Source organism: Trachypithecus francoisi, unplaced genomic scaffold (genome assembly GCF_009764315.1).
Source record: "Trachypithecus francoisi isolate TF-2019V2 unplaced genomic scaffold, Tfra_2.0 Lachesis_group12, whole genome shotgun sequence".
In the NCBI taxonomy this organism is placed as follows: domain Eukaryota; kingdom Metazoa; phylum Chordata; class Mammalia; order Primates; family Cercopithecidae; genus Trachypithecus; species Trachypithecus francoisi.
The window spans coordinates 30,253,785-30,325,873 of NW_022681457.1; the positions used below are offsets into that span (position 1 = coordinate 30,253,785).

The window sequence follows — 72,089 nt, forward strand, 5'->3', positions numbered from 1 at the left end:
AAGCCCAGTTGGTGCAAATATTCCCAGCATGAAATCATATCTGCACCATTTCCTCATACAGTTCCTTTCTCTGAATGCATTATAAATAATCAACGTTTCTCCTAGGATGTGGTGCCTCACTGAACCTTGTATCATACAATTTCACATATTATTACTTCACTGAATATCTTTTTCCTGTATTTTCATCATCTCCTTATTCAAACTTGCTCTAAGCCATTTATTTCTACCCAATCGTCAAGCATCTATGCCCCTTGAATTATAACCCCTCTCCAGTAAAGTACCGCCACACGAGATTTCTCCATTGTCTGCCTTTGGACAGGTAATGCTTTTGTTTTGCCTTGCTTGACTTTAGAGTTGAGCCTTCCTGTTGGAACTGCTTCCTGTTTTCTACCTGTCCTTGTGCATGTGATGTTTCAAACTGTTTCTTGCTCCCAGCAGCATCATTCAAGTCTGACTTTGTGTTATATTATGCGGAGTCTACAGTCAACAGTTTATTCCATGTGCCTTTACACCTGACCTTAGTTATTGTGTGTCCATCCCTGATCCTATACTTGCACCAACCAGCATGTCACATTCATCCAGGAGAAGAGGTTAGATAGGGTTGTATGCCAGTTCCTTAAAAGCAGGAGCCATATGTCATTCTTTGTATTCCCAGGGTCTAGCACCATGCCTGACACCTATTGACAATGACATTTAGTAGGTGGATGGATGGGTGGGTTGGTGATTGTAAGAAAGTGCTCTGCTTCTGACCATTTAACATATGACATTTTATCCTTCCACATAAAGTTTTGCTTGAAAAAGAGTTCTTATGTTAAACCTATTAAAAAACTAGTGCTTTTAGAAGATGCTTTAACAGAATTAATTTTCTTTTGTAGAACTTAGGGAGGAGAGATAACTTCAGGGAATATTCAGGCATTTTCTTTTTTTATATTTATTTATTAATTTTTGGAGGACCTACTACATGTGAGCACCAGCTTTGGCACTTTGCATTTAATTTTCACATTACCTTGTGAGTTATATATTAGTCTTCTCAATATATAGATAAGAAAATTAAAGCTCAGAGAGCTTAAGTGGCCAAAGCTGATGAATGGTGAAGGTGAGATCATGTTCCAGTTCTTTTAACTCTTATTCAGTGTTTCTTCTTTACATTCTGGAGCGTGTTCTCAGTGTCTTTAATGAGTGTTATGTCACTTAGACTAATTATTTCCTTTTATTTTTATGTTTTCTTAACTTGAAAGGTTGCAAATGAGAGACTATAAAATATCTGAGAATTTGTGTTACAGGAAAATTGATTATTTCTTAGGAATTTGATGCTCTAATTACTTTCCTGAAGAAGAACTTTTAAGATAAATCATGTTATTGGTTCCACTAGTGATGTAATAAGAAGGTACAATGCTAGAGTAACTCAAAACATTATCTTTTCATTGTTGTCATTTTATAATGTAGAGAAGAGTTAATGTTGACACATACATCTATAAAAGGATACATTTTATTGAAGTATTTCAGATTGAAGATAAGGAAAGTGAAGAGTTGTTGACTGATAGAACCGAAATAAATACATTAAAGCACAACGGTGAAATATTACCATATAAAGTGAACTCTTGCCTGGTTAAACGTGATGTTTTGTTTCAGAAGTGAACTCTAAAGTGATTGATAATAGTTTAACACTTAAAATTTTTGTCAAAGTCTAGAAAAAAGGAATAGTTAACATTCCACAATTCATCAGCTATAATGAACTTAATGCATTCCTACCATTGATTATCTATTATCTATTGGCTGCTCCATCTCATATATCTACTTATTGTTCCCAACAACCTTAGGAGGGAACTGTACATTTTATTGTAAAGACAAATTGAGGCTCAGAGAGACTTTCTCAGGATTCCCCCGATTTAAACCAAGATCTGACCTAATGTACACATTTAATCTCCATTCTATACTGCTTCTTGGGCATTAATCATACTTTGAATATGGGACACTTTTTTTTCCAAATTCTCTTATTTGATAACTCTAATGTTCATAATAATGACAAAAATTAATTTTTCATCTAAGAGAATAAAATAATTATCAACTTTCTCCAGTTAGCTATTTAAACTTTCTACTTCATTACTGTAGATCTCTATGCAATACTTATTGGTATTATATGCTGGGGTTTAAATAAAATATTTATTTTGTGTAGAAAAGCAAAGGTGGCTAAGGAGGTTTTGCTCTGGATTGCTCTGCAGATTTTGCTGATAAAACGTTTGGACTAAGGGGGCTTCAAGATGGCTGACTAGAAGCATCTGGCTCTTCCGTCCTCCACAAAGAAGAATCAAAATAGTGAGTAGATAATCAAACTTCAATTACAGCATCTAAGAAAGAACAATGAAATTCAACAGAGAAGTAATAGGAAACACCTGAGGAAGAGAAGAAAGGCGAACCAGGTTGGCTGCAATTGGAGACTCCCCAGTGCAAGGAAAGGATGGGTGAGAGATTCTAGTGGTCCACATTTTCACTATGGACCCCTGCAATTCTAGCCATGAGAGAGCCCCTAGACCCTCTTGGGCCCTGAGAATATCATAGGGAACTTCATGAAGATCGCACAATGGTATTGCTCCAGAGAGGAAGCTCACACTGGATCCGGCACACTCCCTGAGACCTAAGTAGCTGTAGCATAGCACCATTTAGAGAACCCAGCCCAGTGTGCGCTAGACTGCATCCTGCCCTAGGGCCCAACAGCCCCGCTGTCTCCACATCTCTGAGGTCCCACTGACATCTCCTCACATTCACCCAGACTGTAGCAGAGGTATGACACTGCAGGGTCCCCAGCACCCTAGCTCATGCAGTGTCCTATGCCTGAGGAATGGGTGGTGCAGCACACTGGGGAGGCTGCCGCTGGGACAAAAGGAACCAAAGTGTATACCTCTGGAACCTGAGAGCAGTCTGCCTCAGAACATTCTCCAGGCTACCCCATATGGTTACATATGTATTTCAATGCATGTCCTTAACAGCGTTTTTATTGTTGAGTAGTTTAAGTTCTTTGTACTCTATAGTAGTCTATTGTCAGATGAGTAATTTGCAAATATTTTCTTCCCTTCAACCTTTTGTCTCTTCGCTTTGTTGTTTCCTTTGCTGTGCAGAACTTTTAGTTTAACATAGTCCCATTTGCCAATTTTTTGTTGCTGTTGCTTGTGCTTTTCCGGTCTTAACCATAAAGTCTTTGCCTAGACCAATGACCTGGAGTGTCTCCACTATTTCTCTCTCTTTTGGATTTTTTTTTTTTTTTGAGATGAAGCCTTGCTCTGTCAGCCAGGCAGTGGCATGATCTTGACTCACTGCAACCTCTGCCTCCAAGGTTCAAGCGATTCTCCTGCCTCAGCCTCCCGAGTAGCTAGGATTACAGGTGTGCTCCACCATACCCAGCTAATTTTTGTATTTTTAGTAGAGATGGGGTTTCATCATGTTGGCCAGGCTGGTCTCGAACTCTTGACCTCGTGATCTGCCCTCAGCCTCCCAAAGTGCTGGGATTACAGGCGTGAGCCACCGCTCCACGCCCTCTCTTTTTGATCTTAAGTTTAAGTCTTCAATCCACCTTAAACTGATTTTTGTATATGGTGAAAGATAGGCTGCTAATTTCACTCTTCTGCATATGGATATCCACTTTTCCCTTCACTGTTTATAGAGAGGGTGTCCTTTCCCCAATGTATGTTTCTGAGGCCTTTGTAAAAAGTCAGTTGGCTGTAAAAACATGAGTTTATTTCTAGGCTTTCTATTCTGTCCCTTTGGTTTATGTGTCAGTGTTTATGCCAATGCTTTGGCATAAAAATATTATTATTATTTTGATTACTATAGCTATGTAATGTAATTTGAAGTCAGGTAGTGTGATGCCTCCAGATTTATTCTTTTTGCTTGAGATTGCTTTGAATATTTGTTTTCTGGTCCTGTAAAAATTTTATGATTTCTTTTTCTTTTCTGGTTCTATAAAAATTTTATGATTGTTTTTCTTTTCTGGTTCTATAAAAATTTTATGATTGTTTTTATCTTTTCCTATACAAAATGTCATTGTTATTTTGATTTTGATAGAGATTGCATTGAATCTGTGTATTGCTTTTGGTAGTATGATTAACTTAACAATCTAAGTTTGTCCAGTCCATGAGCATGGGATATCTTTCCATGTTTGTGTCTTTTTCAATTTCTTTTGTCAGTGTTTTGTAGTTTTCCTTGTAGAGGTCTTTCACCTCATTGGCTAGATTTATTTCTAGGTGTTTTTTTTGGTAGCTATTGTAAATGAGATTGCTTTCTTGATTTCTTTCTCAGCTAGTTCATTATTGGCATATGAAAACACTACTGGTTTCTGTATGCTGATTTTGCATCCTGCAACTTTACTAAACTTGTTTACCAGATCTAAAAGTTTTTTGGTGTAATTATTAGGCTTTTCTAAGTATAAGATAATGTCATCTGTAAAGAGAGACAATTTGACTTTTGCAATTTGGAGGCGCTTTATTTTTTCTTCTTGCCCAGTTGCACTGGGTAGGACTTCTAGTCCTATGTTGAATAGGAGTGGTGAAGGTGGGCATCCTTGTTGTGGTCCAGTTCTTAGAGAAAAGACTTTCAGCTTTTCCTCATTCAGTATATTAGCCATGGGTTTGCCACATACAGCCTTTATTATATTGAGTTATGTTCTGTTAGGCCGAGTTTGTTGAGTATTTTCATCATGAAGAAATGTTGAATTTTATGCTTTTTTTGTGGTCATATAGTTTTTGTTCTTTATTTTCTTGATGTGATGTATCATGTTTATTGATTTGTATGTATTAACCATATTTGTATTCTTGGGATAAATCTCATGTGATTGTGGTGTATTATCTTTTTGATGTGCTGTTGGATTTAGTTTGCTATTGTATTTTATTGAAGATTTTTGGATCTATGTTCATCATGGATATTGGTCCATAGTGTTTTTATTTTGATAGATCGATTTTTTTTGTTGTTGTTGTTGGATCTCTGATTTTAGTATCAGAATGTTGCTGGCGTCATAGAATGAGCTGGGAAGAATTTCCTCTTCAAATTTTTGGAATAGAGAGGAGAACTGATATGCATTCTTTTTTTGTAAGTTTGTTTAGAATTTGGCAGTGAAACTATCTGGTCATGGACTTTTCTTTGTGGAGAGACTTTTTTTTGTTACTGGTTCAGTCTTGTTACTCATATTAGTCTATTCAGTTTTCCTTCTTTTTAAATTTCTTCCTGGTTCAATCTTGGTAGGTTGTATGTTTACAAGAATTTATCCGTATCATCTAGGTTTTCTAGCTTGTTAGCATATGGTTGTTCACACTAATCTCTGATGATCTTTTATAATTCTTGCTATCAGTTGTAATTTCTGCTTTTTCATTTCAGATTTTATTTCTTTGGCCCTTCTCTCTTTTTTGAGGGGTTAGTCTTGATAGTAGTTTATTAATTTTATAGTTTAAAAGAACCAACATCTTGTTTTGTTGATTCTTTATATCTATTTAAGTCTCTATTTTGTTTAGTTCTCTGATATTTATTATTTTTTCCTCCTACTAAGTTTGGGTTTGGTTTGTTCTTGCTTTTCTATTTCCTATAGGTACATCACTGGATCGTTTTATTTGAAAGCATTCTGCTTTTTTGCTGTAGACATTTATTGTTATAAACTCTCCACTTAGCACTGCTTTTGCTGTCTTCCTGGGTTTTAATGTGTTGTGTTTCCATTTTCATTTGTGTCAAGATATTTTTTGACTCTTATTAATTTCTTTATTTACCAATAGTTATTCAGTAGCATGTTGTTTATTTTTCATGCATTTGTACAGTTTCCAAAGTTCCCCTTGTTATTGATTTCTAGTTTTATTCTGTTATGTTCTGAGGAGATACTTGGTATGATTTTGAATTTTTGAAATTTCTTGATACTTGTTTTTTTGGCCTAGCATATGATCTATTCTGGAGAATATTTCATGTGCTGATGAGAAGAATGTATTCTGCAGCTGTTGGATAAAATGTTCTATAAAATGGTTCTGTTAGAATACTCCTAATGTTAGTTTTATTTTGTCTAAAGTGCAGCTTAAATCCAATGTTTCTTTGTTTACTTTTTGTCTAGATAATCTATCTAGTGCTGAGAGTGGAGTGTTGAAGTGCCTAACTATTACTGTATTAGAGTCTATCTCTCCCTTTAGATATAATGATATTTGCGTCATATAATTGGGTGCTCCAGTGCTGGGTGCCTATACATCAGAATTGTTATATTTTCTTTCTGAATTTTCCCCTTTATCATTATGTAAGAATTTTCTATGTCTCTTTTTACTGTTTCTGACTTAAAGTTTATTTTATGTGATGTAAGTATAGCTATTCTTGCTTGCTTTTGGTTTTTAGCTTACATGAAATACTTTTTTCTCTTTACTTTTAGTTTATTATGTCTTTGCAGATTAAGTGTTTCTTATAGGCAAAATGTGGTTGAGTTACTTTTTTTTTTTTTTTTTTTGCCTTTCTCCAAAGGTGATTCTCAGGGTTTCAATATTTATTTATTTATTTGTTTGTTTGTTTGTTTATTTTATTATACTTTAAGTTCTAGGGTACATTTGCACAACGTGCAGGTTTGTTACATAAGTATACATGTGCCATGTTGGTGTGCTGCACCCATTAACTGATCATTTACATTAGGTATATCTCCTAACGCTATCCCTCCCCGCATTCCCCACCCCACAACAGGCCCCAGTGTGTGATGTTCCCTACCCTGTGTCCAAGTGTTCTCATTGTTCAATTATCACTTATGAGTGAGAACATGTGGTGTTTGGTTTTCTGTCCTTGTGATAGTTTGATGAGAATGATGGTTTCCAGCTTCATCCATGTCCCTACAAAGGACATCAACTCATCCTTTTTTATGGCTACATAGTATGTCATGGTATATATGTGCTACATTTTCTTAATCCAGTCTATCATTGATGGACATTTGGGTTGGTTCCAAGTCTTTGCTATTATGAATACTGCTGCAGTGAACATACATGTCCATGTGTCTTTATAGCAGCATGATTTATAATCCTTTGGGTATATACCCAGTAATGGGATGGCTGGGTCAAATGGTATTTCTAGTTCTAGATCCTTGAGGAATCGCCACACTGTCTTCCAAATGGTTGAACTAGTTTACAGCCCCACAAACAGTGTAAAACCATTTCTATTTCTCCACATCCTCTCCAGCACCTGTTGTTTCCTGACTTTTTAATGATCGCCATTCTAACTGATGTGAGATAGTATATCATGGTGGTTTTGATTTGCATTTTTCTGATGGCCAGTGATCATGAGCATTTTTTCACGTGCCTGTTGTCTGCATAATTGTCTTCTTTTGAGAAGTATCTGTTCATATCCTTTGCCCACTTTTTGATGGGGTTGTTTGATTTTTTCTTGTAAATTTGTTTAAGTTCTTTGTACATTCTGGATATTAGCCCTTTGTCAGATGAGTAGATTGTAAAAATTTTCTCCCATTCTGTAGGTTGCCTGTTCACACTGATGGTAGTTTCTTTTGCTGTGCAGAAGCTCTTTAGTTTAATTAGATCCCATTTGTCAATTTTGGCTTTTGTTGCCATTACTTTGGTGTTTTAGTCATGAAGTCCTTGTCCATACCTGTGTCCTGAATGGTATTGCCTATGTTTTCTTCTAGGGTTTTTATGGTTTTAGGTCTAATATTTAAGTCTTTAATCCATCTTGAATTTATTTTTGTATAAGGTGTAAGGAAGGGATCCAGTTTCAGCTTTCTACATGTGGTTAGCCAGTTTTCCCAGCACCATTTATTAAATAGGGAATCCTTTCCCCATTTCCTGTTTTTATCAGGTTTGTCAAAGATCAAATGATTGTAGATGAGTGGTATTATTTCTGAGGGCTGTGTTCTGATCCATTGGCCTATATCTCTGTTTTGGTACCAGTACCATGCTATTTTGGTTACTGTAGTCTTGCAGTATAGTTTGAAGTCAGGTAGCGTGATGCCTCCAGCTTTGTTCTTGTGGCTTAGGATTCTCTTGTCAATGCAGACTCTTTTTTTAGTTCCAAATGAACTTTAAAGTAGTTTTTTTCCAATTCTGTGAAGAAAGTCATTGGTAGCTTGATGGGGATGGCATTGAATCTATAAATTACCTTGGGCAGTATGGCCATTTTCACAATATTGATTCTTTCTATCCATGAGCATGGAATATTCTTCCATTTGTTTGTGTCCTCTTTGATTTTATTGAGCAGTGGTTTGTAGTTCTCCTTGAAGTGGGCATTCACATCCCTTGTAAGTTGGATTCCTAGGTATTTTATTCTCTTTGAGCAATTGTGAATGGGAGTACACTGATGATTTGGCTCTCTGTTTGTCTGTTATTGGTGTATAAGAATGCTTGTGATTTTTGCACATTGATTTTGTATCCTGAAACTGCTGAAGTTCCTTATCAACTTAGGGAGATTTTGAACTGAAACAATGGGGTTTTCTAAGTAGATAATCATGTCATCTGCAAACAGGGACAATTTGACTTCCTCTTTTCCTAATTGAATACCCTTTATTTCTTTCTCTTGCCTGACTGCCCTGGCCAGAACTTCCAACACTATGTTGAATAGGAGTGGTGAGAAAGGGTATCCCTGCCTTGCGCCAGTTTTCAAAGGCAATGCTTCCAGTTTTTGTCCATTCAGTGTGACATTGGCTGTGGGTTTGTCATAAATAGCTCCTTTATTTTGAGATATGTCCCATCAATACCTAGTTTATTGAGAGTTTTTAGCATGAAGTGCTGTTGAATTTTGTCAAATGTGTTTTCTGCATCTATTGAGATAATCATGTGGTTTTTGTCTTTGCTTCTGTTTATATGCTCGATCGTATCTATTGATTAGCATATGTTGAACCAGCCCTGCATCCCAGGGATGAAGCCCACTTGATCATGTGGATAAGCTTTTTGATGTGCTGCTGGATTTGGTTTGCCCATATTTTACTGAGAATTTTTGCATTGATGTTCATCAGGGATATTGGTCTAAAATTCCCTTTTTTTTTGTTGTGTCTCTGCCAGGTTTTGGTATCAGGACGATGTTAGCCTCATAAAATGACTTAGGGAGGATTCTCTCTTTTTCTATTGATTGTAATAGTTTCAGAAGGAATGTTACCAGCTCCTCTTTGTACCTCTGGTAGAATTCGGCTGTGAATTCATCTGGGCCTGGATTTTTTTTGGTTGGTATGCCATTAATTATTGCCTCGATTTCAGAGTCTGTTATTGGTCTCTTCAGGGATTCTACTTCTTCCTGGTTTAGTCTTGGGAGGGTGTATGCGTCCAGGAATTTATCCATTTCTTCCAGATTTTCTAGTTTATTTGCATAGAGGTGTTTAGAGTATTCTCTGATGGTTGTTTGTATTTCTGTGGGATTGGTGGTGATATCCTCTTTATCATTTTTATTGCATCTATTTGATTCTTCTCTCTTTTCTTCTTTATTAATCTTGCTAGTGGTCTATCAATTTTGTTGATCATTTAAAAAAACCAGCTCCTGGATTCATTGATTTTTTGAAAGGTTTTTCGTGTCTCTATCTCCTTCAGTTCTGCTCTGATCTTAGTTATTGCTTGCCTTCTGAGAGCTTTTGAATGTGTTTGCTCTTGCTTCTCTAGTTCTTTTAATTGTGATGTTAGGGTGTCAATTTTAGATCTCTCCTGCTTTCTCTTGTGGGCATTTAGTGCTATAAATTTCCCTCTACACACTGCTTTAAATGTGTCCCAGAGATTCTGGTATGTTGTGTGTTTGTTCTCATTGGTTACAAAGAACATCTTTATTTCTGCCTTCATTTCGTTATGTACCCAGTAGTCATTCAGAAGCAGGTGGTTCAGTTTCCATGTAGTTGAGCAGTTTTGAATGAGTTTCTTAATCCTGAGTTGTAGTTTGATTGCAGTGTGGTCTGAGAGACAGTTTGTTATAATTTCTGTTCTTTTACATTTGCTGAGGAGTGCTTTACTTCCAACTATGTGGTCCATTTTGGCATAAATGTGATGTGGTGCTGAGAAGATTGTATATTATGTTGATTTGTGGTGGAGAGTTCTATAGATGTCTATTAGGTCACTTGGTGCAGAACTAAGTTTAACTCCTGGATATTCTTTTTAACTTTCTGTCTTGTTGAACTGTCTAGTGTTGACAGTGGAGTGTTAAAGTCTCCCATTATTGTTGCATGGGAGTCTAAGTCTCTTTGTAGGTCTCTAAGTACTTGCTGTATGAATCTGGGTGCTCCTGTATTGGTTGCATATATATTTAGGAGAGTTAGCACTTCTTGTTGAATTGATCCCTTGACCATTATGTAATGAACTTCTTTGTCTCTTTTGATCTTTGTTGGTTTAAAGTCTGTTTCATCAGAGACTAGAATTGCAACCCCTGTTTTTTTTTGTTTTCCATTTGCTTGGTAGATCTTCCTCCATCCCTTTATTTTGAGCCTAAGTGTGACTCTGCATGTGAGATGGGTCTCCTGAATACAGCATACTGATGGGTCTTGACTCTTTATCCAATTTGTCAGCCTGTGTCTTTTAATTGGACCACTTAGCCCATTTATGTTTGAGGTTAATGTTGTTATGTGTGAATTTGATCCTGTCATTATGATGTTAGCTGGTTATTTTGCTCATTAGTTGATGCAGTTTCTTTTTAGCATCAATAGTGTTTACAATTCAGCATGTTTTTGCAGAGGCCGGTACTGGTTGTTCCTTTCCATGTTTAGTGCTTCTTTCAGGAGCTCTTGTAGGACAGGCCTGGTGGTGACAAAATCTCTCACCATTTACTTGTCTGTAAAGGATTTTACTTCTCCTTCACTTATGAAGCTTAGTTTGGCTGGATATGAAATTCTGCATTGAAAATTCTTTTCTTTAAGAATGTTGAATATTGGCCACCACTGTCTTCTGGCTTGTAGATTTTCTGCCGAGAGATCTGCTGTTAGTCTGATGGGCTTCCCTTTGTGGGTAACTCGACCTTTCTCTCTGGCTGCCCTTAACAGTTTTTCCTTCATTTCAGCTTTGGTGACTCTGACATTTATGTGTCTTGGAGTTGCTCTTCTCGAGGAGTATCTTTGTGGCATTCTCTTTATTTCCTGAATTTGAATGTTGTCCTGCCTTGCTGGGTTGGAGAAGTTCTGCTGGAGAATATCCTGAAGAATGTTTTCCATCTTGGTCCCATTTTCACTGTCACTTTCAGGTACACCAATCAGATGTAGATTTGGTCTTTTCACATAGTCCTATATTTCTTGGAAGATTTGTTCATTTCTTTTTACTCTTTTTTTTCTCTAAACTTCTATTCTTGCTTCATTTCATTCATTTGATGTTCAATCACAGATACCCTTTCTTCCTCTTGGTCAAATTGGCTACTGAAACTTGTGCATGTGTCGTGTACTTCTCATGCCATGGTTTTCAGCTCCATCAGGTCATTTAAGGTCTTCTCTATGCTGTTTATTCTAGTAAGCCGTTTGTCTAACCTTTTTTCAAGATTTTTAGCTTCTTTGTGATGGGTTCGAACTTTCTCCTTTAGCTCGAGGAAGTTTGTTATTGCCTATCATCTGAAGCCTTCTCTCAACTCATCAAAGTCATTCTCCTTTCTAGCTTTGTTCCATTGCTGGCAAGGAGCTGCATTCCTTTTGAGAAGAAGAGGGGCTCCAATTTTTAGAATTTTCAGCCCCTCTGCTCTGGTTTCTCCCATCTTTATGGTTTTATCTACCTTTGGTCTTTGATGATGATGACGTACAGATGAGGTTTTGGTGTGAATATCCTTTCTGTTTGTTAATTTTCCTTCTAACAGCTGCAGGTCGCAGCTGCAGGTCTGTTGGAGTTTGCTGGAGGTCCACTCCAAGCCCTGTTTGCCTGGGTATCACCAGCAGAGGCTGCAAAACAGCAATAATTGCAGAATGGCAAATGTTGCTGCCTGATCCTTCCTCTGGAAACGTCATCTCAGAGGGGCACCCGGCTGTATGAGGTACCAGTCAGCCCCTACTGGGAAGTGTTTCCCAGTTACGCTACTTGGAGATCAGGGACCCACTTGAGGAAGTAGTCTGTCCATTCTCAGATCTCAAACTCCATGCTGGGAGAACCAGTACTCCTTCAAAGCTGTCAGACTGGGATGTTTAAGTCTGCAGAAGTTTCTGCTGCCTTTTGTTCAGCTATGCCCTGCCCCTAGAGATGGAGTCTACAGAGGCAGGCAGGCTTCCTTGAGCTGCGTTGGGCTCCACCCAGTTCAAGCTTCCCAGCCCCTTTTTTTACCTACTCAAGCCTCAGCAATGGCAGATGCCCCTCCCCCAGTCTCACTGCTGCCTTGCAGTTCGATCTCAGACTGCTGTGCTAGCAGTGAGCAAGGCTCTGTGGGTGTGGGACCCTCCAAGCCAGGCGTGGGATATAATCTCCTGGTGTGCCGTTTGCTAAGACCATTGAAAAAGCACAGTATTTGAGTGGGAGGGTCCCGATTTTCCAGGCACAATCTGTCACAGCTTCCCTTGGCTAGGAAAGGTTGTTCCACGACCCCTTGCACTTCCTGGGTAAGGCAATACCCTGCCCTGCTTCGTCTCACACTCCATGGGCTGCACCCACTGTCTGACAAGCCCCAGTGAGATGAACTCAGTACCTCAGTTGGAAATGCAGAAATCACCTGTCTTCTGCGTCACCCACACTGGGAACTGTAGACTGGAGCTGTTCCTATTTGGTCATCTTGGAGACAATCCAGGTTATGTTTTTTTAAAAACTATTCAGCCAGTCTATATCTTATAATTAAAATTTAATTTGTTTACATTCAAGGTTACTACTGATATGTGAGGACTCTTTCCTATCATTTTGTTTATTGTTTCTTGATTGTTCTTTAGCTCCTTTGTTCCTTTATCTCTCTTTCTCATTGTTTGCCTTCGTGGTTTGGTGGTACCATTTGACTGTTTTCTTACTTATTTGTGTTATTTGCTCCACCAGTGAGTTTTATACTTTCATGTGTTTTCATCATTGTAGATATTGACCTTTTACTTCTATGTATGGGACCCTGTAGAGCATGTCTTGTAGAGCTGCTCTAGTGGTGATGAATTTCCTGCTTTTGCTTGTCTGGGAAAGTCTTCACTTCTACAATTATGATAGCTAAGTTTGCTTGGTATAGTATTCTTGGCTGACATTTCTTTTCAGCACTTTAAATACATCATCCCATTCTCTCCTGGCTTGTAAGGTTTCTACTGATAAATCTCTTACTCTTCTGATAGGTAGCCCTTATATGTGACTACACGCTTTTCTCTTGTTATTTCTAGATATTTTTCTAAGTTTTATTAGAGATCAAGTGTATTCCAGATACTCGCTACAAAAATGGAAGCAGTCAATATATAGGGGAGTGAGACAATGATTTTACATTCTCTCTCTCTTTTGTTTTATCCAGTAAATGGAATATTTACAAGTAAAATCTTAGGCAGAAATCCAATATATAAACCAATATATAAGCCATTTATTTAACCATGGGATGAGGGTGGGGACATCTGCCTGCTCATTGTCCCATGCTCTGGTTCTTCCTGAGAACACTGAGGCCCTAGTGCACAGAGCATGAAAACCAGTGTGCACCAGTTTTTTCTCACCACTGTTTTTTTTTACCACTGGCGTTTCAAAGGTATTTTTGTGGCTCTGTCCATATCCCTCAGGTAGAAAAATACTCATTTATCTAAGACATAGCCCTGGCTTTTAGTAAATACCATGTATTTGCCAGATGCATATGATCTCTATTTCTAAGAATCCTGCTGGAGTGACTGAAGCTGGTAGTTGGTTTTGAATTTGGAGATTCATATTCTGTTACCTCATTTGTATTTTTATTGGTGGCTATGGGTAACAAGAAGGGGTGTTGTAAGCCTGAAAAGAGCTACGAAAACACAATGTATCATTACTTATTTTGATGGTGCTTTTCTCACTGATCGTGTACCAGGACTAAAACCTTTTTCCTCAAACCACATACACCTCCCCACAATAATCATACTTCAGATTCCAGATTTTTATTCATCTTTAATATTTTAGTGTGAGTAGCACCTCCTTCAGAGGCCCCCCCCTTTTTTTTAAAATCTTTCCTCAGACTGGTAGCATTTTTTCATGCTATACTGCAGTTGTTTGCTTATATGTCTCCTTCCATCAGGTTATGGACTCTATAAGGAAAGGGATTGAACCATTCATCTCTTTATTTTCAATGCTTAACATAGAACTTATGTCATTATAGATATTATAAATTAATTTTACATTTGATAAAAAGACAATGTTTAAAATAAATTAATACATGCCAATGGCAAAAGAGATAACTAGAAGAAGGAAGAAGGAACATGTATTTTATAATTTATCCAGTTTTGAGAACTTGTGCCTCATTTGATACTAACACGAAGTCTTAATGAAACCAGATAGTCTATTCCTCCAGATCATCAAGAGAACCAGCTGATGATTATTACCCATACACAGACACAAAGGTTTCAAGTTCCACTCAAGTCATGGGTTCTCAATTCCTAGATGTTTATATCCAGCCTGGGTGACAGAGCAAGACTCCGTCTCAAAAAAAAAAAAAAATCATTCCTATGCCCATGTCTTGTTAATTTGTAACTGGCATTTTTATATATTTTTTGACATTGCTGTTACTAAGGTTTGTCTTTTTTTGCTTGTTTCTTTCTTAGTATTGATAGTTCCATTCTACTGTGAGTTCTTATAGTTCAGAAGTTATCATTTTCCTTCATGTATCTCCCCTCAGTGTGTAGCCCAGAGCAGGAGGACTTGCTGATTGACAAAGCCGGCATTACCTAAACCATGTTTGACTGAGAGTAAAGTTCATGACACTGGAAATAAGCATGCTGGTGTTTAGTTGTTAGATGTTTAAAATTATAATTAATTATAATTAAATTAACTAAAATAAAATAAAAATATGATTAAAATTATAATAACTTTCAAGTATGTGTGTGTATACACACACACACTAACACACACACAGTACCATACCTGGGTTTGTATGTCTGGGCAGTATATTTCCCCTTTTTTGCACATTTGAGAATAAAATTAATCAAGAAATTCAATAGCCATACTGAGAGTAATAAAGCATTCTACAAGTAGAAGCAGCACTCTCTAAGTGCTGTAATCATGTAGTCATAGTCTATGGAAAATAATTAATGCCTAAGTGACATAAATGATGAAGCTGCCTTCCTAGCTTAGGTGAAGCCTTAGCCTATGTAAAAATGGAGAAAATGTCTGAATGCAGTGAAGTGTGGATACAGAACCAAACTAAAATTCAGTGAATCAGGCTGCTGACCTGGATCCTTCATCTTCAGGGATCTTTTCGTCTATAAAAGCCCAAGCAGAACCAAGCAGAATGTCAAGCGCTTTATTGAAGCCTATATTGAGGATGTGAGCCAGTTAATACAAAATCAATCTAGAGGCTCCTTTACTTACAACAACACATTAACTTCTTCAACTATTACTAGGTCTTTGGAAATAGTACATCCACATATGATTTTAAAAACTACATTCTAGATGCATTAAAATGAAAAAAGTGCTCATTAAAAAGTACTGGAAGAGAACACAAGTAAATATTTATGAGATTTTAAGTTAAGAAAGGTTTCTCTAGGTGTAGCAACTCAAGGAGAAGCAATAAAAAAGAAAAACGCATTGGCAAAGTATAAGTTTAAACTTGTGAATGTTACAAAATAAAATAGAAAGCAAACAAAAGTATGTTGAAAAAAGCAAACATAATAGAAAAATAGGTAAGAGAATAAGAGACTCTGTATAGTCAGAACTCCTTAAATGCATTCAATTGTATTAGAAAAAAAAAGAATGTTAAGTCTCTACTTTTATGGAAACACGTAGGGTTCAGGAAGACAATGTGACAAGATAGGAAGGTCAGAAAAAGACATAGAATATCTACTTTCTTGTGGCCACAAAACATTGTTCGTGGCATTGAGCCTGGAATAGAGTTGGCATTTGCACAAGTGAAGCAGGGGCATAGCTGGGACTGAGCAGTGTCTGGTTCTCCCTTAGTTGCCTCATGAATAGGGTTAGGGATGCTGTGCCTGAACTTCTTGAGGGCATCATTCACATAGGTCTGTAAGAAGAGAGATCTCTAAGGAATGTACAATGCACAGCTCTATAAGAAAATCCTGAGAGAGTCCCCTTTCTCATACAGTGCTATTAGAATTTTAAAAGGCTATGTTAATGAAGTGAATAATAACCAGAGGCAGCTGTTAGACTTTGGGGGAAAAATCTGGAAAGGGTTTTGGAAGAGCCTTGTGTCTGCAGTATGAAGCATGCTATAATAAGAAAAGTGTTTTGGATTGCAGAAAAAAGAAATTGGTTTGAAGCCGGGTGTAGTGGCTCACACCTGTAATCTCAGCACTTTGAGAGGCTGAGGTGGGCAGGTCACCTGAGGTCAGGAGTCTGAGACCAGCCTGGCCAACATGGTGAAACCCCATCTCTACTTAAAAACAATACAAAAATTAGCTGGGCGTGGTGGCACATGCCTGTAATCCCAGCTACTTGGGATAGTGAGGCAGGAGAATCACTTAAGCCCAGGAGGTGGAGGTTACAGTGAGCCAAGATCACGCCACTGAACTCCAGTCTGGGCTACAGAGCGAGATTCCATCTCAGAAAAAAAAAAAAAAGAAAAAAAAATTGATTCGTTTGAATTTGTGCTCAGCAACTTTTTGGTATTTCGGATCTATAGCAACTCCTTCCAAGTCTTGTAAATAGATAACCTAAATATTTGTGGTTCTGTGCAGACTTACCTGCTTTGCCTGACTCCACCCTTCATGTAATGAAATCCTGATGGGAAGAAAGTTCATACAAACTAGACTACATGACAAGAACAACTACCTCTATTTCTGTCTCTCTCTCCATCTCTAACATGTCTAATCTGTATCTACATCAAAGAAAGTACTGAGAATTTCAGGAGTAGATTGGCTAAAGGTGTGCTTACATGAAGGGGTTTAAAGGCTAGCTGTGCTTTTATTTGGTGTCTCCATCTCTGTCTTCTCTTCTTTTTGTGTGTGGGCCTCATTGGCTCCTAATGCAGCTGTGTTTCTCTGTGCATCTGGGAAAGATGATTACAAACAGTTGTGGTGCTCATCATTTTACCCCTCATGAATTCTGGGGAAGTAAAAGGCAATGCCCTGCCCCATGCCGTCTCCCAGAATCCAAAAGTTAAATCCCAGGGAGATGTTCTGATTGGTGTTCACTGGGGCGAAGGCCCACCCCCTGGAGTAATTCCTGCCATTAGGAGGATAGTATCTCACTGGGTTACATGCTCATTCCTGCAACTGGAGTGGGCAAAGGCAACTTGAGTGTCAGTCCCATCAGAACCATGTAGGAAAGAAAAGAGGCAGTTCCTCCTTAAAGAGGGAGATACAGGCAGGCAAATAGGGCAGATGACTGCTACAAGTGTACAGAATTGTGTGTATTACAATGTAATGTAGACATGAAAAAAATGTACAATCCAACGGGTGATCAAAAAAGCAACATAAAGAAGATGATGGTTTTCACTCAGACTGAGAAATAATAGATAAATGATAACATTATGTGATGGAGGGAAATAGAAACTCTTTGACTTTCTGCTTTGTAAGATTTTTCTTGAGAAAATAATCATGTTATAAAATAATATGTAATATAATAAAAATTTTAATTGTTACGTGAAATCAGAACATAGACTGTACAATAAGTCTAAGTCTTTATAACATTTTTAGTAAAAATAGTATGTATATATATATGTATATGTTTATATAGTTACTGAATATCTATATTCAGTGTTGGTAGAATTGTGTCTCTTAGTGGTGGAGCTATACGTGGTTTTAATTTTCTCCATGCTTTTTATACTTTCCCTAATTATCTACAGTGCATGTTTATAATTGTGTTTATTTTTAATTTCAAGACATTAAAAATATAGTACACTACAGAGAATAACATAGCAAATACTCATGTACCCACAACTTAAATTAGCAATTATCATGTTGTTATATTTGTTTCAAGTCTTTTTTTAAGAAAAAGAAATAGTACCTTTTATCCACCATCCTCAGCACTATTCTCTTCACTTCTCTGAAGCTAACCACTGTGATTAATTTGATGTATAAACTGCCAACCCATTTCCATACATTTCTTTAAGTTACTTTATTTTATTCATTTCATAATTAGAAAAAATAGCATATCAATATGCTGCTGGAACGAACAAGTCCCCCAAATTTCAGTGGCTCACAGCAAAAAAAGGTTTGTTTCCTGACACTGTTGTTGATCCCCGTCATTGGTACAGATGTTTTCCTAATATTTGTGTTTCTTTTATCCTTTCAAAGAGAATGCAGGAAGTGGGGTATGCAGTACATAGGCTCAAATCGTTACTCTATGTCATAAGCTGCTTATTTAAGCCTATTGCTTTTATAAAGTAGTGTAGTTTACTACCACATTCTAGCTCCTTCAAATGGCACTGATACATCTATGAGAATGTGCCAAGAGCAGGTAATTGCCCTTCAATGGGCATTAACAACAGTCTACTAAATTCATTTAGATTAGCTTCTGTTCCCTTGCACCTCAGCCCTCGATAGTCTCAGGATGCCCTTGTTTGACTACCTATTTTGGATAAACTTATCTGGTTTAGCCTTGGAAATCAGCCTTCTGCACCATATTCCATATACAGCCTTCAGCCTCGTTCCCTTTGGGTAGAAACACAGCAGATGCTCAGTTACTATTTGTTGAAAGCAATTGTTGGAAGGCCTGATGCTCTTTCTCCATGCCAACTGGTTGGCCAGGGCTGGTTTCCATTAGGCCTCCCAGTCAGTCAAGGAGGAGGGGAAATGGTGAAACTCAATACTGAGCTCAATTTTGTCTTATATAATATAATCACATTTAAAATTATGTGTGCAATACCCTATAACTTAACAAGGATCTCTTTTTACATGGGAAAATAGCAGGCATCCAGAGAGTACAGTTCTCTCTATGGTGGAATGGGTGAACTCCTGCTTCTCCTCTGGACATAGTAATGACTTCTTTTAAAACCAGAAATAAAGTCCATGCTTATAAGTCATTCTCTTTGTTGTGGCTGAAGAGAGGAGTTCTGTATGACCAGATTTGGGTGGGACTTGTCCAAATTTGTCTTTTGGACACAGAGCTGTCCATTTTTCGCTTCGGTCCTTTTACCCTCTCATTCCAGAGCAGGGTTGCCGAATCTGGTACCCTCAGCTCCCCTACCCTCTCCACTGCCCATATCCCAAGAGAATGCAATGCTATGTCCTGCTGAATATTGGCTAGGTTTATTTACATCTTTCAGACCTCTATCATAAACTCAGTATTTCTGTTTGACTGGCAACTTTGCTTCTCTCCTCTATTCTCACCTCATTCCCCATTTTCTTGTTCTATTTATTGTCAACCAAGTCTACATTTCTACCACTTTTTGGCAAGTAAAATAGCAGCTTTCCTGAATTTTCATCAAGGAAAAGGGAACTTTGCAATTGAACACTTTGTGACTGTAATTAAAAATTATTCAGAAAGGTTGTTTTCAAAATCCATTAAAGGATACTTTTCAAACGTTATTTCTGAAATTCAGCATTTCAACCTTAGATTTGCGAACTCTTCTCTTTAGTCTAATGTGGATGAATTTATGGGGAAAAGAATAAGCTAATGAAGCCTCTCTACTCTGTGAAAAGTGATTGTGATAATGCATTCAGTTTCCCATAATGCCAGAAAGGCATAGCAAATTACTGCAGCTGCTCCATCGATGGTGGTTTTGTTTTTCCTAATTAGTAGCTTCTTTTGTATTCTCACCAGAACACATGTGACTCTAATGAACTATTTTTGTGGTCATATTTCTCAAGTTGTGAGGTATTACAGGTACATGTGAAGTTATTTTTACTGTGGCACAAGCGCTGGATACATTAACACACATTTTAAAAGACTGGTAGGAACAAAATGGATGTGTCCTGCAGTATCCAAGTTTAGCTCCTGCATTGCCCAAATTAGAAGCTTTAATCAAAAACATAATAAGCTTTTGTGTATTTTGCACATGAACATATGCCTGAGCCAAAAGAAAGAAGTGCAAAAGAACCCTCGATTTTGTTACTGGGGGCTTGGTTGCTGAAGCAAACAGATCTAGGAAGAAGCAATATGTATTGTGTTTTATCTGTGAACCATATGGGTTGCATGTAGCCCTGGTGGCCAGATGAGCACCATAGGAAACACAGATCTATCATGTTGAGACTCTGGTTGGAGATGGTGTGTATGAGGTTCTTTCTGTCAGTAGCTTCCTACCTACTGTAACTCTCACTAATTAGATGAACTTAAGAGAAATGAACTTTTGGGATTATGTAAAATAAAATTTCCTTGAAAAGCATGTTTGGAAATTAAAAGCACAATTGTGCATGACAGATTTAATTATTCCAAATTCAGACATTGACTCTATTGTTTCAAACCCTGCTTCTGCCTTTGGGTGAATCAGTAGGTCCTACTTTGTAGATCTGAATACTGAGATTTACCTAACATCAATTTCTGGATACCAAGTGAGCCTCCTCTCACTGAGTAAGGGGATAGTTGTCATTAACCCAAAAGTCCAAGTCCAAAGTCTCATCTGCGACAAGACAAGTCCCTTCTGCCTATGAGCCTGTAAAATCAAAAGCAAGTTAGTTACTTCCAAGATACAGTGGGGGTACAGGCATTGAACAAATGTTCCCATTCCAAATGGAAGAAATTGACCAAAATGAAGGGGCTACAGACCCCATGCAAGTCTGGAATCCAGTTGGACAGTCAAGTCTTAAAGTTCCAAAATGACATCCTTTGACTCCATATCTCACATCCAGGTCATGCTGATGCAAGAGGTGGCTTCTCATGTCCTTGGTCAGCTCCACTCTTGTGGCTTTGTAAGGTACAGCTCCCCCCGGCTCTCAGCTGCTTTCATGGACTGGTGTTAAGTGTCTGTGGCTTTTCTGGGCACACAGTGCAAGCTGACAGTGGATCTACCATTCTATGGTCTGGAGGATGGACAATGACGGTCTTATCACAGTTCCACTATGCAGTTCCCCAGTGGGGACTGCTCAGACCCCACATTTCCCTTCTGTACTGTTCTAGCAGAGGTTCTCCATGAGGGTTCCACCCCTGCAGGAAACTTCTACCTGGACATCCAGGTGTTTCCATACATCCGCTGAAATCTAAGCAGAGGTTCCCAAACCTCAATTATTGACTTCTGTGGACCCACAGGTCCACTACCATGTGTAAGCTGCCAATGCTTGGGGGTTTCATCCTCTGAAGCAACAGTGTGAGCTCTATGTTGGCCTCTTTTAGCCACAGCTGGGACACAAAGCACCAAGTCCCAAGACTGCACAAAGCAGCAAGGCCCTGGGCTCAGCCCATGAAACCATTTTTTCCTCCTAGGCCTCCAGGCCTATGATGGGAAGGGCTGCTGTGAAGACCTCTGACATGTCCTGGAGACATTTTCCCCATTGTCTTGAGATTAACATTTGGCTTCTCATTGCTTATGCAAATCTCTGCGGCTAGCTTGAATTTCTCCTCAGAAAAATGGGTTTTTCTTTTCTATTGCATCGTCAGGTAGCAATTTTCCAAACTCTCATGCTCTGGTTCCGTTTTAAACATAGTTCCAATTCCAAACCATCTCTTTGTAAGTGCCTGGTCAATATGGTGAAACCCCATTTCTATTGAAAATACAAAAATTAGCCAATTGTGGTGGCACATGCCTGTAGTTCCAGCTACTCGAGAGGCTGAGGCAAGAGAATCACTTTGACCAGGGATGGGGAGGTTGCAATGAGTCAAAAATGCACCACTCTACACTCCAGTCTGGGCTATGGAGTGAGACTCTGTCTCAAAAAAAAAAAAAAAAACCCAAAAAAAAACAAAACTTGCATTTTCTCTGACATTAATAGGTACACAAAACATGTTAATTTTCTTCTTCTTCATTTTCCTTTTGTCCTTATTGTGAGAGGTGGGGAGATATGGAGAGAGATGGAGTGAAGTTGGCAAAATGTGAAGATAAAAGTGAAAGACAGTAACAGCATTTCACTAAAATGTTTTCCTTAGCTTTTGAAAACTGTTAAGATTTATCCCACCCTACTCCTCAAGCCTTCCAAGCTAGACATTTCTATAGAAATGTTTGTGTTGTGTTACTCCATATCTCCCTTTGGTTGAGTATAGGAGTAAATATAAGTTGATGTTACTTTTAGATCAAGCTATTTCTGAGAATCTGAATGTGATCATCATGCCTCTCTTTATCTTTCTTCTCCTACCTGTCCATCATTCTTATGCTTGCTTTCCAATTCTTTTCCTTTTTTTCTCTTAGCAATTTGGGATCAGAAATGATTCTAAGTAAATTTTCAATCTTGCTCTTAGGTGTTGGAATCAATGAAATACAGGATTTTATTTTGAATAATATTGAAGGAGGTGTGGGTTAACTAGTATATCACTTTTATAATATTAAAGCTTTTGATATTATTTTAAATTATAGCAGTTATTGATAATCATTGAAATAATTTTCAAAATAATTATTTTCAATTATTTGACTAAAAACATTTTAATTTCACTTTTTTTATTATACTTTAACTTCTGGGGTACATGTGCAGAATGTGCAGGCTTATTACATAGGTACACCGTGCCATAGTGGATTGCTGCACTCATCAAGCTGTCATCTACATTGGGTGTTTTTCTTAAACTCATAAAAATTTTCTAAATGGCTCTTGTAGATCGGAAGGCATCAATAGTTTTCAGTCACATAGGACCAGTGATTCCACGTATGAAGTTCTGAATAGGTTTTAAATTACTTATTTATTATATGTCTATGAAATGGATTATGGCTTTTGGTTTTTCCAAAACTGACATTGCAAGATGAAACAATTAGTGAGAATACTTGCTTTTTGTAACTGAGGAAGGACAGTAATGGCTAATAATTAGGATGATAAGACAGCATTTAAGAGCACTTTTTTGAGGTACTCTAATTTCTCATCTCATCTTGAAAATGTGAAAAAGATGAGACAACTGGGATTTCTTTTTTTTGCTGTTGGACAAATATGTTTGTTATTTATTGCTGCAGTAACAAATTAGCACAAACCTAGTGGCTTAAAACAACTGTTTTACAGTTCTGGAGGTCAGAAGTCTAAAATGGGACCACAGGACCCATTCCAGAGTGTTATTCCTGGAAGCTCAAGGGAAAAATGTGTTTCCTTGCCTATTTCAGCTTTTAGAAGCTCCCTATGTTCCTTGGCTCATGGCCCCTTCCTCTCTCTTCAAATTCAGCAACATAACATCTGTATTCCTCTCAGATCTCTGCTGCTGTTGTCTCCTTCTTTCTTTTTTCTTCTGCCTCTCTCTTTCACTTATAAGAACACTTGTGATTACACTGAGCTCACCTGGATAAGCCAGGATAACATCTCATAGCAAGATAATCTTAACTTAATTACATTTGCCCAGTCTTAATTTCTTTTAGGTAACATATGCACAGGTTCTGAGGATTAGGACATGAACATCTTTGATGGGCCAATATTCAGCTTACCATGGCAGTATCAGAATTCTGAAATCTTTGAAGTAAAAGGGAAAAAAGTTATGAAAGCTTCTAGGAATCAAGGTCATAAAAGGCAATCAAATATTGAAAACTGGGCATGATGAGAACTGACAGATGAATACCAGCAATAAATAATATGGCACAATGCAGCAGCAAATGTTTCAGATAGATAACAAAGACATCCACGCAAAGGTATTTTTTGCAGCTTAACAACAGCAAACAAAAGGAATAGAAAACAAGTAATAGAGTGAGAAACGGATGGGGTCAAGAAATATTTGTCAGAAAGGTGATGATTTAGAAAGTATATTGCCATCACTGTGAGAATAACAGAGTGGCACTTTTCTATTCTCAGTTTTCACTGGTGATCAGATAATTGACCTCAATGAGATAAAAAGAAGTCAGGGATTACTATGAAAATACGGTATTGGGATTCAGTTTTTTAAGCAAAATTTTGCCATCTTCTGAAGTGGAAAGGTAAAAACTCAAATAGTCTGATGTAGGTATAAAAGCTTAATTTTCATTTTGGAAATCATAACTTATATCTATAAATCCTATTTAAGTGTACACTAATTTGTTGTCCAAAAAATATGCACATGTTAGAACATAACGTTTTCATTGGTGATAATCAAAATGATGAATTTCTTGTTTCTCTCTCCACCTGCCCCCCACCCCCCACCTTGTATCAGACAGTATACTTCTCTCCATTCTGTCTGCTGGCTTTAGGTCAGGCCTTCTTTTCCTATTTCCTGGATTATTTTTTTAGTCTAACCTGTCTCTAGATTTTTATCTACCCCTCTCTAATCTACTTTATATTATGCTGTTATATTAATTAATTATGTCATTCCATGCTTAAAAACCTTTAATTTATTGCTGGAGAATAAACTTTACACCTTTTGGTCTGACACTGAAGCCCTTCTAAAATTAGTTGCCCTGATATGAATGAGTGACGTGCTGCAGGGGAAAGAGGTGAGGAGTTGGGAGACCTTGGCTGTTGCCCAATTCTACTGCTTACAGAACTGTGAACTAGGGCAAAGCAATTAGCTTCCATGAGCCAGAGCTACTTCGTCTTAAAATTGGAGAGTATCATAATGCCTGGATTAAAAGGTTGTTAAGGGAATCATATTTTTAAAACAATGACTATGAAAGCACTTTAAGTAGAGAACAAAATGTTAACCTTATTCTTGTTTGTGATTATTCTTCCTACCCTTTCCTCCATTGAATGTCCTTATGCACTATCTATTCTGAAGTATTTAATATTCTTCACAAATAGCCCACATTTTACTCTTGTGTATTAGTTTCCTATTGCTGCTGTAACTGCAGTACACATTAAGTGTGGGGGCTTAAAACTATGCAAATTTATTATCTTATAATTCTAGAGGTCAGAAGTCAAAAATGGGCCTCAGTAGGCTAAAATCAAGGTGTTGGCAGAGCTGTGTTTCTTCTGGATGTGCTGAGGGGAATTGTCTTTTTGCCTTTTCTGGCATCTAGAGGCTGCCCACATTCCAGCAATTGCATCACTATGACCTCTGCTTTTGTTCTCCTGTCTCCTTCTCTGACTCACACTCCTGTCTCCCTTCTAGGAGAACTATTGTGACCGTGACCATGTTTAGGGCCCACTTAGATAATCCAGGATGATCTCCCCATCTCAATTCCCTTAATTTAATCACTCTGTAAAGTCCCTTTTGCCCAGTAAGGTAATGTAGGGTTAAGATATAGAGAGTTCCAGGGACCATTTTTTTTTTTTTTTTTTTTGTCTACCACATTTTGTTTAGTTTCTCCTTCTACCTTGGATTTGCTACTCCCATAGAACAAGTGCACATCCTACTTAAGTGTCTTCTTTGCCACAAACCTTTCCAATTACTCCCAATTGGAAAAAAGTCTCTTTCCTTAGTAAACTCTCTGTGATAGGAGAAACATTTTTAATGTGGTCACATGTTTCCTCCACCAGTCTTCAACTGGATATTTTGAGTGTTACTTTCTTAGTTACTCTCCACTTCTCAGATTTGTGAAGATGGGCGCTGACAAAGGACCCACGGGGAGGGCAGACTATGAATGAAAGACTTTATTGTTTTAGAGCTCAGAGAGAAATCCTCCCATTGCTTTTCATAGCGCCGTGAAAGAACAAAATAAAGGGTTTTAATTAGTTGGCTATAAGCAGCTTCTTGGACCTTCTTAAGTGATTTTGAGAAAAGAGACAAACAAGAAAGAACAAGCCTGGCAGTTACCTGTTTTTTACTCAGCACTGCCTAAGGATTAGGATGCTTAGCTTCCATCATAAACTTGACTTACAAGAGCCAAAAGTGTTTGAGAGTAAGACTGAGTCAACTGGTTCACAGGTCTTAAGTTTAGAAAAATAAGAATTTTTTTTTCACTGGACTGGAAGAGTGGAAGCATAGTCTATTTCTCTTAGACATACATAATGTGTAATACATATATATTTTGTTTTTAGGATCACACATTTATTTCTAGCTAAATCCCAATATCTTTTAGCATTAGAATTTAAGGCTAACATAATTGTGACTAAAATTATAGTTTAGTCATAGAAAGATATTGGCAGGATTCTTTCTTCTTCTTTAAAGAAATATTTATCTAAAAAGATTTTATTCATAGTTCACAGGTTGGGTTTTTTAAAAAATAGAGATAATTTTTAATTAAAAAAAACTGGATATCTTTTTCTACCTGATGATAATTATATAGATAATACAATACTTACTGACTAAGTTTTTAAAAAAGTGATTATGGACAAGGAGAGGTGTTTCAACGCTTAAAAATAAAACAAAAACAAAACCTTCTCTAATAGAATAAGGTTATAAAGTAATCAGAATTCATCAGCAACAAAGTTTAATTCCATGGTACTGTACCGTTATCTGTCAAACATTCTTACAATTAACAGAAAATATCTCCCAGCGTTTCCATGGTGCTAGAGCATTCCAGAACAGCCAACCCACACAGGGCTGAGGAGCTATAAAATATTAATTCAGTACAAGTATGCATCCGACAATCTTAACATTTATTATAGGTTATAGCAATTTTGTCCTAACAAATGATTCAGTTAAAATGAACACTGCCAAATATTGGAGAACAGACCACACCTTCCCACTTTCTCAAAAGACAGGGTTTTTTTTTTTTTTTTTTTTTAAAGCTTAAGATAATAAAGACTATTTGCACAATACAGAGCTTTTCACAATCACCATTTATAGATCATGAGGGATAAGGAAGGATGAGGGTTGAACACCCACTGGAAATGTAGCTAGGGCAGGCATCTAGGGGGCAGGGTGGGTGATTTTAGGGACACAGCTAAAACAAGTTCATTTCCAATAGGACTTACTTGTTCAGGAATCAAAGAACTGATAATTTGAAGTGGAAGAAAGAGGCTCTTTTTTCCTAACCAATGCCAGAGGAAGAAAATATCTGAAAGGGAAGAAGGGGGCTTGGATCCTGTTTGACCAATCCTAAGAGTGGTTCATCAGGGTGCCAGAAATAACATCACTCAGACAGGAACCACACTACATGCTGAACAAACTAAAAATTGTCATTTCTATTCCCAGTCAGAGAGATGGCTTCATATAAGGTTTCTGTAAACTAAGCTAGTTCTCTTATGTCAGGATAGGAGTATTCATAACTTGTGAATGAGAAGCTTCTTCCATTAGGCATATTTCCCCCAAAACATTCCCTTTATTTGTTAAAAATATTTATAGTATAAGAGGCTGAGATTAACAGTTAATTATTTTTAGAACTAATGAAAAGTCTAACAAATAACATTTATTACTCACTCTTGTCGCTCAAGCTGGAGTGCAGTGGCACGATATTGGCTCATTGCAACCTCCGCTTTGTAGGTTTAAGCGAGTCTCCTGCTTCAGCCTCCCAAGTAGCTGGGATTACAGACATGCATCACCACAACTGGCTAATTTTTGTATTTTTAGTAGAAGCAGGGTTTCGTCATGTTGGCCAGGCTGGTATAGAGCTCCTGACCTCAGGTGATCTGCCCACTTCGGCCTCCCAAAGTGCTGGGATTATAAGTGTGAGCCACCGTACCTGGCTTCTGTAATGTCTTTACAGTGACTCATTTTGGCATTAGTCATTCCTTTAACTATCATAGCTGGCACTTTTATCTGAAATATTATAGTGAAGAAAGTCTGGTATAGATTCCAGGGAGCTATAATGTTAACACCAGTGCCTCGTTTGCAAAGTATTTGGGAAATGGAAAGGGATTTCTTATTCAAGAATATTTAAGCCAATATTTTTCTCACCCTCTCATCATTGATTGACTTTTTTACTCTTTCTAGATTTTCAGATACTCATGGCCAGGGTCTGTAGACATTGTCTTTTAACGCATGAAGAAAATATGAGTACCTAAATACACATGTCTTAAATAAGAAAATAAACACTTCAAACAACAAAATAAAACCTTCTTTTTACTATTAAAATGACTACTCCCAACAGAGAAATGAGCACGGGAATGAAAAGGTAATTCACAATAATTTAATTATGAAAATAATACTATAATTGTTAATAAGACCTAACATTTACCAGTTTTTTAATTACTATTTTATTTTTATGAGAACCCTAAGGAGGGGACTCTACTATTATTATTCTTGTTTTGCAGAGAATTTCTCTAACTTACCTCATATGACACAACTCTATGCAGAGAACCAAAATGCAAATATAGACCATCTGATTTTAGAGCCCAGGCTTTCACCATTTCCAAACTGATGGATGGAAGGAAGGAAGAAAGGGAAGAAAAAGAGAAAGAGAAGAGAATAACGGTCTACTCCTTTTACCTATCAACTTGGCAGCTTTTGATTTCATTGTGGTTTTTAAAGATTAATTCTCAATGTTAGTGAAGGCTGGAGGAAACTTGAACTCATTGTGTTTGTGGGACTATTAATGATATCATCTAACTCCCTTGCTAAAGCAGTTGACTCAGGAATGAGCACATGACGCAAATTCATCCAATGTGAAGCTTAGGCCTTTTGTTTGAGAACTGGGAAAGATGTGTTTTATTCTCTGAACCTCAAGGAGTAAAAGTGTATCTCTAAGAGTTCTTTGCAGCCCATTTTGTATCTGTGAGGCTCATATCACTGTAGGCAGAGCAGGAGACCAAAACAAGCAGGGTTCTTGGTGGCATTGTTGAGCTACTGGAGAAAATCAATTCTGTGACCTGAATTATTTCTAGACTGTATTTATGAGATACATTAAAAAGGCTTTATTTAAGCCATTCCATTGGTTGAGTCTTTTTTTTTTTTTTGGCAAATGGCAACTGAAGACATCGTGGCTGATATGCACATCAAAAGTCTTAGCATTTTGAATTTGATTTGACTAAGCAATTTCAGCATAAGGATTTTATAATAATGATATAATCAGGAGCAATGTGCAATGATAAAGCTATAAGAATGTAGCACTTTATTCTATAGGATAAAACAGTATGAAGGAAAACATAACCAAATTACTTTGTTTTAAATAGCAAAACATTGGGAAAAAAACTAATTTTCCAACAACAGAGGATTGACTGATAAATTCTGGTACATTACTAGAATAAAATAGCATGGTGACGCAATATTATAATGCCACAGGCAGTTTCCTAACACAGAAATATTTACAGTATATTTAAGTGAAAAAGGCAGGTTAAAAACATATACATGACTGGGTGTGGTGGCTCACACTTGTAATCCCAGCACCCCATCTCTACAAAAATAGAAAAAAGAAGCAGGATGTGGTGGTACATGCCTGTAGTCCCAGCTACTTATGAGGCTGAGGCAGGAGAATTGCTTGAACCCAGGAAGCAGAGGCTGCAATGAGCCAAGATCACTCCACTGCACTCTGGTCTGGGTGACAGAGTGAGACTCTGTCTCAAAAAAAAATATGCTTGCTTTTGTGTATATATGTGAAAGCATATAGATAATATTGAGCTGTTTAAATAACTATACTATCAAAATATTAAATATATTAAACTAATTTAATTAGATTAAATCAATATTTTATCAAACACGTATATATATGCACATACACATGTATTAAAGAAGTATAAAGCTCTTAAAATATTATTTCTGAAAGTGGGATGCTATAGGTAATTTTAAATTTTTATTTGTATTTTTCAATATTTAAGGATATACATTTTTGTCAAATAATAATGAAGGCTATCGCTGAATAACTAGAATTTATCTCAACTTGAAGTGCACAATGTTTGAACCCTTAACAAGAGTTTATAATATTTCTACGCATTCCTCTAATGCATGAATACCTAACACCACTTTCACGGAAGCCCTCAATGCCTATTGCTTGCAGAAGCAGAAAAGTTCTCACTGCCTGGAGATTCAAGGTTGGAGTCAGAGCTGATCTTCTAACCTCTCCCCTGGCTCCTCTGCTCATCTTTAAGCATGTTGTAATTTTTTTCCCTTTTCCGTAGAACTTAGCTCTACAATTTTATTTATTGTTCCTCTCTCCCCAGTTCTGTCACTTCAGTCACATCTTTAGGGTATTATTTATTTTTATTTCACTCCCATCTTCATCATTTTTCAACTTCATAAGCTTTCTATAGGCACCTTTATGTCTTTTCCCCTGCCTTACCTAATTATGCTTTTGTTAATTCCTTCATTTATTGTTTTACTTTTTCATTCACTTATTTTTTCACTTATTAAGCTATGTCCCATGCAAAAATTCATCCATCTCTCCATCCATCTATCCATCTCTCCATCTATCCATCCATCCATCCATCCATCCATCCATCCATCCAGGCATTCATCCCTTCCTCCCCTAATAGTCTCCAGCATGGGTCAGATACTGACAGGCACAACACAACTCATAGAGAGTAAATATACGACATGCCTAATTCTTTCTTACACTATTGACTAGAGGCATCTAAATGAACAGTTGGCATTAAGGAGCAAAAAAGAGGGCCCAGTAATTAAGTGAGGGCGGTAGAAGTGAGAACCAAAGATACATTTCTGATTAGGTTTTTACAGAAAATTTGCCTTTCCCCTTTCCTCTTCAGATAAAATAAGCTTTTTAAGCTTTCATCTTAGCCAAGCATATCTCTCATTAAGTCCTGCCTTGACTCTCTCAGACACTCAATACTCTGTTTTCATTCTCACTTAATATTAAGGAAAGAGGGAGGCCGAAGCAGGTGGATTACCTGAGGTAGGGAGTTCGAGACCAGCCTGACCAACATGGAGAAACCCCGTCTCTACTGAAAATACAAAATTAGCTGGGCATGGTGGCACATTCCTGTAATCCCAGCTACTCAGGAGGCTGAGGCAGGAGAATCTCTTGAAACCGGGAGGGGGAGGTTGCAGTGAGCCGCGATGGTGCCATTGCACTCCAGCCTGGGCAACAAGAGCAAAACTCCGTCTCAAAGAAAACAAAAACAAAACAAAACAAAACCCAAAACAAAAAACAGAAAAACAAAAACAAAAACCAAAGAAGCTTGTTTAGACTTTGTACATAGCCTGTGTATTTACTAGGATGTATATTCCATGAAGGCAGGGATTTTCCTTCATATAATTAACTTCTGTATGCTGAACAAATAGTGATTGGATGCTGAATAAAAGAATGTTTTGAATTTTGCACTCAGTCCTCCCTTAAATCAGAAATCAAAAGAACAAACTTTGCTTTCATCCTTTTTGCTTTTCTCTCCCCTTTTCTTCACTTGAGGTAATTTTGTCTTATGTTGCTGGAGAAAAGGGTTTATTCTACAGCAATGGAGTTAGGATCAACTGTGTGCAGACAGCATATATGTGTGGAATCATCTCACATCATCCAGTGCTATACACATTTCAACCGTGCAGTTTTCCCTTAAATGATGCATATTCTCCTCCTATGGTCTGTTGCCTATATTATGATATGTCAATAAATGAAACCAATAAATGTAGCTATAATTTAACTGACTTTAAAAAAAATATTCAATTCAATTAAGATGGTTAGTCCTGTAGCTCAGTGCACATACATCTTCACACAGGCCACACCAACTTTTGCTCTTTGGATCAATTACATGAAAGTTGAAGCTACATATAGTGCAGATGGAGCTATATATGGTGCAATTTTGGGCCATTAGCCATCATTTGCACAGATTTATAAATGAGTATTTGTGTTTATTCTCCAAAAGGGATTCCTCAGGGAGTTGGAAAGCCTTCTTGAGAGGTTTGATAGTTCTTTGTTTACCCAGAGCCCATTTTCAGAGGGTAGGAAAGTCACTATGGTTGAAGTCAGCACATTGGTTCTCACATGGGCTAAGGCTGCTTAACTAAAGGTCCGTGCGAATGCCGGTGCTCCTCCAGGGATAAGAAGCAGATTATTTAAAGATTTCATTCCTAGAGCTATGCTTTTGTGTGGGCTTCCCCTCAACTTGCAATTGTGGACTCTTGGAATTCTTCATGAATACATTCTTAAAGTCATGGTCCCCATCACATTTTTTTAAAATGTGGATTTGTTTTATTATTTTTTAAAAACTAAATATGAATGTTTCTCATTACTGGAATAATTCATATGTGTGAATAAAATTTATGAAATATAGAAAGTCATAAAAAGGAAATTCAACTATCCACAATTCCACTATATGGAGATAACCCTTTGTATTTTGATATATTTAAGTCTTTTTCAACGACTACACATATGTGTATATTCTTTTTATAAAAATAGAATAATTTCATGTGACCTGAATTCAATCACTTAACATATCTTAAACAGTTTTACTTGTCAGTAATATTTTTTGCAATTTTATATTTTAAGGTTGCATAATATAGCATTGTATTCATGTGTCATAATTTATTTGTTTTTCCATTGTCAGGCATTGATTTTTCAGCTACCCTAAATCATCCTAAAAGATAAATCTTTGTAATGAACTGTATAATTCCTTTGGGATAAATTTCAAGATCTGGTATTTCTGGGACAAACGTGGTACACGTATTTTCAAGGCTTTTATATATATACTCCAATTTTTCCATACACAGAAATAATTTATTGCTCCACCCACTGTGCCTAACTGTGCATGCTTCTATGTACAGCCTCAGTGCAGCTATTTTTTCCTTCCTTCATTATATGATTTAAAAAGGATTTACCCTACCTTGGTGCCAAGGATGGCCCTGAATGCTTTAAGCTAATCTCCTTTTCTACAATGATTGGTCCAGGCATGAGTATTTAACACAGACCTAATCCAATTGGATTGTGCCATTTCCCTGGATGTGATGATTAGTTAAGAATTGGTCACATGACCTAAATTTCTCCAATCAGAACGGATGTCAGGTGTGTACTGTTTGAGAAAAGTGATACACTTTTTCCCAATGACATGCTAAGAAACTGACTCCTGGAATTACTGGAGCTGGCCATTTTGCCTCCATAATGGTAGCCACCTTAAGCACAATGCAGATAGATAGAACTGATCTAAAGTATTAGAACTGGAGCTGGATCACTGATTAAATCATGTCTAAAAACAAATCTACTTCTGAATTTGAAAAACTTTAAGAGTCCACTCATTTTTTGTGAAGTTATTTTGAAGTGATTTTCTGTTATTCACAACCAAAAATATTTAAACTAATAAATCTGTGTGCTCTTTTAAATAAAACATTTTTTGCTAAAATACAGGCAAAAAAATAGTTCATTGCTGTTTCAGTTTATAATTATTTGATTATGTGCAAGAATGATTTTTAAAATATATTTAATATTGGCCATTTGGTATTCCTTCTTTATGAATAACTTTGGATTCTATAAATATTTTTAAAAATTGTGTCTTCACATGTTGCTTCTTATAGAATTAAAAGGAAGAAACTTGTAGTCAGATTCATTGGAAAATTTTCCATATTGGTTACTTGTTTTATAATTTTGAATATTATTTTAACATATTCAGAAATATATAGATTTTGTATATTAAATTTATCACTTTGTCTTTCATAGATTTTATCTTGGCTCATATTCTTTGCCATTCTAAAGCCAGAGAGATAGTAATTTATATTTTCTTCTAGTTCTATATATTTGTGCTTATCTACACGTTTAAATTTTTCTTTAATTTAAAAATTATTTTGGTGCACTGTGTATGATAGGGCTAAACTTTACTGTCTTCCAGATAGTGACAGCAACTAAATATTTGAGGCAAGTAATCTTCAAATTTAAAAATACCAATACACCATTTGTTGTTTTGTTTTTCTTAAATTTCCTCCCTGAAAAGTAGGAAAAGTTTTTCTTATTGGTTTTTTATTCAAGGTGTGATTTTTAAAAATCCATTTTTTATAAGCAACTTTTATTCTGAATTGTATTTTTGGCCCATGCGGGGGTGTTGGTGCTATGACTAAGATTAGATGTTTCTATGGCTGCAGATTACTTTTTTTTTAAGAGACAGGAACTTGCCTTTATCTTTCAAGTCCTATACAAAAGGCCTAGCAACTAGCTCACTGTGTCCTATAAATACATTTTACCAACACTTTGTAGTGGATATTCAAACAGGAAGTGGAGAACCAGGAACTAGAAAAAAATAGTTGTCCTAAATCTGCTGTTCAGAGATTAACACCAACAAAAAGGACCATGACAGTTCTTTATTTTTTCTTTGAATTGCAATCTTTTATGTCCCAACCACATAGAGATGGGAAAAGAAGTTTTAGGCCTTATGGGGAATTTTCTGATGAAAAGTATTCAGAGGACTTTGGTACAGAGCCGCTTAATGAAGTGAAAAAGATTTAGGCCGTTTATGAAGGCCTGCAGTAAAAACAAGCACGTCACAACGATTTAAAAGTCGGGTGCATTTTAGCAGATTTATATAAGGGACACAGGGCTGACACTGTCCCATTATTGCAGGATGATCTCATTCTAAGTGGACTGAATGGGATACTGATACTGTATTGGATCAGTAGGCCTGTGTGGTGAGTGGACTCAACTGTGTGTTCTTCAGAGTGTAAGGGTCTTTGTGGAAATGATGGTTTAATTTAAATGTGATAGAATAAATAAAAAATAGAAATTGCCAAAAGAGGGCATGGAATGCTGGAAAGCTTTTATACATATTTACAATGTCCTCTAATGCCTACATGGCATGAAGAAATAGAACTAGGATGAGTGAGTGGACTCTACTCTGTGCTCTTCTGAGTGTAAGGGTCTTTATAGAAATGATGATTTAATTTAAATGTGACAGAATAAGTAGAAATTGTCAAAAGAGGCCGTGGAATGCTGGAAAGCTTTTATACATATTTATAATGTCCTCTAATGTGTACATGGCATGAAGAAATAAAAATAGGAGAAGTGAGTAGTGGTTACTCCAATTGATTTTTGCTCCTAAGTATCATTTCCATCTATCTTAACCTATTCACATATATTACTACCGCTTTAAGCTGGACCAGGGATTGGCAAACCTTTTCTAGAAAGGGCCAAATAGTAAATATTTTAGGTTTTGCAGGCCATATGGTCTCTGTTGCAACTCAACTCTGCTGTTATAGTATGACTACAACCATAGACAATACGTTAACAAACTGTTGTGGCTGTGTTCTAATAATACTTTATTTGCAAAAACAGGTGGTGGCCCTGGTTAGGCCTGTGAGCTATGGCTTGCTGTCTCCTGACTGAGACATGTGGCATCTCTCACCAGGGGTTTTGTAATGGTTTCTCTTACTTATGATGAGTTCACTTCATTTCAGTTCCATAATCATTTATTGTTTGAGGGATTCACAATGCAAGCATCCTGTCCTTGAAGAAGTCCAGAGGAAACACAGATGTGAAAGCCCACAACATGAAAGGAACGAGGTAGGGTTGCTCTCTTTATTGCTAGCAGGTTGGCTTTCTAGAAGCGATTATCCTTTGCTTCTTCTGCTAAAACTCATTTAGTTGTACCTTGTGCCATCATCACAACTTTTTAGTGAGGCAAGTTTGTCTTTCATTATTTGATGATCTTTCCTATAACCATCTTCCTAGACTCATCTTTTTCATTTTCTCCTTTCACACCTTAAGTTCTAACCACCACAAAACATAGTACTAGCTACAGAACAACATACACCATCATGCTGTTTTACACTCTGTGCTTTTGCATATGCTGTCTTGGAATGACCTCCCTTTAGTATTCCCACATCCAACAAAAGGAAGAATTTTCTAACCAGGTTTCTGAGGATTGTAATGGACTACCTTGTGGGGTGGAGGAGAGGGAGTTATGGGGAGTTCTTTCTCACTTGAAGGTATTCAAGCAGGGATTGGCTAAATACTTGGCAGATTTATCAATGTTGTTAGAGTCTTGCCCTTTAGCAGGCCCTGAAACCTACCCTGGTTGCTACAGGTGTTGACTGATCATGGCACACACCTGTATTCTTTTTCTGAGGATTTTCCTAAGCTGATGGGAGCCACCTTCCCTGGAGATGCCTTTAGCCCTCTTCCTTCTTTCTCCCTTTATCCTTTCTCTTAACTCCAGCTTGCAGCCAGTGACTGCCTGATGTGGGGGTGTAACCACGCAGTAACCTTGCTGTTGGAAAGACCAACTCTGTTAGAAGAGCCCCCCAGAGGACCAGGGTATGACTGAAATTCTCCTGAAACCACATCTATGCCTAATTTCTTCCTCTGTCCTGTCCTGCTTCACACCTTTGCAGGTTTCTTCTGAGAGCATTTCTTTAATGAATTACTTATAAAGGAATCTTAGAAGAGCCGTAAGATTAAATGACTTTTAAGATTTCATATTCATCTACATGATTCTGAGTATGAAAAGAAGGCGTTGCATGGTTGAGTTAAAATATGAATTTTGAAATCAAACAGAATGGGCTTCAATCCTATCTGTACTACTTAGTGGGTCACCTAGGTAATTTTAGCAGTCTCTAATTGTCAATGTTCTCATCCATAATATTGGGAAAATAACAGTATCCACCTGGAAGAGTTGTGAGGATTAAAAGAAATAATGCATATAAGTTTAGCAGTGTCTGGCCATAAAATATGTTTAATAACATTTAATACTTTTATGATCATCATCCTCATTACTATATTTTTCCAAATAGAAAATACAAAGGTGATTTTTATTTGTTTTAATGCAATAAGAAAATTGTCTGGGTAAAGTAACAGGCACTGTGAAAAATGCACATGTTTGCATTTGATGGTGTTTGATGAATATATTTGGTTTCCCCACTGAGGACAGTCTTGTCTATGTACTTTTAGCCAAGTTCATAGCATATATTTATTAAATATTTATTTCTAAATATAAAGACATACTGGATTAAAAAGGGATTTAAATTCTTGAGTAGTCAGCAAACTGCAAACAAAAGATTAAACATAATTGAATTTAAGAAGGGAAAACAAATCCATGATTTGTATCAAAAGTGGTACATTCTAATATGTCTAGTCTTGTTATGCCACACATATGTGACCCATGCATTACAGACTTTGCCATAGTCTAGAAATTACAGTCCTTTTCAATGCCCAAATAAGAAGTCTGATTCTCAAATACACTTGAAATCAAAAGTCCTGCCATTTTACCAGGTTCCCAACTCTTATCATGTCCCAGAATTCTTGACTAACATCTTCACTTCACATATTCCACAAAGCTGTCTGGATGTAGTTTGCTGTTTCACCCAGCTTTCGGACTGTGGGCCTTTGCTCCAATGTTCTGCAAGTTACTTACTGGGGTCTTGGGAGTGATTCTTCCTCTGCTGCTACTCTCCTCTAAACTACTTTGCTAAAAGTGGGGACACAATTTCATTCCTTAACTTCCCACAGCATAATTGAGCCTGAGCTGCTATGTCCATCTCAGGTTACTGAAGATTTATGGATGGACAAAGAGGAATGAACAGTTAGGGCAGATTACATTTTCCTAAGATGGCCACACCATCCTAAATGTTCTTCATGTGATGGGTGATTCTATTAGTTTTTTATTGCTGAATACCAATTTACCAAAAATTTAGTGGTTTCAATAATACCTATTTATTATCTCTCACAGTTTCTGTTGATCAGAGTCCAGGCATGGCTTAGCTGTGTTTTCTGCTTCAGGATCTTACCAGGCAATAATTAAGGCATTGCCTGGACTACATTCTCATTTGGAGGTTCTGGCTGGAAAGAAGTCACTTCCAAGCTTGCTCAGGTTTTTCCCACTGTAACTTGCAACTCTAGGCCTGAGACTGTCAGTTCCTAAAGGCCACCTAGTTACTTGACATATGAACCTATCTATAGGCAGTTTGCATCAAAGCAACTTGTTTCTTCAAGGCCAGAATAACTTTGCTTACCAGTCTGTCAAGATGAGTCTTATATGGCATAATAGCATCCCGGCAGTGACATCACACATCTTTGCTATATAACATACAAGTCTGCTCAGGCTGTCATACCAAAATACCATAGATTGAGTGACTTTATGACAAAAATTTATTTTCTCACAGTTCTAGAGGCCAGAAGTCCAAGATCAGGGTGCCACTATGGTTGATTTCTGGTAAGGACTCTCTTCCTGACTTGCAGACTGCTACGTTTTTGCAGTATTATCACTCGTTGGAGAGAGAAATAGAGAAAGAAATAGAGATTTCCAGTGTTTGTTCTTATAAGTACACTAATCTCATCATGAGTCTCCAACCTCATGATCTAATCATCCCCAATGCATCCGCCTTCAAATACCATCACATTGGGGGTTAGAGTTTCAACATATGAATTTTGAGTGAACAAAAAGATTCATTCCATAAAACATAGCCTAATTAAGGTCACAGCATAACACCACATTTAACTCATAACAGAATCTAATCAAGGTTTTTGTCATACTTTACAGTTTAGAGGCAGGTAAGTCTTCAGTTCTACTTTCAAGGAGAATGAATTACATAAGTGTGTCTCTCGTTGGAGTCACCTTAAAGTGTGTTTGCTGTAGTAATGTTGACACACTCTTCCATCAAGAGGTGGGGACCAGTATGTTGCTTTCTATTGAATGAGTCCTTCTTTTTGACTTGCTTCTATTATGTAGGATGCAGTGGAAATGATGCTTTGTGACTTCTGAAGTTAGGTCAAAGGACGTGGTATAATCCTTTCCTTCCCTCGTCTCAAACTCTTTCTTTCATTCTTTATCTGTTTCAGGACATATGCCCTTGGAATCATGAGGTGCTGTGAAAAAAAAGCCTATGACCCTGAAGCCACTATGTTGGAGAGACTTCATGGAAAAGCCCATTTGGAGAGGAGAGGCCATCAGTCAACAGCAGGCATCAACTACCTGACATAGGAGGGTAGTCTTTAGATGATTGCACTTTGTCATCTTTGAGTCTTCCATCTGAGACTGTAGACATTGTAAGGCATAGACAAGCCACCTCTGTTGTGCCCTGTCGGACTTCTTAATCCATAAAACCTAAAAGCAAAATAAATGATTGCTTTATATTGTACATGTTTATTAGTGTGAGAGTGATCCGTTGTGTGATCATAGTGACTGAAGCAACAATGAAGAAAATAATTTAAAACTAGCTAATCTACTATACACAATGGTTCCCAGACTCATATACTAAGACTCTCCATAAGAAGTCTTCTAACGGCCGTCTGTCTCCTTAGGGTCGGCTTTCTACCATGTTGTAGAGACTGCTCTACTGCTCAGTTGGAACATCTTGAAGAGATCCCGCCACTTCCTATTTGAATTCAGGCCCTCAGAAAGGAAAAACAGCATCCTAAAGAAGAAACAAATTCTAGATATTTGAAATATCACTGGCAATGAATACTTAGCCAATGGCAGTCCATGGGAAGTGCCTGAGCACCTTAATAATTTACAGCTTTTCATGCCATATGGGTTCCTTGCTTATTTTTACCTAGCCAAACTGTGTTTTAAACTGTCTCATCCTAAAGTGAAAATGTCTTCTCTTAGAGATGAGTAGAATCCTTAATATTTAGAGAAATAGGAAAGCTATTGACCGCTTTAAAAATGGCATTTTTTTTTCAGTTTTCAAAAATATGAAGGTCAATGTTCAAACATAAAACCTGATGATTTCTATTCTATTCAAGAAGGTGGATTTGGAAGAGGCCAAGAGACCATTTCACTTTAAGGCAGGTTGCCTTTCTTGCTATCAATCTAAGCGTGGGTGACAGGAAGAGATGAGATGTTAAAAAGAGATTTACCCTATTCTATACTAAAGAAAGTAAGAGATGTGAATGGAGCAGTATCCCAAAATTAAGGGGAAGTTGCAGGTTTTGTTGTCATAAAATAAGAAGAATGAAATTCAGCAAACAATCCACATTCTTCAACTAAATTATTCCTGAAGGGCATTTGCTATTTAAAGCTTTAAACATCAAATATAGTTTCCTGGGAGATTTCTTCATTTTTTTTTTTTTTTTTTAGTAATGGATTGTCACCTTGTCATCTGTCTCTCAGACTACTCTTCTTTAGTAGTTTGTGAAACCAGAGAACATATCACTTAAATTATTTGTCCTTGTGTATCTTATTTTCAAAAGCAGGACTCCAGGGGCAGTTGGGAGATAAAAGAAAAAAAATCTATGTATCTTATGTTCTATTAAATCACTGGGTCGTTTTTTTTGGTTAACAATAACACCATCTGGTCTGTTAAAAATTGATTTAATAAATATGCTATGTGACATCAACTGCCCAGACAGATTTGCTCAAGGGACTAATGCCCAGAGTTTGAGAATCTTTGCAGGACTCATTAGTATACATTTGATGGAGGAATGCCCTCTGAATTCTAGGTGCCCATAGGGGATTTGCATGTCATGGAGCTGAGGGGTTGTCCTCAGAGAATTACAGTCGGATCCTTTTCCTCAATATTTGTTCCCCTCTAGGGTCACCTGTCAGCCTCCTTTGCTTTTGAAGAGGGTGAGTCACTTTTTTTTTTTTTTTTTTTCTTGAGACAGGGTCTTGCTTTGTCTTCAGGCTGAAGTGGAGTGGTGCAATCATGGCTCACTGTAGCCTTGACCTCTGAGGGCTCAAGTGATCCTCCCACCTCAGCCTCTTGAGCAGCTGAAATCACAAATGCATGCCACCACTCCTGGCTCATTTATTTTTAATTTTATTCTTATTTTTTGTAGAGACAGGGTCTCTCTATGTTGCCCAGGCTGAGTCATTTTGATTAAACATGCAGGTCTCTGCTTTAGAGAGACCTCTGCATTTTTTTGTTAGGAAAATTACCATCCTGAAGATTGTTGATTCTATCATTTATCCAAAAAAAAAAAAAAAATAAGATTCTGACCAGTCCAAACACAGAAGTCCTTGCAGTAAGACTGGGGTTGTGACTTGCATCACAATAAAAATAGCACTGAATATACCTGCTGCAGATAATTTCTAGCAAATAATTCGTACGTTATAATCCTGTTTTCATTTTATCAGTTCGTCTGTGAATTTTACCAACAGCATTTTAATCCTTTCTGCTTTCTAAAGGACTAGAGTTTTGACCAATCTAAAAACCTTTGAGGGAAAGGTTCAAGATTTTTTCTAATACAGAGTTGTTTCAGCATGTTAGCCAGGATTAATCAGCCCTTCACAGGAAATTTTTTCTTATTAAAGAGGAAACCTCACCTGTTTGGGTCACTTACCTTGCAAACAAACTTTCTTTTTCGTAGGAGAAAAGCCTGGTGTGATTCCAGGATTTCATTTTCCCTGCTTTCTTTCTTTCCATGTGCTTATTTTTTTGCTCAAGTTTCAATATGCTACCCACAGTCATCTCTTCGTTTATGCCTTTTCTAATTTCTCCAGAGGATTAGAGGTTTCCTCTTAAGTCTCACATGTTTCCGTATGAGTAACCAATCTCTATTATAATGCTTAACACAATGTATTACAATTATCTTTTATGTGGTTTTTTTTTTTTAAATAAATGTGAACCTAAATATTGAGGACTATATCTTTTTTTCACATTTCTATGCATTTAGCATAATAGTACATGTTTTCTGAATGTTTCTTACATGAAAAAAATTCCTTTGGTGCAAAAGACTCTGGCAGATTGTTTGCTTCCTAACACAGAAGTGTTCTTCTTTACAGTGGATTTCCATGCCCAAGTGTGATTCCTTTTCATTTTGTTTCAGTGTGGTTTGAATTTTTCTGTGTGCATTGTCATTTACTTATTCAAATATAATTAACTGGCAGCACAGTTAACACTAATAACAAAATGAGTAATTAGTGTGATGTTTGCTAATGATGTTCAGTTTTACTGCCACCCTGCCTTTATTTTTGTTACTAATGGACCTTGTACTTATCATGATTCTCTACTGTAAACTCTATCAAGAGAAGGATACCGGAAGAGCAGGCATATATGCCTATACTTTTTACTCAGAGGGAAGGACACCCATCTCTATCTAGATGATATCTAAGGTTGCACACAGTCTTTTAGTGTTCTGTACTGCATTGTAGTCTCATCAATATTGTAGACATAAAGTGTGTTCTCATCAAGAAATAATGCAGCAATGGTCTTATGTAGCAATTAAGCATCTCATTAAATTCTGTAGACAAGTCTTCAGCAATCAGATGTTTGAAAGAATTTAGGTCTATGTAAAAGATGTCAGGCATTTTTTACCTCTTATTTTTTTCTCTGTTGCTTCAAATATAGATCTCAAATACAAAGTAATGTACTTTTTAAAAAAGGGTTAATGAGATTTAGGGCAAATCTATCGCTAAATTGTGTTCTTTATGTTTGTATATGAAATGGATACTGTTTCCTTAAGAACCAACTTTTATTTTTATTTTGGTTTAAGTTGTAAAAGGACTTCCCTCCACAAAATTCCTTTTGTTGGGTTTTATATTCCATATCATAGGAATTTTTATAGCATTTATTGTGTTATGAATATGATTGTTTAAATTTTGTTGAAGATTACTTACATATCTATAGAAATCTATTTTCCACAGCTAGAGTGAGCTTCTTTTGAGAAGAGGGATATAGCTTACATTTTTTCATAAAATATAACAATATTTTATTATATTTATATTCTCAGCAGTGCTTATCATAATGCCTGCCCAAGGAGAATGTTCAATAAATACTTATCGATTGATTTACTAACTTTACCTTCCAAGTGGTGTTTCAAGTCATAAGTGCTATTTTAAACTTATACTTTTTTTTTTGTAAATAAATACCATTTAGGATTTTTTTTCTGTGAGACCACATAGTGTAATGGTTAAGAGCACAATCTCTAGATTCAGGCTACTTGGGTTTGAATCCTAATCCTACTATGTTTTGAAACAATTATTTACCTCTCAGTTCTTTAGTGTTCTCATCTAGATAGAACTTACCCATGGAATTATGAGAATTAAATGAGCTAAAATATATGCAATATACCCACAAAAAGAGTTTGATATATATATGTGTGTGTGTGTGTGTGTGTGTATACACATATATATGTATATATAAAAAAAGGATTCTGTAACTTCGCAAGATTCTGGAACAATAGAGTTGAAAGGAATTTTTGAAACCAGAATGAAAAGAAATAAGAACAGGGTCAGAAGCCCTGGTTTGAGCTCAGTTGTGAGACTTCTGAAGTGACTTCATTTATATAACATGCTTATAACTTTGCTACTAACTTCAATGGTATTTTAAGAGTCCAGATAGAAAAATGATCATTAAGATCACATTGTAAACAGTGAAGCACTGTTGATATGTTTGTGATCATTATTACCTCCAAATGAGGAACTGAAGTCTATTTCATGGGCTTTGGCAAGTCACATTCTTTAAGTGCCTGTCTCACATCCATAAAGTGTTGATAATAATAGAACTCAGTTCATAGGACAGCTATAAGGATTAAATGAGTTAACACCTGTAGAAAGTGGAGAAAGTGTTTGTAGATAATATGGGGTAATAAAGGTTACCTATTTATTATTTTTATGCTTATCCAATAAACACTTGTGATCCAGTACTAGTCTGTGTATGTTTATAATGATTCCTGGGGGTATTGTTAAAAATATTGACCTCTTAGCTAAAGGTTCTGATTGGTAGTTTGGGGATAGATCTAAGAGAGTGAATAAGAAAAATGTCTGTTGGAAAATTTCTTAGCTTGGTTTTCCTATGTTGACATACATCTGGCTTTAAACTTCCTTATATCTGCACTGAGATCTATTATGAGTTATGTTAATTTTCTTATGTTACATATGCTTTTCCAACATTGCTACATAAACAAAAACAAAGAACATTCTCCATATAGGCAAAAATATATAAATACAGGCTTAGCATATATCACACTTGGGGTTTGTTTTGTTTTCCACTAGGGGATTATCTTTTAGTTTTGCATATACCCATCTGCTTCAATAACGAAGAACCATGCAGCAGAGAAGCACTTAAGACAATTGTACTTTTAAGTTCAAGATGGTTTCCTATTCTATGCTCAAATACATCTTCACAAAGACTAGTCTTGCTTAAACAGTCTAAACTCTAAACCAGTAATCTTCTAGGTACTAGAAGCCACCAGTTATGAGAGATTTCTTTATGAGTGGCAGGAGGGACTGCTTTTTGTTTTTAATATGAACAGTAAGAATAATTATCCTCCTTGGAATTGTCTAATTTAAGGCTGTTCTTTCACTTGCCCTCTCAACATTGAATCATTCTTATTCTTAACAGTTGAGGAATTTGGTAGAACTCATGACTAGCTTACAAGTCATGGAAACGTGAATATAGAAGTTATTTCTGCTTCAAAAATTACCTTGGTAAAATTATTGGCAGGGGATTTAGCAATCCAATATTCTTTGATTCATCTTTGTATTCTTGCCATACAGAGAGTGGCTGGTACCTTATAAATCTCCAGTAGATATTAGCTAAATAATAATAATGGCTTATAGTTTGCCAGACATTATGCTAAGCATTTTACTTGCATTATCTCATTTAATCTTTACCCAATAATGTCAGTACTGTTATTATCCTTATTTTACATAGGAAGAAACTGATATATAGAAAGCCTGAGTAACAGATTCAACTTCTGAGAGCTAGTGAGTGACAGAAACTCTGGGTCTCTTATTATTCCAGAGATTAGCTCTAAAAACCTGCCTTCATTAACCTATAAAGGAGAGATGCATGAATAAATGTTACCAAGTCAAGCTTTGATTTCTTGGTGATATTGTTCCAGGTTAACCCCATTTGGCTCTGATGAGTCTATAATTGGAATCAGTCAGCTCTAATTATTGCTTCTGTCTATATACTTTAGATATTATCTCTCCTCCACTGAATTAGAAAGGATTCTTATGCAAGGACAATGACTCATTATTTTATTCCCTCACTATCCCTAATGTAGTGGACTCACACTAGGTTTTTGCTAAAAAATATTGGACTAGAACATACTAAAAATAAGCAGCAGATAAACAACAGGTAACTGGCCTCAGTGCTCTCTATTGTAAAGGTCACAGATACGAGTAATCATTTTTTAACTTCTTTGGTAATACCTGATGCAACTTAAAATTATTTCTTCAACTACCTTCAGAGCACTGTTATAAAGGCACTGCCTTTCCTTTATCTTACAAGAAGGATTTCTACAAGATAGTAAATTTCTATGCTTCTGACATGAGCAACAATTCTGTTTGTTTGCTTCTTGTTTATTGATAGACAAAGAAGCAGAAATTAGGAGTCTTTGATAGTGTTCAAACTTACAACTATTTTGGTATTATAGGATCCATAGCTCTATTAGTCTTGAATTTTTATCTGCTAGATTATTTAATGTTGACGTAATTTTTAGTGTTGCTTAATATAAAGAATCAATGTTTTTACATGTGAAGATCTGGGTCTAGGTTTCAGTTAATATTCACTGGTTGTGTGACCATGGGTAATCACTTGTGGTTCTGTTTTCACATCTGTAATATGTGCCTAGGAAAAGCAGGCTCAGTGGCCAGTGTGAAAATTAAAAGGGAAAGTGCATTGTAAATGATAAGGAACTAAGCAAAGCCAGATTATCATTAGGTCAAAAGACATACTAGCTAACTTCAGGGCTTCTGATAGTTAATTTTATGTGTCAGCTTGACTGGGCTAAGGGATGCTGAGATAGTTGGTAAACATTATTTGTGGTGCATTTGCGAGGGTGTTTCTGGAAGAGGTTAGCATTTAAATCTGTAAACTGAGTAAAGAAGATCTACCTTCAGCAGGGTGGATAGACATCATCCATTTTTTTTGATGCCCTAAACAGAACAAAAACATGGAGGAAGGAGGAATTTGCTCCCTCTGCTTGAGCTAAGGCGTCCATTTTCTCCTGCCCTTGGGCAACTGTGCTCTCGGTTCTTGGGCCTTCAAACTCCAAAAGCAACTGACATGACTGCCTGCTCTGACTTGGTCTGGAACTACACCAAAGCTTTACTGAGACTCCATCTTGCAAACGGCAGATCACACAGGACTTCTCAGCCTTCATAATCACATGAACCAATTCCTTGTAACAAATGTCTTTGCATATATCTACATATCCCCTTTTGGTCCTGTTTCTTTGGAGAACAATAATTAATACGGGGCTCTTTGATTCTACATGTTTTACTGATGCCCTAAAATGGCCCCAAGGTTGTTTATGGAGTTAGAGAGTAGACTTTGTGGTGGAGCTGCCCTGGAGTTGTTGCATACTCGTTAGATACACTTGGAGAAGTTACTCGCCATTCATATCCATGAGCCCTTCCTCTTACTATTGTTTTCTTTACCTGCAAAACTGCCTCTAACTTGGTCAAGTTGCACATCAAACTTAATTTGCATGAAGCTACCATGGCTTGTCCTCTGTTCCCAGGCAGAGTTTACCTCTCCTTCCTCTGGGTCACCACTGTGCACTCTTGTCTCATTGATCCTCCCTTGTGGATCAAATATGTCCCTTCTGTTCAAATATGTTTCATGTAGTTCCTTCAACCTGAGATGTTCTCTGTTATTCTTGGGCCTTCACACATGCTGCACTTCTGACTAGGACATTGTTCTCTGTCTCCGAACATACCATCTCCTCATTCTTTCATCTTTTAGTTATATGTTTCTTCCTTGGAAAACAACCTGCCTTAACTGTTGTAACACCTGATCCAACTATTTGTTTAATTTTCTAATTTTCTCTGATAGACTGTTAACTTCTTAAAGGCAAGGAAACTTTTTTATTGTTCACTGCCATATCCCCAATGCCTAAGTGTTTGGCCCATTATCATCACTTAAATATTTGTTAAAGGAATTAGTGTCTTACACTTAATATAGAGTCTTTTGGAAAAATTGTTCTGACTTATGAAATACGCTTTATGTTTGTGAAACTACCACAAAGTAATAAGGGTATCTATCTATCATCATTATCTATCTGTCTATTTCCCCTGCCAGAAGAAAAATGGTTAGGTCTTGCCAGCCGAATGGAATTGTTCTTTTATCCAAGAAGGAAAATAGAGAGTTAGAGACCACGGTAACTCTTAAAACATGTTCCTCATGCCATATAGGAAAGACCCAGGGATTAGAATAACATACGAATACTACACACTAAAGAAAATGTGTTTTTGAATGGACCAATCAGATGGATGCAAAGAAATTAAGATTATGATCCACAAGCAATGTTAATTTTGTATTGAGATAGCTGCAAAAACAATTTTAAAAAGCTGCTGTCTGTTTCTCAAAGAACAGATGAGAGGAGATTGGTGGAGGAGTAATCATTAGTTGGTGATGGCCATCTTCAGTCATTAAAAAATGGTTTGAGAATAATGTTAACACAACACAGCAAGACAGCAGCACAGAACAGGTGAAGACAAACTTGCAGACTCACCAAGAACAGGGTTTCTTTGCAGTATATTCTGCTGAAATAGATACTGTAGAATTATGTTTCTTAGACGATTTGAAAACTTCACAAAAATTATATTAAGAAGAAAAATATAGAGCAGAGGTATTTTAGGATGTGAAAATCATGCCTCTGAGTAGTTACACTGTAAACACTAATGATAGGCATTCTCTTTCCATGAGTCCACCAAATCGCAAACTTAAGATTATTGTGTTTGCTCACTTACTACCTGCTCCTAAAACCCTGATGCAGTAGAGAACTGATATAGGCCACAGCCTAATCTCACCAGCATTCTTCATACAAGCTTATCAGAGAACATTTAAGAGATACAAAAGAAAATACAGTATATCTTATGTATTTATGTAATAAAAAATTGAATCTGGAGGTTACATATAAATAGCAAATATTTCGCAATATCCCTGTTCTCATTGTCTATCAAAGTAACCACTGGGGTTGGGAAAAAAAAAAAAAAAAAAAAAAAAAAAAAAAAAAACACCAAAAAACCTAAGGGGGAGAAGAATAGTAATCTCACAGCCAGAGATCTGGGTCCTTAATGTCTGGGTTACCCTGTGAGCCTGGGTCATTTACCACTTAGATGGGTGCCTTCATTGTTTTTTCTTTAACAATTATTTCCCCAATTATAATGGATCTTCCCTTATGTTTTCCACACTATTTCATTCCTCTTTTGTGATGCAACATCTTGGCCCATATCCAAAGCTTTATTTATTTTTCTATATTTATAGAAAGAAATTCATTTTCAGATGCTGAAGGCAAGATAGCAAATGAGGAATTAAAGTGATCATGAGTATTTATATTCCACTCTTCTTCCTGGATCCAGTACATTCTTTGTCCCCTTGCACCTAGATAGTTCTGGCCAGTGGAATACAAGCAGAATGATGAATACCCTCTCCCAGTTGGTCCCCAAAATCTTTGTTAATGTCTCTTCAGCATTATTTTCATTTTTCTGGTGTAGTGGTTGGCTCTAGAGCAGTGCTATCTGATGAAAAATAGAAAGCAAACACATATATAATTTAAAATATTCCAGTGGTCATATTAAAAACAGTGAAAAGGGCCAGGTGCAGTGGCTCATGCCTGTAATTCCAGCACTTTGGGAGGCCGAGGCAGGTGGATCACCTGAGGTCAGGAGTTCGAGACCAGCCTGGCCAACATGGTGAAAACCTATCTCTACTAAAAATACAAAAAATTAGCTGGGAGTGGTGGCACGTGCCTGTAATCCCAGCTACTTGGGAGGCTAAGGTGGGAGAATTGCTTGAACCCAGGAGGCGGAGGTTGCAGTGAGCCGAGATCGCACCATTGCTCTCCAGTCTGGGAGACAGAAGGAGACTCTGTCTCAAAAATAAATAAATAAATAAATGTAAATAAATAAAAACTGTGAAAACAAACAGATGAAATTAATTTCAATAATATACTTATTTAACACAATATATTATTTAAAAATGTAACCAATATAAAAATTGTTTAAACGATAGCTCATATTCCGTTTTTTAATACTAAGTCTTCAGAATTCAGTGTCTATCTTATAAGCACATTTCAATCCAGACTACAGGTACATTTCAAGTGCTAAACGGTCACATATGGATAATGACTATTCTACTGGATGGTACATTTTTGAAGGATGGAGTAAAGAGAATGGAGAAAACCCTGGGTCACTGAATGACTATGGAGAAATGTCCTGCATCACTGATCTACAATGAACTGTAATGTAAGAAATAAACCTGTGTCAAGTCTGAGATTTGTCAATTAAGATTTTGGAACAACGAGAACACTTGGACACAGGATGGGGAACATCATACAGGACGGCCTGTCGTGGAGTGGGGGGAAGGGGGAGGGATAGCTTTAGGAGATATACCTAATGTAAATGTAGAGTTAACGGGTGCAGCACACCAACATGGCACATGTATACATATGTAACAAACCTACATGTTGTGCACATGTACCCTAGAACTTAAAATATAATAATAAAAAAAAGATTTTTGGATTTGTGATTATCAGCTAATGTCCTATGGAAGTTTAAATTATCATGCAGCAAATATTCACTACATTTCCTTTGTCTTCCCTTAACCTCCATAACCTCAACTTTCTTGCCTCACTGATACCGAGCCTGGCCAGGTGATTTGCTTTGGCCAATGGAGTGCTGACAGAAAGACAGTGTGCTGATGCTGATGCTAAGTGTAGGCTGGAAGACTATTTCATGATTCTGATTAACTTTTTGAGTTTTTGCCTTCTCCTTTAAAAAAATATGAATCAAAAAAAGAAACATAAATTAAAAATAAAATTAAGAAAAGGAAAAAATATAAATCAGATGACCTACTGGTCCCAGAAAAATGGGAAATACCTTCAGCATTCCTGAAATGAACCTATGGCCTGGAGTTCAGTTCAGCTGTCTAGTCTAGATCAGTTGAACATCAGCTCACCTGCTGATATGTATGAGCAAGTAATAAATGCTTATTGTTGCTTGCAACTGTGTTTTGAGGTGAATTGGTATGCAGTGTTATAGTGATAATAGCTGACTGATAGAACTACCCTAAAAGAGTTTTATTCCCCACGGAAGAACCATCTACCCCACTGCCAACCCACAATCCTGTCTTCCTGTTGGTGCTTTTCTATGGTACATCTCCTCTTCCATTTTTCTTTCCCTTTCACAGTCCTCTAACTCATGTTCTGCCAGGTTATCAGACAGTGTTGGTGGGCTTTTTGTTTTATAATTATTTATATGTGTAATTCAGAGGTTAGCCAACTTCTTCTTACAGCTTAAGATCTACATATATAATCATCCATTCAGTCATTCAATACTTATGTTCTAGGCGCTTGTAATCTACAAGGATGCAATAATGAATAAGAAAAACTATTTTCATGGCACTTACATTTTTTTGTGAGGAATAGACAATACACAAATAAAAAACACAAAGCGTATACTCTTACCACAAAGAAGAATAAAGAAGACTAAGAGATTGGAGATGGGGGTTATTGCCATAGAAATGATTTCATAAACCCCTTATTTTATATGTTGTATAAATATAAACCTCTCTAGAATCTTTGCCTATTGCTAGAAGCTTATATTCTTATACTTCTCTGTGGCTTCCAACTACTTCCATTGAATGAGTTGATTTTAAGGATTATTTTTGTCATTTTATTTGTCTTGCATTTTTCTATCTTGCGTTTGCTGAGTTGATGAACTTAGTATCACACAAACTATTCACACAAAGGCATTTGTGTGTGTGTAAGACTTTACTGAAGGTGTCAAGAATATAGAAGTATTTTCACTATGGTAACACAATTTAAAACTCAGTGTTAGTTCTTCCCAGTCCTAAAAGTCTCAAAGTAAGACCTCTGCCTCCTGCCTTGATGTTTATTTGCATTTTCTGTCTTTATTCTTTTGTTCTACTTTCTGAATTCTCATTTTTTCCTTTAGCAGAGCAACTGAGCTAGCTTCCTTTTTTACCTGGCTCCCCTAGTCCAGGTCCCCAAAGTCTCATTTTTTTCCCACTAAATAGTTTACAAGTTATTTTTCTACAGATGGCAACATTCAGGATTAGAGGTATTACATTATATGCTTAAGGTCACACAGCTACAATGTAATAGAGCTGAAATTTCAATCTAGCCTATCTCACTTTAAAACTAATGTTTGTGAAGTGAAAACAAATTTCATAGTCACTTCACTTAGCAAACACGTAAGTATTTTCCTTTTAATAAGTAAGCTCATTTGCTACCCAGAATCTGCCTAATGGAAACTAACTTAATCTAATTGCTTCCATATAAACTCAGCCATTCCAAGAGATAAGAATTTACACACGGATACACAATTGAGGTCTTAATTCTAAGGTGGTCTTGTCTGTGGCTATCTTTTGTTCATTGATAGCATCCATTGGGTTATTTGTCACTTAGCCTGTTTGTTAGGCAATGGACTCTGTAACATATCTATTGCTTATATCCATTGTCTTTCAACAGTCATTGATGCTAACCTGATTCTTCATTCTATTCTTGAGACTCTTCCAGTCACCGTGCTCTCTTTGTCACTTTCATGAGAACAAAAGTAAATCTCACATGCTTTTGCCCAAACCAGACTAATATGTGGGACACTTGGAGATTCTTTCAGGGCCGTCTACTTACACATCTTCTTCAGGCAGTGCCTCTTCAATGACCTGCCTTTTCCTTTCTCACCTTCAATTCCCAGGCTGATTTACATGCAAATGTATGCTCTCTAACCCAAGCTGAGCCCTTAGCACCATTTTCAATGCTTTTACTTGTCTTTGGTTCACTCCTTCTCCTATTGACTCACTGATGGTTGCAAGTATGCATCTCTCTCTTTATAGCGTATTTTCTTTTGAACAAAAATTGGAGATATCAATCAAAAACTTCCTCAACTTCTCTTTTTCTCTATTATTTCCTCAGAAATGTCATAGGAACTATATGCATTGACAAGGAAGAGTAACATATGGTTCCTGAATTTATGGAATTAAAAACATATGCTCAAGTACACAATGAGGGCTATATGTAGCACATGCTAAAGTTTGTAATGATAACAAGAAAAATGTGTATAGAGGTTATAAAAAACTTAGATACGTTATTTTCTTTTAAGCGTATGACTACTTGGAAGATGAGTATAATTATTACCCTCATTACAAAGATGAGTGAACTGAGGCTTAGAGATATAGTGTAATTTGACAAAGATGCCTAAGTAAAAAAGTAAAAAACATAGCAGAATCAGGACTTGCAGTCATGTCGGACTTGTAAAAAATAATAGACTCTCCTGTGAACCTGTGTATGATATTTTGCTAACATTTTGTTGACTCTGTTATCTGCCTCCTGTCTTGGCCCAAATCTGGATGAATTTAAGTCCAGGCAAGCAATCCTAGCAGCAGGCTACAGATATTGCCTTGAACCTTAGTCAAAGCATCAGTAACATGTATGCCTGTCTTTTCTCCACCCTGCATTTCTCATTTCTAGGGATCCTTTCCAAGCAGCAAAGTAGAAGTAGATTAGATGGGACAACATGGATATATAATATATGAATTATTAACCCTACTTCTGACTAGTAGCAGGAGAAACAAAATGTCAGCAGAAGCTGGAAGCTTCTTTAAACACACAAGCTAAAATTAATGTTTTTTTCTTACATAAGTCATTTTTCTAAATGGCCTATTCCTTTGTCAGGGATACAAACTCCCAGTTCTTCCCATGGTTGGAACCTACTTGTCCCTGTGAGGTTGTCTCACTTTTTACTTATTTTAACTGCATGCATTTAAAAAAATTTTATTCCTGTTATCATTAGGTGAGGTTCCTTTCACAAATATCTGAAAAAGGAGTATGTTCAGTGCAGCTTTGATCAATATGTTTATATCTATCTAGTAGGAACTTCATTACATGCACAACTACCCTCACTCCCATGTTTTAAAAAAAATGCAACCCACTAAAAAGTACAGCTGGATTTCTCTCCTTATTTGACTCTATATTCCCTAAAGTTTGTGTAAACTGAATGGCTCCTTCTGAATTTACTACGTAACTCCTAATTTTACCAGCTAACTTTATGCCTTCCTCTCATCTTCTCCCATAGATTGTCTCTCTGATCAATACTTCCCACTTAGCATTCTTAGTCAAGCATAGTCTCAGAGTGCATAAACCATCCTCTAATTGAAAGTTACATTCTTATGAGAGCTACATTTCTTATAAACCTGACAGCTTAATATTTTGTGTTAAGATTTTTTGTTGTCACTTAGTAATAGAGGCTTGACCGTTTTTCATCAGTTTTCAAAGTACTTACCTTTCACCTGGGGACTTTCTTATGAAAAGGGACAAGGACTATCTACTCCAATATGCTATTCAAACATACCACAATTCCCATCAGCCACCTCTGTGCCAATTTTAAACAGTGCCCTTTGTTTTATTTACTGGTGATATAGAGTAACCTGCCAAAGATGGTTTCAAAGCAGTGTCCACCGGGTGTAAAAACAATAGAGATGTTATATATTGTCTCAAATATATTTATCTGAGCTTGCTTTTGGAAAAAGATGTATTACTCCCTGAAACACTATAAACAAAATTATAAATTTAGAAAATATTATGATGTGCTCACTGGGATTGTAGCTGTCATTGTTAAAAGGATTTAGGACTGGAGGGCGGAGCAAGATGGCCAATAGGAGCAGTTCCAGTCTCCAGCTCCCAGCGCGAGCGACGCAGAAGATGGGTGATTTCTGCGTTTTCAACTGAGATACCAGGTTCATCTCACTAGGGAGTGCCGGACAATCGGTGCTGGTCAGCTGCTGCAGCCCGACCAGGGAGAGGTGAAGCAGGGCGAGGCATAGCCTCACCTGGGAAGTACAAGGGGGAAGGGAATCCCTTTTCCTAGTCAGGGGAACTTAGACACACAACACCTGGAAAATTGGGTCACTCCCACCCCAATACTGCACTTTACCAAGGGTCTTAGCAAAGGGCACACCAGAAGATTATATCCCACACCTGGCCAGGAGGGTCCCACACCCGCGGAGCCTCCCTCATTGCTAGCACAGCTGTCTGAGATCTAACTGCAAGGCAGCAGCGAGGCTGGGGGAGGGGTGCCCACCATTGCTGAGGCTTAAGTAGGTAAGCAAAGCTGCTGGGAAGCTCGAACTGGGTGGAGCCCACAGCAGCTCAAGGAGGCCTGCCTATGTCTGTAGACTCCACCTCTGGGGACAGGGCACAGCTAAACAACAACAACAAAAAAGCAGCAGAAACCTTTGCAGACACAAACGACCCTGTCTGACAGCTTTGAAGACAGCAGTGGATCTCCCAACACGGAGGTTGAGATCTGAGAACGGACAGACTGCCTGCTCAAGTGGGTCCCTGACCCCTGAGTAGCCTAACTGGGAGACATCCCCCACTAGGGGCAGACCGACACCCCACACCTCACACTGCAGGGTACACCTCTGAGACGAAGCTTCCAAAGCAAGAATCAGACAAGTACACTCACTGTTCAGCAGTATTCTATCTTCTGCAGCCTCTGCTGCTGATACCCAGGCAAACAGGGTCTGGAGTGGACCTCAAGCAATCTCCAACAGACCTACAGCTGAGGGTCCTGACTGTTAGAAGGAAAACTAACAAACAGGAAGGACACCCACACCAAAACCCCATCAGTAGGTCACCATCATCAAAGACCAAAGGCAGATAAAACCACAAAGATGGGGAAAAAGCAGGGCAGAAAAGCTGGAAATTCAAAAAATAAGAGCGCATCTCCCCCACCAAAGGAACGCAGCTCATCGCCAGCAACGGATCAAAGCTGGATGGAGAATGACTTTGATGAGTTGAGAGAAGAAGGCTTCAGTCCATGAAACTTCTCAGAGCTACAGGAGGAATTACGTACCCAGCACGAAGAAACTAAAAATCTTGAAAAAAGAATGGAAGAATGGATAACTAGAATAATCAATGCAGAGAAGGCCATAAACGAACTGACAGAGATAGAAACCATGACACAAGAAATACGTGACAAATGCACAAGCTTCAGTAACCTACTCAATCAACTGGAAGACAGAGTATCAGCGATTGAGGATCAAATGAATGAAATGAAGCGAGAAGAGAAACCAAAAGAAAAAAGAAGAAAAAGAAATGAACAAAGCCTGCAAGAAGTATGGGATTATGTAAAAAGACCAAATCTACGTCTGATTGGGGTGCCTGAAAGTGAGGGGGAAAATGGAACCAAGTTGGAAAACACCCTTCAGGATATCATCCACGAGAAGTTCCCCAACCTAGTAAGGCAGGCCAACATTCAAATTCAGGAAATACAGAGAATGCCACAAATATACTCCTCGAGAAGAGCAACTCCAAGACACATAATTGTCAGATTCACCAAAGTTGAAATGAAGGAAAAACTGTTAAGGGCAGCCAGAGAGAAAGGTCGGGTTACCCACAAAGGGAAGCCCATCAGACAAACAGCAGATCTCTCGGCAGAAAATCTACAAGCCAGAAGAGAGTGGGGGCCAATATTCAACATTCTTAAAGAAAAGAATTTTCAACCCAGAATTTCATATCCAGCCAAACTAAGTTTCATAAGTGAAGGAGAAATAAAATCCTTTATAGATAAGCAAATGCTGAGAGATTTTGTCACCACCAGGCCTGCCTTACAAGAGACCCTAAAGGAAGCACTAAACATGGAAAGGAACAACCAGTACCAGCCATTGCAAAAACATGCCAAAATGTAAAGACCATTGATGCTAGGAAGAAACTGCATCAACTAACGAGCAAAATAACCAGTTAATATCATAATGACAGGATCAAATTCACACATAACAATATTAACCTTAAATGTAAAAGTCAGGAAACAACAGGTGCTGGAGAGGATGTGGAGAAATAGGAACACTTTTACACTGTTGGTGGGATTGTAAACTAGTTCAACCATTATGGAAAACAGTATGGCCATTCCTCAAGGATCTAGAACTAGAAGTATCATATGACCCAGCCATCCCATTACTGGGTATATACCCAAAGGATTACAAATCATCCTGCTATAAAGACACATGCACATGTATGTTCATTGCAGCACTATTCACAGTAGCAAAGACTTGGAATCAACCCAAATGTCCATCAGTGACAGACTGGATTAAGAAAATGTGGCACATATACATCATGGAATACTATGCAGCCATAAAAAAGGATGAGTTTGTGTCCTTTGTAGGGACATGGATGCAGCTGGAAATCATCATTCTCAGCAAACTATCGCAAGAACAGAAAACCAAACACCACATGTTCTCACTCATAGGTGGGAACTGAACAATGAGATCCCTTGGACTCTGGAAGGGGACCATCACACACTGGGGCCTATTATGGGGAGGGGGGAGAGGGGAGGGATTGCATTGGGAGTTATACCTGATGTAAATGACGAGTTGATGGGTGCTGACAAGTTGATGGGTGCAGCACACCAACATGGCACAAGCATACATATGTAACAAACCTGCACGTTATGCACATGTATCCTAGAACTTAAAGTATAATAATAATAGTAAAGAATAAAAGTACTTTATGATAAAAAAAGGATTTAGAAAGATGTTACTCAAATACTTAGCATCTCTCTCTCTGTCTTTTTGGCTGTATGTGTGTGAACAGTCTTCTTTCAAGTTTTTTGGAGAGTTTGAGTCACCTGTGAGCACCAGAATAAAAAGAATTTTCAAAAATGGGAAATATTCAGTTTGTTTTCATGCCCTTTATTTATAGGAATAAATTGCCATCCTAAAACTGCAGGTCTGCGAGGTCTCTTTAACGTTTCCACTTCAATCAAAACATATTCTGAGTAGAAATTTCTGAAAACAGTGCCTGTGCAATGACTACAATAGAAAAAATAATTTTGGAAGAAGCAAGGAAGCAGGATATTATGCACACTCTCTGAATTCCTAAAACATCATTTAAAAATAGGAGTTCTTAGCCAGAAGAACCCTGTCTGCTTAGAGAGCGTCCTTGCATGTGTAGTAGGCAACTGGTGTAAAAACTAGATTTTTTTCTATGTCAAATTTTCTGCTATATGAAATTGTTTTGTGCAGTAAGAATGGACTCAGTGGTTTATTGGTTGTAATGAAAGGCACAGCCTGGGGGAGCACCTCCTTAAGTTGAGGTGAAGTGAAGGACTGACGGTTTTCACATGGAAAGTGTATATTATAAAGAACGCTGGAAAGCTCCTCAGGGTGCTCTGCATGTACATTTTGCTTCAGATTACTTTCTTGTGGAGGCACAGTCTAAGCATTCTACTCTCTCAATTCCAGAAGCTCTGAACAGGGGCAGCCAGGCTTTGCTCTACAAGTCAGTAATGTGTGCATGTGTGTGTGTGTGTATGTATGTGTGTCTGTCTGTATGTATGTACCGTTTTTACTCTCGTTGATTTGTGAGGCTTGGTGATGTGGGACACAAAAAGAAAACTTCAAATCTTTAATTATTCTGGCTTTCAGAGTCTTACACTTAGACTAAAGCAGAAGCTAAATTTGATAGTTCTCTGGTTAGAAGGATGGGTTGGTCCCCAAGGTATTAATACAATTTTCCTGATGTGCTTATTATATTGCATATTTTGAAAATACTCGGCTTGGTGTTGCTTCATGTAGACACAGTTATCCTTCATGAAAGTTAGGCACAGGAATAAAGAAAGGGGTTGGGAGTGTGTAGTGTGGAATTAAATGGTTCAAATAAATCAGGGATAATACAAGTTCAAACAGAAGGAAAAAATGTGATATTCTTAAAGGGCATCTGGCATTCTTAAGACTTACCTGAACCAGTTGCGTAATTTGCCTAATTCACATTCATGAATTAGCAGACGACTCCTGGTGGAACACATAATTTGAAACTGGAGAGGCCTAAGTTGGAATATCAACTCTTCTATTTATCAATAAAAAGTTCTTGAACAAAGTAAGCAAACTTTCTGGGCACCATTGTCCTCATCTGTGGAAAGATAAATAATAATGAATATTTACTTGAATTTTTGTAGGAAACATTATAATACATTCAAATTTCCAACTGCCTGTCTCACAGTAGGTATTTAGAAATATTACTTATATCATCTACTGTCAGAAAAATGTAGTGTTGCTTTGTTTTGGCATGTCTATTGTAAAATTCTTATGGGCTTAAATTTTAATAAGGTTAAATTCTTAAAATTAACTTCTCTATGAGGATATATACATCGTCAAGTCAACATCATGCACCTAAATTTGAACGTGTTCTAACACATCTTCCAAAAATAAACATCAAGTAAAGCAGAGGTTAGTAAATTGTTTTTCTGTAAAGGATAAATAATTGAGGATTTTGGGCCATAGCATCTCTGTCACAACTAATGAACTCTGCTGTTGTAGTGTGAAAGCAGCCATAATAATTGATAAACAAATTAGTATGTCTATGTTCCAATAAAACTTTATTTTCGGCAGATAACGTGCCAGATTTGGCTTAGGAACCATAGTGAGCTGAACTCTAAAGCAGGAAAACAAATGTAACCACGTAAATCTCATACATTGAATACAATTGTAAGTCAGAGAAATTACAAACTTCAAAATTGTATTTAATAGAAAAAGCAAATATTAATTTTTACTGGAGGTACTTCTTACACATCCAATATAAGCCTTTGTAAGGTGGGTTGAGAAAAAGTGTTGAAGAAAGAAGAGGGAAATAAAAGACTTATAATTGAACTAAAATTAACTGTAGGAAGAAGAATTCAATTTATGAGAGGAGATGCTGAAAAAAGCTTCCAGTAAATTTGAGCACTGACTATAAGAAAGTTACTTGAACATGAGGGAGGCCTCTGGGAGGCAATCTTAGAAAGGCAACACTTCGAGAAGAGGAGAGTAAAAAGGAGAGAAAAGTCTTCCTCTGAAAACTGCATCCTAAAGAGAAAAAGAGCAAGAGAGAAATGGATGATCCTGCAAGACAAAATAAAAATTCAAACATCTGGAGGCCGTAACACTTCATTCCTTCTTCCTGGCTGAAACAGCCATCTATTAAAGAAACTACATGTTGTAACACTGACAGAAAAGTGGTCTTAAACTAGGTATTTTAAAAACTACCCAACTGTCAGCCTGCCCACAGAAATTCAGAAGTACAACCAATCTTACATATGCAGTTGTCTTAGTCAGTTTCTGTTGTTTATAACAGAATACCTGACACTGGGTATTTTTTGAAAGGAATTTATTTCTTACAGTTTTGGAGGGGAGATGCTCATGGTTTAGTAGCCACATCTGGTGAGGGCCTTCTTGCCGGTGGGAACTCTGTAGAGTCCTTAGGCAGCACAAGACTACACGTGGTGAGGGGGCTGGGTGTGCTTACTCAATTCTCTCTTCCTCTTCCTATAAAGCCTCTATTTCCACTCCTGTGATAACCCATTAATACATTAATTCATTCATGAGGACCCTCATGACCCAATTTCCTTTTAAAGGTTCCACCTCTACATACTGCCACATTGGGGGTTAAATTTCAACATGAGTTTTGGAGGAGACAAGCATTCAAACCATAGCAACAGCATAAGAAAAAGCAAATACAACATTTAAATAGAAGTTTTTCAGGTGAAGAAAATGCCATTGCTCCACTCTGGATCAACCAGAAGGGAGAAGAAAATTGTAATGCATAGTTCCATACTGAAGCATACATCCTTAAACGAACACGTGAAGAAAGATCTTGTATCAGATATTCAAAATCTATGTACAAAAATGAACACAAGCAACAAAAAGAAATGAATTGAGAATGGATTGAATTCAGGAAAAAATAAAAAGAGGTTAAATCATATCAGAAATGAAGACTGATTTACAAGATCAATCTTGCAAATCAAGAATAGAATAGATGTAAATAAAAACTAAGATACTCTAAAGAAATTCAGAAAATGATAACGAAAAAGTAAAAAGGGTCAGAGACAAAGTTTTTTAAATTAACACAGGCAAGGAGGAACCAACATAATTGTAACTGGAATCCCTGAAGATTGAAAATTCAACACTGACAAATAAATAATATTTACAACTCTTAATACAAGAAACGTTTTCTGAAGTAAAATGAGATCTACGTCTATGTATTACAAGGAAGTGGCTGGGCGGAGTGGTTCATGCCTGTAATCTCAGCACTTTGGGAGGCCAACATGGGCAGATCACTTGAGGTCAGGAGTTCGAAACCAGCCAGGCCAACATGGTGAAACCCATCTCTACTAAAAACACAAAAATTATCTGGGTGTGGTGGCAGGCGCCTATACTCCCAGCTACTTGGGAGGCTGAGGCAGGAGACTCTCTTGAACCCTGGGAGGCAGAGGTTCCAGTGAGCTGAGATGGCACCATTGTCCAGCCTGGGCAATAAGAGCAAAACTCCATCTAAAAAAGAAAAAAGAAAAAAATAAAGAACTACCAGGTACTTGGTAAAATTGTCCCCAAATTATTAACCCTGATACATATTTTAGTAAAACAATTAGTTATAAATATAAAGAAAAATACTCGTGGCCTCAGGAAAAACAAAATATAAATCAAAGTATCAAAGGAATGTCATTTTCAAGGAAAATCAAAAAAGAAAGTATGAGCCAAAGATTTTATATCCATTTAAGTTGTCTCTTAAGCTATACAAAAATAGTTTTAAACATGTAATAACTTGAGGCATATTATATTCTTGATTTTCCTTTGGGCAAACTTTGAGAGAATAACTTCATCCAACCAAAAACCAAATAAAGAAAATTCCAACAAAAGAAATGACTTAATTTAAATATAAGTAAGATTAAGAACGGTGAGGATGAGGTTGAAGTGAGTAGTCAACATGTCACATGTAAATTTATATGCTTTTAGAAAGGAAAAATAATGCAGCTAACAGAAGAAAAGAAAGAGGTAAGGAATAAGTAGAATAAGCTCATTGATTATTATATAAGCAATATGTACAATCAAGAAGCTCATTGATTATAATATAAGCAATATATACAATCAAGAAGCTTATTGATTGGTATATAAGCAGTTTAATGGAAATCAAAGAGTACCACTAAAAATGAACTAACAAACCAGATAGTAAAGATTAAACAAGAAAGAGAACTCCACAAATATTTAACAGTATGTAAGTATAAAATATAAATATTTCTAAATTCTAGAAGAAACCAAAATAAGAGAAACACATGATACATATAAACATCATGGAAACTGAACATAGTATACATGATATTTGTAACACTAAAGTTGATCACTCATCTCAATAAATGTGAATAGGTTTAACCAGCTATCAAGAGATTTAAATTTGACTTATAAAGCAGATCCAACTACATGCTTCATACAGGATACAAAGCTAAAATAAAATTATTTATAAAGAATGTTATAAAGGAAGGAGCAAAGATTTCCAGACAAATGGAAGCAATAAAAAAAGGCCCAGCAGATTGCAATGTTGATGTCAATAAAGTAAATTTCAAGAGTAGAAAAGCATTAAACATTAAAATTAAGGGTAGTTATCAATTCTGATAACCAAAAATCATAATGAAGATATAACTGTTATGGATATTTATGCACAGAATCACACAGAATCTACGTTTTTAAAACAAGAATGTAATTAGACACAGCTAGAAACAAACCAATTAAGGTAAACTTTAAGATACCAAATCTAAGTACCCGGCAGATCAAGAAACAAAAATATAAGTAAGATACATATGACCTAAACAAAGTAATAAATAAGTTAAATCTTAAGGAAATATATCTACTGACACTGATACTGATACTGATATCAGAGAATCCAGTTTCTCCTCAAGTGCACATTGGGCATTTACAAAATCAATTCTGCATTAAGTCACAAAGAGAGTATCAGAAAGTTTTGTAAACATAACAACACTCACTGGTCATAATGAATAAACTAAAATTCAATAACAAAATAAAAATACTTTTTCACCTAAATATTGAAAATTACTTCTATCAACAACACTTAGAAAAAAACAGGTTTGAATACTTATTAAAATTATCTATCTATCTATCTATCTATCTATCTATCTATCTATGTATCTAGAGGCATATTCACCTCAAGGTCATCAAGGTAAAGATGCTTATTACATTCACTAATATTTAACATTATACTGAAGGTATTAGCAAATGAAATTAGAGAAGTGAAACCTATCAGAGTTGTAATGATTGGATAAGAATTAAAAGTGTCTCTATTTGCAGATGATATAATAGTATACCTTTGAAATACTAGAGACTCAATGATCAAACTTAATAAAATAATTCAGTAAGATAGCAAATATAGGATTAACCTGTAGAAATCAATGACCTTACGTTACAAACAATAAGTAGGTAGGGGACATAATAGCAGAGAGACTCTATTTACAATAGTAGCAAAGGAGATGGAGTAATGGGGGTAAACTTAACAAGGAGTATGCCAAACCTATATGAGAAAATCTTCATAACATCTTAAAAGATACAAAAGTAGACTTAAATGGAAATATTGGTTTTGCTGTTGTTGTTGTTTGTTTGTTTAATAGTGATAGGGCTTATGTTGCCCAGACTGGTCTGGAACTCCTGGCCTCAGGTGATCCATCTGCTTCAGTCTCTTTAGTAGCTGGAGCTACAGGTGCATACCACCATGTCCGGCTAATTTTCTATTTATTTTTTTTTTGGTAGAGATAGGGTCTCGCTGTGTTGTCTAGGCTACTCTTGAACTCCTGGGCTCAGATGATCCTCCTGCCTCAGCTGGAAAGATGGTTTTTATTTTCAAACAGAATCTGTTACTATAATGCAGATGTCAGTTCCCTCTAAATTAATTTATAGATTTAAAGCAATCCCAATAAAAATAGCAAATTTTTATGAAGTTAGGAAAATTGATATGAAAGCTAGTATTGAAAAATAAATATTGCAAGAATAGTTGAAAAACACTGAAAAAGAAAAACTACAAGAACCCTGCCAAATATTAAAATATGCTGTAAACCCCTTGTTAAAACAATGTGCAACTGGTACCTAAATGAATGGACATGTCAGGGGAATAGAACGGGAAGTACAGAAAGACACAGAAGTCACATGGATATTTGGTTTATGATGAAGGTGAGATCTCATATTACTTGGCAAAGATGGACTTTTAAATAAATGCTTCTGGGACTATTGGACAGACAATAGACATTGAGAAAAAAACTAGTAAAATAAAATCCTTATATTCAGTTTACATAAGCATTAACTCCAAATGGATAAGGGATGTAATGTAAAATAATAAAACTATATAAGTGCTATAAGAAAATGGGAATAAATTCCTGTATAACCTTGGTATAGGCAAAGACTTTCTAACTATGCCTCAAAATTCAGATTCAGGAAAAACAATGACTACATTTAACTATATACAAATAAAAAAGGGTTGTATGACAAATTAAAGTTAAATGACAAAATAAAATAATGTGTTAACAATATATATCTCAAGTATTATAAAAGGAAGTGATTCCTAATTTATATAGGACTCTTAAAAATTGAGAACAAAAAGACCTTATAGAAACCGACAGAAGACATGAACAGACAATTAATGAAGAAGATATTAAAATGGTTCTTAAATATAAAAAAGATGTTTAATTTCACTCATGATAAAAAAATCAAAATTAAAATAATGTTTCTATGCTATCAAATTGGTAACAGTTTATAAACTCAGATAGTATTATCCCTTCCTTGGCTACAGTCTGGAAATTCTCTCAATGCAGTAAACTGGGGTAATTGTAGATTAATTGTAGATGTCACCTCATTTGTTTCACGTATCTCAGGGGTTACTGTTCTTTACCCTCTAACATTTAATGTCTTGGAAACCATTTTTTCTTTTATTTTATCTGTTAATTTTAACAGGAAGGGTAAATCTAGCCTAGGTACTTCATCTTCTCTGATTTGAGCTACAGCCTATTCTTTTTTTTTTTGAAACAGAGTCTCCCTCTGTCGCCCAGGCTGGAGTGCAGTGGTGCAATCTCGGCTCACTGCAAGCTCCGCCTCCCGGGTTCACGCCATTCTCCTGCCTCAGCCTCTCGAGTAGCTGGGACTACAGGCCCCCCGCCACCACGTCCGGCTAATTTTTTGTATTTTTAGTAGAGACGGGGTTTCACCATGTTAGCCAGGATGGTCTCGATATCCTGACCTCGTGATCCGCCCGCCTCACCCTCCCAACTTGCTGGGATTACAGGCTCCCGGCGTAGCCACAGCCTATTCTTAACCTGTAGATACTTACAAGTCAGCAAATGTCTTGAGAGGAAAAATCAGCTTAAATATGTCAAGCTCACTTTTAACAAAAATTTTCTTCTTTCTAGGACCTTGACACTTAATGTCCTAGCTGCCTTGGTTGCTTGCTGATGGTTTTAAACAGCTTCTTTTTTTTTTTTTTTTTTTTTTTTTTGAGACGGAGTCTTGCTCTGCCGCCCGGGCTGGAGTGCAGTGGCCGGCTCTCAGCTCACTGCAAGCTCCGCCTCGCGGGTTCACGCCATTCTCCTGCCTCAGCCTCCCGAGTAGCTGGGACTACAGGCGCCCGCCTCGTCGCCCGGCTAGTTTTTTTTTTTGTATTTTTTAGTAGAGACGGGGTTTCACCGTATTAGCCAGGATGGTCTTGATCTCCTGACCTCGTGATCCGCCCGTCTCGGCCTCCCAAAGTGCTGGGATTACAGGCTTGAGCCACCGCGCCCGGCCTAAACAGCTTCTTGTTTTATTTATCAGATGACATGGTTTGGCTCTGTGTCCCCAGGCAAATCTCATCTCAAATTGTAATCCCCACATGTGGAAGGAAGGGCCTGGTGGGAGATGATTGAATCGTGGCGGCAGACTTCCACCTTACTGTTCTCCTGAAAGTGAGTGAGTTCTCAGGGGATCTGGTTGTTTGAAAGTGTGTGGCACTTCCGCCTTTGCTCTCTGTCTCTCTCCTGCTCCGCCATGGTAAGATGTCCTTGCTTCTTCTTTGCCTTTCACCATGATTGTAAGTTTCCTGAGGCCTCCCAGTCATGCTTCCTGTTAAGGTTGCAGAACTGTGAGTGAATTAAATCTCTTTTCTTCATAAATTACCAGTCTCAGGTAGTTCTTTATAGCAGTGTGAGAATGGACTAATATATCTGATACTATAGTTCTTCTGGGCAGAAGGATTGGTCTGATAGATGCGTTTTCATTATAGTCAGATGCAAAAGACTCAACCAATATCTCTTTCTAATATGGTTCTTGCCTTATCCTTTCTAGTCTTTTCTTTCTAGAACTCTGATTAGATATATTAGGTATTCTCATTTTTCCTCCATGTATCTTAATGTCTCTTTCATATATACCATCTTGCCCCCTTTTTGTATTGAAATCTTTATTTTTTATGATCTATTATTTATGATTTCTACCTTTAACTGGTTAACTTGTCTATTGTTTTGTAAATTTCAATTAATATAATTTGTTATTTCCAGGGTTTCTATTTAGTCCTTTTTCAAGTTTGTTGGGGTCATGTTTGATAGTCTTTTATTTCTTTTGTGATCCTTTAGTTTCCTTTACCTCTTGAAACATATTTTATATATTGTGTTTAATAATTCACTTATTTTTAGATTTTTGTGACTTTGATTCTTCAGTTTATTATATAATTTATTATTCAGTTTATGCAAAATCCTTTTCATAATTATTTATTTCCTTGGTGTTTTTGATTTTCATTCACCATTAGAAAATTTCCTGGGAATTTCATCTGTGGGAATTCCTTGAGCCTATTTATAAAGTGCATTATGTCACAGGGAATTTGCATTTCCTTTCATTTGGTTGTAGTTGTATGACCAATGAGAGTGACTTTAAAATTATACTTTTAACCTTTTGAGAGAAGAGGCATCCCACAAGTTGTATGAGTTCAAGTTAAAAAATTCAATTATTGCTGGTTAGGAATTATAGGGGAGATTTTTCTCCTCTCTATCCAAAAAGTAAAACTGAAGAGAAACTTCCCTGAATTTTTAACTGTGATTTTTTAGCTTATCATCTGATCATGTCTCTATTCTGGGAATTTTTGTTTCATTGAGGGTTACTAGTCCAATCTTCTACATTGATTGGGCACCAACTTTTTCTGTTGTTCCTGATAGTATGCGTGGCTAGCCAGTTAATACTCAGGCTCTTAAGTACTCAGGAGAAGATGTTCCAAACCCCCGAGAGAACAAAAGCCACAGATCTCATCTATATTAATGCATTATGATCTTTTGACACTTTGGGGCTTAGTTTCCCTTTTATTTACAGTTCACACAATTATTAAAAATGTAATTTAAATGTCAACAGTCATTGTTAAGAGTGTAACTTAAATTTGTGTACTAGATGGGTTTCTATTGCACATCTAGTCTACTGTCTAGTCTCCAAAATTACTGGAAACTGATCTTTCCAATTTACAGTGTCACACTGTAATCAGGTTATATACTTAACAGTAAATATTATAAGGTCTCACATGTTTAAAACATTTGCTTCTTTGTAAATGTCTTCAAGATGAAGGCCATATTCCTTATCAAGGCACCTGATCTCCTTCATGATTTGATACTTACTTAGTATTCTTTGTTCTGTTGAAATACTTGCATTTTTTTCCCATACAATATATGTCTTGACTTAATGCCTTTACTTGGTTCACTCTCAGCCAGAGGTTTAGTTCAATTTTTGTTGACTTGCCTTACCAATACCTATCCTCAGGCCTGAGGTGATGCTTTGAATAAAAATGCTTTTGTGGGGAAGCATTCTTTGATCTGCGACTCCTTTCCCTCATATGCATCATATTCCATCAGCCCTCTGACTCCATCTGGAAAACATTTTGAGGTCAAAGACTTCCTTATTTATCTCTTCATCCATGGTGCCTATTATGGCCCTTTCCAATAAGAAATCCAATAAATGTTGGATAAATGAATATCCTTGTTAAAAATGCTATTACATAATCCAGAAGCTTTAATTTTGTTTCTTTTTTCACCATCAGTTTTTACAGAAAGCATGTAAATAATATTTTATACTTTAGTGGTTTGAGGAGGCATAATAGCCCCCTCTTACTGGCAGGGGATATGTTGCAAGACCTCCAGTGGATGCCTGAAACCACAGATAATACCAAACTCTATATATACTATTTTTTTCTATAGATACATGCCTATGTTAAAATTTAGTTTATAAATTAGGTATTGTAAGAGATTGACAACAAGAATAATAGAATAGAATACTTATAATGATATGCTGTAATAAAAGCTTTGTGAATCTAGTCGCTCTCTCTCAAAATATCTTAATATATTTGGACCATGGTTGGTCACAAGCAACTGAACCCACAGAAGCAAAACAGAAGACAAGGGGAAATTACTGTATTTTCATAAAATGCTTTTACACACATCATCTCATATGTTAAGGATGACATAGCCTGAATTTTAAAGATTTATTAGGATTCCAAGGCCAGGTTTAGCTCTGCACTACACCTGTCAGCCCATGAAAATTGTGTAACCCTTAGCTTTATTAATGCCAATGTGTTAACAATGGTGTAATGCTGCTGTTTGCTAATATGAAGAATATTTCTAAACTTTTTCAGTTTTCTTCACTGAATCTTTTATTTTATAATTGCAAAAAGTTTTGGTCTAGTCGAAACGAAATGTCATAGTTTTTCTGTGGTGCAGTTTAAATGCTGACAAAATCAATTTGATATTAATATTTTTCTTTTTGAGGATGGTCATTTTCCCGGGGCTCTGAAGAAATCAAAAGAGATTTGATTATCAAAGTTTTTCTCTTGATATTTAAGGAGCAGAGTTCAAAATTTAGAAAAGAAATGTCAGATTAAAAGACTGAGGATATAAGCACATTTTATTAGGTAAAGATTTGGAATATTATTTAAATATGCAGTACCTAAATGGAGTGGGGTGTTTGATCTCCTTGAGAACTAGTTATGGTAGCGAACAAGGGAACTCATGAAATTCAGACAGGAAATATGCAGTAAACATGGAGATCAAAGCCTACTCAAGCTTATCTCAGGAAAAATGTAGCAGAGGTGTTTGAGGTCGTGACTGAGCTCAGAGTGGTTAACTGAAAAAAAAATTGAAGTGAAATTCACATAACATACTATTACTCCTTTTAAAGCATACAACTCGGTGGCATTTAGTACATACATTCACAGTTTTATGAAACCACTACCGCTCTCCAGTTTCAAAAGATTTCCATCACCTCAGAATACCCTTACCCTCTACTCAATAACAATCACTCTTTATTTTCTCCTACTCTCATCCCCCGGAACCTACTAATTCTGTTCTAGCTGTAAGGAATTGCCTGTTCTTGTTAGTTCCCATAAAAAGAATAATAAAATATGTGATCTTTTATGTCTGGCTTCTTTTACTTAGCATAATATTTCAAGATTCATGAAAGTTGTAGCTTATATCAGTACTGAATTCCTTTTGATGACTGAATAATATTACACCGTGTTTGTATACCATAATTGGCTTGTCCACTCTTCTGTTGATGAACATTTGGTTTTTCTCTACCTTTTGACTCTTGCAAATAGTGCTGCTATGAAGACTCAGAAATAAATATTAGGTACCCAGTTTTGATTCTTTGAGGTATATACCTGGGACTGGAACTGCTAGATCATATTGAAATTCTCTGTTTAACCTTTTAAAGAACCATCAAACTGTTTTCCACAGTTGCTGTACTATTTAACATTCCCATGAGAAATGCATGTAGGTTCTTATTTTTCCACATCCTCACCAACACATGTTATTTTTCTATTTTTTTGTTGTTACAGCCATCCTGGTGAGTGTGAAATGACATGTCATTGTGATTTTGATTTACATTTTCTTAATGACCAGTGATGTTGAACACCTTTTCATATGCTTGTTGGCCATTTGTATATCTTCTTTAGAGAGATGTCTATTCAAGTAATTTGCCCTTTATTTGATCGGGATGTTTGCTTTATTGTTGATGAGTTTAAGTTTGCTTTATTTATTCTAGATAGTAAACCTTATCAGATATATGATTTGCAAATATTTTCTCCGAGTCTATAGGTTGTCTTTTCACTTTCTTGATAATGTCCTCTGATACACATGTTTTTATTTTTAGGAAGAACATTTATTTATTTTTTCTTTTGTTGCTAGTGCTTTTAGTGTCAAATCTCAGAATTTATTGTCAAGTCCAAACTTGTGAAGATTTGCCCTTATGTTTTCTTGTAATAGGTTTATAATTTCAACTCTTAATTTTAGGTCTGTGATTTATTTTGAATTAATATTTTTACATGGCATGAAGTAGGAGCCTGGATTCATTCATCATTTTATACATTGTTTTCTAATTGTAACAGTACAATTTATTGAAGAGACTATTGTTTTTCTATGAAATGGACTTGGCACCCTTGTTAAAAATTAGTTGGGCATAAATGCATGAGATGGGGGTTATTGGGTTCTCAATTCTACTTCATAGGTTTTTAAGTTTATCCCTATGTCAAGACTGTATTGTATAGATGAGGCTTTATTTCCATTTGGGGTATCTGAATGATTATCTTCTCAAAGAAAAAGAACTTTTCCCTTCCTTCTACTATCAAACGACAGAAAAGGGGTGTAACCGTTTATCCTTGCCATTCCTAATTCTAATCCCAGCCAATTACCTATGACAAGAAATAGAAAAAATGGTGATCACATCCATAAAATCAAATTGGAGTATTATGATATAGAAGAAAAGAAGTGGGCTTTGGAGTTCAACCTGTCTAGGCTGGAGTCCTAGTTATAGCTGAAATATCTTGGGCTTGTAATTTTAACCTTTCTCAACCTTAATCTATACTTCTGTTAAATGTGGATGAAAATACCAATCGTATAGTATTTTTGTAATGAGTAGGCATGAGATATGTAAATTTCCCCTAGTTCAGAGCCAGACACAATTTGTTATAGAAAAAAAAGCTATCAATAATATATACTTTTTTTTTTTTTTAAAGAGAACCATATGTAGAGAACTGTCTTAAACTTTGAAAAACAGTCTTCTGCAGACCTTAGAAAAGCATCCCATCTTCCCATTTCAAAATATGCTTCCTAGGAAAATGGCATCTTACTTATTAACCATTATATCTGGCTTTGGAAGTCAGGAGTTAGTGTCTTTTCATTCAGATGCCAGGAGTGTATGTGTATGTGTGCACACGTGTGTGTGTCTCTATGAGTACATATCCATTCTGTTTGCTTTTGTTTTATATGCTGAGTCTGTAATCCTTACTGTCAGGCACCTTTATTAATATGCTGTGTAAATGCGTCTGAAGTCTGTGAAAGAATCCATAAAAAATAAACACAGGTAATGCTATTGCTGGCAATTGGATGAATGAGGGTCTTCTGACTACCATCCCCCGAGTGTACAGTACTCAGATTTATAACGAAGCCACTTTTTAATATAATTGGATTGTAGATAAGAGAACTTAGAGCCAATTTTATTTCTTTCCAAGAAAATACTTGAATACTGGCACTGGAATCTGATCTCTGCAGAAAGCTAAAGATTCTACACAGTTATACCTGGGTTCAAGTCTACATGACAGCACTCACTGGTCGCATAATCTTCTGGAGTTACTTCACTTCTTGAAACCTTGGTGTTTCATAGGTTAAAGAGAAAGAATGCCTCATAGGGCTCATTGTAAGAATAAAATGCAATTGTTGAAGTGAAAGTGCTTTTTGAACCAGAAAGCGCCAGACACACGTGAACTCTCATTATCATTAATATTTAGCACCATTTATGAAATTGTGGAATCTTAAATTAGGAAGGCACCTTACAAGCTACTTTGCCAATTAACCACTTAAGGATTTGCCTCACTAAAAAGCTTGCCTTATTGCTTTGTTGATCTTGCAATGGATCCTTAAATGTGGTACTATTGTGGCGTAAAGTGACATATCCAGTTAAAATTATGACTCACTCAATACAGGTCACATTCTCCTCAGTGGTCTGAAATAGTAATGTTTTCCATGTTCACGGGCAGTTTAAATGCCTTTTGTGAATCCAAAATGGAACTTCTGCTTTAGATTACTTCTTTAACAGTCCAGTGCCATGCCCTCTCTGAGTGTGCAGATAATGCTGGTTGACGCTAATGGTAACTTGGCCGATTTCTTCTTCCCTATGTTTCTATTCTCATATTTAGCCGAGAGAAACGCACACAATTTGAACACAGAGAATATAGAGGTAGGGCATCTTCAAAAAAGAACCTTAAATACTGTAATGACAACTTCTAAGAATGTATTAGGCTAGTTACTCCATCATATGGTTTGACTGTGTGTCCTTACCCAAATACCATCTTGAATTGTAGTTCCTATAATCTCCACAGGTAGTGGGAGGGACCCAGTGGGAGGTAATTGAATCGTGGGGGCGGCTACCCCCATGCTGTCCTCCTGATAGTGAACTCTCACGAGATCTGATGGTTTGTAAGAGGCTTTTCCTCCTTTGCTTGACTCTTCTCCTTTGTGCCGCCATGTGAAGAAAGACGTGTTTGCTTTCCTGTCCTCCATGATTGTAAGTTTCCCGAGGCCTCCACAGCCCTGTGAAACTGTGAGTCGAGTGGATTAAACCTCTTTTTTTTTTTTTTTTTCTTTTTGTTTTGAGATGCAGTCTCGCTCTGTCACCAAGGCTGGAGTGCAGTAGCGCCATCTCTGCTCACTGCAAGCTCCGCCTCCCGGGTTTAAGCGATTCTCCTGCCTCCGCCTCCTGAGTAGCTGGGACTACAGGCGCCCGCCACCATGTCCGGCTAATTTTTTGTATTTTTAGTAGAGATTGGGTTTCACCATGTTAGCCAGGATGGTCTCAATCTCCTGACTTCGTAATCTGCCCACCTCAGCTTCCCAAAGAGTTGAGATTACAGGTGTGAGCCACCGTGCCCAGCATTTTATTTTTTTAATGAATTACCCAGTCTTGGTTACGTCCTTACAGCAGCATGAGGATGGACTAATACACTCTATCACTGTGGTCTGATTTTAGATATTTTATTCAACTCTAATTTATAAAATATTTAAGGTCAATGGGAAGATACTGTTTGTAAATCTAATTTATTCATTTTATTCTCCTATCTCCAGAAACATTCTCATCTTCACTGAAGTAGTAGTATATTTTTCCAAAGCGTAGTTAAGAACTGTGTCAGAAAGTGTGCAATTTCAGGATTGCCATTGACAGAAGCAAGACAAATCGCATTTTTTTCTCAAATTCTTGATAATAAAACAATGAAATTATGAAATAATGACATATAATGACTAGAGTACCTAATATTTTATGATGCTTTTCTATGTTGTACAGTTGTGTGCTTGCACACAGCATTCACTCTCCATTCTTCTGGTAATGCCACCATAATTTTTTTTGGAGAATTATACTTTCTTCATGCCTAGTCTGTATAATTTGGGAGTGTTGGCACCACTCCATTTACTACTTCAACAGTAACTTATTTTTAATATACTTTTTATTTTGAGATAATTATTATAAATTTACATCCAGTTATAAGAAATCATACTGAGAGATTCCATAAATGCTTTATCCAGTTTCCTCCAGTAATGAAATTTTGCAAAACCATAGTATAATATAACAATCAGAATACTGCCCTTGGTACTGTCAAGATACAGGACATTCCCATCACCACAAAAATCCCTTTTATAGCCACACCCACTTCCTTCCTGCCCTCATGTCCTCCTTAACTCTATTAACCACTAATATGCTCTCCATTTCTCTAATTTTGTT

The 72,089-nt window shown here is 36.8% G+C and overlaps 1 long non-coding RNA gene across 1 annotated transcript; it reads left to right on the top strand.

Annotated features, from left to right (window-relative positions):
- Window positions 1-2,233: 2,233 nt before the first annotated feature.
- On the top strand, window positions 2,234-38,640 carry LOC117093819. The gene is made up of 3 exons (XR_004441255.1): window positions 2,234-2,316; window positions 35,085-35,166; window positions 38,440-38,640. It is a non-coding gene; the product is annotated as an uncharacterized LOC117093819 (long non-coding RNA).
- The last annotated feature ends 33,449 nt before the right edge of the window (window positions 38,641-72,089 follow it).